At 43.6% G+C, this 51,554-nt stretch overlaps 4 protein-coding genes, 1 long non-coding RNA gene and 1 pseudogene across 6 annotated transcripts; 3 read left to right on the forward strand and 3 right to left on the reverse strand.

Moving 5' to 3' along the window:
• The first annotated feature begins 5,899 nt into the window (after positions 1-5,899).
• LOC116617690 (serine/threonine-protein kinase ark1-like) lies at positions 5,900-7,533 on the forward strand. The gene is given in 2 exon segments (XM_032380623.2): positions 5,900-6,612; positions 6,614-7,533. Coding segments are annotated over 2 exon segments (1,026 nt in total). The 5' UTR covers positions 5,900-5,982; the 3' UTR covers positions 7,010-7,533.
• Positions 7,534-23,977: 16,444 nt separating this feature from the next.
• Positions 23,978-24,747, forward strand: LOC125561900. Its single transcript, XM_048726703.1, has 4 exons — positions 23,978-24,040; positions 24,090-24,467; positions 24,539-24,682; positions 24,730-24,747. Exons 1-4 carry the CDS (start codon positions 23,978-23,980, stop codon positions 24,745-24,747), a joined length of 603 nt encoding a protein of 200 aa, XP_048582660.1.
• Positions 24,570-25,974, reverse strand: LOC116617685 (annotated as a pseudogene).
• A 9-nt stretch (positions 25,975-25,983) lies between these two features.
• On the forward strand, positions 25,984-28,363 carry LOC125561877. Its single transcript, XM_048726587.1, has one exon. The coding sequence runs from the start codon at positions 26,792-26,794 to the stop codon at positions 28,361-28,363; it is 1,572 nt and encodes a 523-aa protein (XP_048582544.1). The 5' UTR covers positions 25,984-26,791.
• A 123-nt stretch (positions 28,364-28,486) lies between these two features.
• LOC5511293 lies at positions 28,487-33,799 on the reverse strand. The gene has a single exon (XM_032380639.2). It carries the CDS (start codon positions 31,433-31,435, stop codon positions 29,819-29,821), a length of 1,617 nt encoding a protein of 538 aa, XP_032236530.1. The 5' UTR covers positions 31,436-33,799; the 3' UTR covers positions 28,487-29,818.
• Positions 33,800-35,802: 2,003 nt separating this feature from the next.
• On the reverse strand, positions 35,803-38,724 carry LOC116617699. 2 transcript variants are annotated; one of them, XR_004295838.2, is made up of 4 exons: positions 38,495-38,724; positions 38,320-38,393; positions 37,505-37,531; positions 35,803-37,380 (listed from the first exon to the last, which is right to left on the reverse strand). It is a non-coding gene; the product is annotated as an uncharacterized LOC116617699 (long non-coding RNA). The 2 variants fall into 2 exon arrangements; XR_007307656.1 differs by having other exon boundaries at positions 35,859-37,531; positions 38,495-38,723.
• Between the last annotated feature and the right edge of the window lie 12,830 nt (positions 38,725-51,554).

Genomic DNA, 51,554 nt, shown 5'->3' on the forward strand with positions numbered 1-51,554 from the left:
TGCCTGAAAACCGGAAGTCGAGCGAAAAATGCCGGAATTGTGGTAGAGGATATCCCCACGCTGGTGGAAAAACATCGTGTCCTGCCTATCAAGCAGTTTGCCGAGGATGTGCTAAATCAAATCACTTCGAAGCCGTTTGCCGGTCAAAGAACAAGACCCCAGACAGGAAGTCACGCCGACCTGTAAACAAAATAAGCGACAGCGAGTCCAGAGATGAAGAAGAGGCGTACACGTTCTCACTTAGTACACCCAAGACGAAGGACCAGCCCTTCTTTAAGATAAAAGTGCAAGGAACCCCAGTCACATTAATGGCGGACTCTGGTGCTAGTATTAATGTCCTTGACGAAGAAGACTACTGGAAGTTGCCGAAAAGCGCAAAGTTAGAGCAGTCTGGCGTCAAGATATTCGCCTACCAGTCGACAAATCCCTTACAAGTCCTTGGAAAGTTCACCGCGATCACGGAGTCTACCACTAAGAATATCAGTGCGCGATTCTACGTGGTCAAAGGATCGGGCGGCTCACTGTTAAGCTGGAAAACTTCCCAAGAGCTCAATCTCCTCCAGACGGTGCAGCAAGTAACTGCGAAGACGCCCCAAGGCAAGACCAAGGTCAACGAGCTCACAAGCCTCATCGACGAATATGACGACCTGTTCCATGGGCTAGGCAAGCTGAAGAACTATCAGATAAAGCTACACATCGACGAAAACACACCACCTGTTGCACAGCCGCACAGAAGGGTCCCGTTTCACGTTCGCAAGCAGCTAGAGGAACAGCTACAGCGGAACGAAGAGCTTGGCGTGATAGAACGCGTCGAAGGCCCTACACCCTGGGTGTCCCCTATAGTGGTTGCGCCGAAACCAAAGTCCCCAGGCAAGATACGTGTGTGTGTCGACATGCGCCAGGCGAACAAGGCGATCAAGCGCGAATGTCACGTCACGCCGACCATCAAGGAGATGATAGGAGATTTAAACGGAGCGAAGGTTTTCAGCAAACTTGACCTCAACCAAGGATACAACCAGCTCGAATTGGCGCCCGAGTCGAGATACATCACCACTTTCAGCACCCACATGGGCCTAATGCGCTGCAAACGTCTCAACTTCGGAATCTCGAGTGCTGCAGAGATTTTCCAGAATGTAATCCGAGAGACACTGGAAGACGTCGATGGTGCGATAAATATCAGTGACGACGTACTCGTATTTGGCAAGACACAGGAGGAGCACGACCGAAATCTGAGGGCAGTCTTCAAACGGCTGAGAGAAAAGGGCCTAACCCTCAACAAAAGCAAGTGCAAGTACGGCAAGGAGAAGCTGGAGTTCTTTGGGTACGTGTTCTCCAAAGACGGCATATCCCCTGACCCCAAGAAAGTCGAAGACGTGGTCAACCTTCAGACACCGTCAACAGCATCAGAAGTACGCAGCCTATTAGGAATGACGAACTACTGCTCAAGGTTCATCCCAGACTACGCCACCAAGACCGAGCCACTACGCAAGCTCACCCACAAGGACCAACCGTGGTGTTGGACGGCCGAGCACGACAGCGCAGTCAGCCAGCTGAAGGACGCACTAGTAAGCGCACCCGTAACCGCCTACTTCGACCCCGAGAGGCGCACTGAGGTATCTGTTGATGCCAGTCCCGTTGGTTTGGCCGCCATCCTATCCCAAGTAGAACCCAAGACCGATGCGAGACACGTCATAACTTATGCGAGCCGGTCTCTGACGGAAACAGAACAGCGATATAGTCAGACGGAACGAGAAGCCCTCGCGGTGGTATGGGCATGTGAGTATCTGCACCTATACATATACGGCAAACCAGTGACGGTATACACGGATCACAAGCCCCTGGTGTCCATCTACGGCAACGCAAACTCAAAGCCACCCGCAAGAATCGAGAGATGGGCGCTGAGACTTCAGCCTTACCAAGTCACCGTAAAGTATCAGCGAGGTGAAGAAAACCCTGCGGATTACCTATCCCGTCATCCAACAAAGTTCGCAGCTGAGACGAGCAGACAACAGAAGGTGGCAGAAGAATATGTCAATTATCTCACAAAGACATCTACTCCAAAAGCCCTCAAAACACAAGACATCGAGAAAGCGACAGAGAGCGACGCAACACTGCAGGCTGTGGCCGAAGCCATACGCAAAGGGAACTGGCACAGTGCGGTAAAGCGTCCAAGTGTTGACAAGACAGATTTTACTCGAGAGGGTAAAGGATGAGCTGACGATGAACGAGTCCGGCAACCTTATTTTACGCGGAACACACATAGTCATCCCCAAGAGTCTACAATGTCACGTGGTGAAGCTGGCGCATGAAGGTCACCAAGGGCTAGTGAAGACCAAGTCACTTCTACGTGAGAAAGTGTGGTTCCCCAACATTGACAAGCAAGTCGAAAGCATGGTGAAGTCGTGTAGCGCGTGTCTGATTACTACACCCGAGAATACGCGGGAACCCCTACAAATGTCTCCTCTCCCGAAGGCACCATGGACGGAAGTCAGCGTGGACTTCGCTGAGCTAGCGAGCAAGGAATACCTTCTGCTGATCGTCGATGACTACACGAGGTTCCCGATCGTCGAAATCGTGTCTTCTACCTCCGCAACAACGGTACTGCCCAAGCTGGACAAAGTGTTCTCGGAATACGGAGTCCCTGAAGTAGTGAGATCGGACAACGGTCCCCCATTCAACGGCAAGGAATTCGCATCATTCGCAGATGACCTCGGATTCAAGCATCGAAAGGTCACTCCCAAATGGGCAAGAGCGAACGGAGAAGTGGAGAGGTTCGTCCGGACCGTGAAGAAAGTGATCAAGACTGCGAAGACGGAGAACAAGAGTTACAAGCAAGAAATGCAGAGGCTGCTGAAAAACTACCGCGCAACGCCTCACAGCACGACAAGAGTCGCTCCAGCAACAGCGTTGTTCAGAAGGCCGCTGAGAACGAAGTTGCCTCAGACCGCAGTACCCTGCGCCGATCAAGAGATCCGACAGCGTGACCAAGCGGCAAAGGAGAAGATGAAGCAGTATGCGGATAACAAGCGGTATGTCAAACCTTCGACTCTAGCGGAAGGAGATACGGTTCTAGTGAAGCGGGACGAATCAAAGCGGAAGAGCGACACACCCTACGACGCAAGACCACGCATGATCGTAGGAAAGAAAGGTTCTATGGTCACAGCGCAAGACGAGGATGGTGTTAAGGTCACAAGAAACTCGTCCTTCTTCAAGAGGGTACCTGCACCTGCGGAAGACCAAGATGATGTCCCCGATCAAGATCGACCTACCCAGGCAGATGTCACCCCTCCGCAGCGTTACCCGCAACGCGTACGATCACGCCCGCACAAGTTAGATGACTATGTTTGCGACAAGTAGTCATCTCCCAAACGAACTATGTTAGAACTGTTGATTTTGAACTTTATGTTTAGAGCTAATGATAGACTAAAGGACTTAGTTTCACCAGGTCATTTTGATTGTATACTTTAATTTAGTTTGAATTACGTCTACTATATATGTGTTAGGTTTTCTCCAAAGAAGGGAGAAATGTAATATTGTAAATGTCACCTTGGTAACGCGTGATTTGAGTTGATTTTATGACCAAGCATGTAACTAGCGAGTCAGTCGTTTGCTGACCGTTGACCAGCAATGTAGTAAAAGAACCATTCACTCACTATTCGACTTTATTCACTCACTATCAGTCTTTATTCAAGACACCAAAAAACATTACAACACATATTGTACAAGATGGAGAGGGTCCAATCTCAGCTTGGTGGTTCGGACTGTGGGTTATTTGCGTTGGCGTTTGCCACTTCAGTTTGATTTGGTGAAGACCCAAAAAAAGGTACTAAGACCAAGGTGCTATGAGAGAGCACTTTATAAAGTGCTTGTCTTTCCTCACAATGGAGCAGTGATATGCAGCGAAAGGTTCAACTGAGCAGATGGACAGATAGGCAGCCTATGCCAGTGAACACCGTGAAAGGCCAGTGTTACAGCTAAAACTTCATTTGAAGTTCTCATGAGCGACCACACTCGGGAAGTGGAAATTATGGTCGGTTAGAGCGGTCGCTTAGCATAGAGCTTTGACTTTATGTTTATAATGGTGAATTGCCGCTGATGTTTGTTTGCAGGCTCGTTGTATTTTAATAATGCGGCAATTCTTTTGGTTGAAATGATAATATACACAAGCTTAAGTAAAATGTTTTATATTATAATAAACAAATTCTACAAGAATTGTATTTCCCATCTTTCTTATTTGAAAACTACATACAGAATACTTTAAGCCTATATTCCGCTGCCACGTTAGAGGTGTCGCTCAAATACATTATAAATTGTACCGCTTTATTGGCTGGTGTACAAAAAAATATATCGCATTATCTAGGACAATAAACATAAAGTTCCACGACGTCTTTTACAATGCTACTTTTTTTTATAAAAAAGCGCACAGTCAGTTTTCCATTTCTTGTACGAAACATATTTGGCCACCAAATAAGCTCTAATTCTCTCGTTGCCCTGCCCTCGCCCTCGTTTATTTCAATAGAGGACATGAAGTCTGGTTGTTGCGCCTGGGCAAGAGAGCTGCAGGCTCGTTTTCTTGCCAACTCCAACATGGCATCCGCATTACCTGAACAACCATCGTGGTTCTTTAGTATGCGTTCATTTTTGAAGTATACTTTGGGCTCTACATAAGGGAAACATTTCAAAAAGGTATCCAAGTCAAAGATCTTGTATGAAAGTCTTCTTGTGCCCCTTGAATAAATAGGGACTCTGCTTCTTGCCTCCCGCACTAAGTATAGGGGTGAACCAATTTTGTGAAGTAATCCATGAAAAATAAAATGTGGCAACTGCGGGTATTCTATCTTGCACCACCGTCCTGCAAACACGAAAATATAATAATGTATTATAAGAAAATTAAAAAGCTGGCCACAACTAGTCCACGGCACCGATTTCAGAAAGGCATTGTTTTTTTGTTATAACGGAAAAGAGCATACTGTTACCAGAATACCCTACTTGTCTTTACGCTAAGGTTGGTATATATTGCAAAACTTTGAAAAATTACGAATATGATTTAAACAAACCTGGTAAACGGGGGTGTAGTGAAGCGTTTATTCTTTCGGTAAGTCCTGCGAACCACATGAAGAAATGTTCGCTTTTAGCGCACTTTGGCGTGGGCTTGGGAACCGGTATGTTCTTGTCGTCGAAAAAATCATGGTCATTAAGATCGACGGTCTCATCAGGATGCCGATTAATATAATGTGTTTGAAGAGAATAGAGTGTCTTGAATTTTTTGTTGCAAAACTTACATACGCAGTGAAAAATGGCGAAACACAAAATTATGGCTGCGAGCTAACGTCGATCTACCTCAGTTGTCGGTAACAGCGGTAAATTACACCATTAATTTGGGCGTAGATTTTCCGTACACTTTCCGTTTTAAGTTTTTAAGTTTTGTTGACATTTGCCATTAAAAGGGCAAAAAACCATAATAATGTAACCTTTTTTAAGATTCTTTGCTGCATTTGATTTTAAACAAAAGATGAATTTAATAAATCTCAATTACAGCAAAAAGGATTTGTGTAGATGGTCCTAAGGCTTCATCTGCCTGGAACGATCTGGAGTAGTCAGTAGTCACCCTTTCTAAAGTTCCGTTCTTTTGTTGAAGACCTTCCGTTTCAGTCGATTTGCTTTTTAAAAGCTATAACTTATAAACGGGTAACAAAAATATTTTCTCTTTCGTAGCTCTATTTGTACGATAAGAGCTTCGCCACATGAATGAAATATAGTGATATCTGGTCTAAACAACAACACAGTGAAGTTCTAAAGCTAAACTTTAAAAATAATCATGATCGCGGGCCCTTAAAGGAAATAGCAGGGTTGTTACGGACCAGGTAAAAGCTAATTACTGGTATCAGCGCCGCTTGGCCTGGTATAGCTTATAAAGAGAGCTTCACCGAAAAAGTACGATTATTTATTGTGGTGTTTTGACAACAAATCGAAACAAACGAAATGAATCAGCCTTGGATAAAGAGCCGCGAGCATACAGAAGAAGAAAAGCGCGAGCAAAAAAGAAGGTGGAGGCAAAGACAAAAGGAGAAAAAGAGGGCCAAGAAACAAGCAGATGAAGTCGTGAAGGAACAACCATTTGTTGCTGACGAACAAAGTAAAAGCGAAAGAAGAGTATGCGAACGAGTTTCAAAACCAGTCCAGCCACTCTGCAGAGGCAAACAAATGGTGGAAATGGCACTAGCTTGTCCCATGCAACCGCCCCTAGCTTTACCTAAAGTTGAAACCCAAGCGCAAGCAAAAGTCAAAGTTCTGAAAAAAGATAGAGCTAGCTCGAAAACTTATGTACGCACTTTAGTGCCACAAATCGACCCGGTCTTAATCACAAATTCGTCAGCCAAGCCAATCGGACGTGGAAGTTTCGGAAAGTGCTTTCTAGCCAAGAATAGAGGGATAGATGTTGTTGTTAAAAAGCTGAAAAGAAACGACGAGCGGGCGAGACGAGGCGGAGCACGAAGGAAAGATCATATTTTCTCTCGGGACACGCTTTCGCTTGCCCTTGTGCTTCGGGATTATGACAAGAGAAAAACCTTATGCTGTTGTTTTGAAAGCGCATGGTGTCACGCTCTTCGAAGCTAGCAATTCGTCGCTACTTTCAAAACAACAGTTCAATGCAGTGTTTCAGAAGATCTGCAGTACTGTTGAATATATACACTATAAAGGATATCTACACAATGACATCAAATCAAATAACGTTTTAGTCGAGGAACGGGAAGAGCAATACTGACCTGTTATCATCGACTTCGGGAAAAGCTGCCACAAGGACTCTCAAGTCCCACGAGAGAAGCTTTCTTCCGCCGAATACATCGCCCCAGAAGTTCGCGTCCCTGGCAGCAGGAACACCAACGCCAGTGATGTGTTTTCTTTGGGATTCATTTCTTTGGGTTTTCACAAGGACTTTGAGGTAGTTATAAAGGAAGCTACCAATTTTTCTGCTAGAAGCAGACCATCAATTAGAGACCTTAGGTAAAAGATTAAAAACATTGTGTAGCCTGGACAAAATAGATTTGTAAGAAAGAAATTCAGCCTGTATGCTTACTTTATGCGTAGCTAGCGGTGTTATTTGGTCTTGGAGTAGTGTGGTTCGGTACTCGTATAGTTAAGGTTTGGTAAGCCTATGGTCTTTTCGGTTTTAGATTTCTCTTTGCCTTTAATAAAGCATTGAAATCGAGAAAATTGACTATACTTATATAACTGTGTCTGTCGTGAGGGATACACGGCGAGTACTTCCTTCGCACATGTAACACTAACCCAGGCACAAACCCCATCCCTGCTGGCACTATTTGTAACACATATCGTACTCCAGGCTCCGTGACGTTGAAAGATATAAACAGTAGTTGTGTTATACGACCCAGCGTGTGCTGACAGATTTTATACACCTTTTGACCACTAATCCCCTGCTAAGGTGTACTTTTGCACGCCTAAAATAGGTGTGCAAAACCATTTCAGACCGGCTAGGGCTCCTCATGGTAATAAAAAGAAAGTGTCCTTGAAGTCGTGTGTTGTTTTTTCTTCTTCATACGGACGTCTCCCTTACGGTAGCGGGTAGCGGCGATGGGGGTGGCGTTTCTTGGTCCCGGTCCACACTGCTGCTGTGGCTCTCTTCGTCGCTCTCTAAGGGTGAGGGCGGAGGGGCGTGTGGGGTGTAGTTGTTGGTTTTCTAGGACCACACGGAGCGCGCGGAGCTTGTTGGGGTCCAAGAGGATCTTGTTAATTTTTCGCCTTTTTTCTTGAATCCCTTCTCCGTCGTCGCTGTCGACCTCCCAGGAGGTGGCGTAGGAGGAGAAGGAGGGCCAGCTGCTGTTGCTGTTCTCCCCTTCCTCCTCTTCTTGGTGAGTGTTGTTCTCCTCCTCGTCGCTATCGTTTCCCGTGAGGTCGACGAGGGCGATTTTTTTAGGGAGGCGTCCATGAGTGGTTTCTTGGGGGAGAGCATAGCGACGGGCGTACCTAAGGGCTCTTCATCACTGGGTTTCTCTACCTCCTCCTCCTCGGTGGTTTCCCTCTCTTCTTCTTTTGCCTCCTCCTCCTCTCTCTCCCTCGCCAGGCGTTGTTTCTCGATCTTTTGGTTCTCGAGGAACCGCAGTTTTCGAGCCTCCTGCAGCAGCTCGTCGCCGCGTACTCTCAACGCCACGGCGGTGCGCTCTATGCATTGAGCCTTTCCAAATCCATCGAGTGAACAGCAACAACAGGTTACCGCGCAGGGAACGTCGATATCTACGCTGAATTAATCCCCGGGTCTTGGGGGCGGGGGAATGGACTTGGTTGTTCATGGTTTTCTTCTTGAGGTTTCGGTTCTTTTCTTGTGGCGTAGTAAAATTAAAAGTCTTGTCAATGTGGCGTGTTTTTAAAGGGTGACGTGTTGCTCGTGGGCTAAGTTCTCATTGGTGCTTGGTGGACAGTTCTTTTGTGCTTGTTGTGGGGTCTTTTTAGTTCGTGGACGTCGGGGTTTTCTTTGTGGTTTCGGTGCGAGGGTTTGACAGGCTTTTGACAAGGTTTTCTTTTTTGTGGACTGTTTTTCTTGCATTGTTTTCGTGGGGGCGGTTGGGTTCTGTTCTGACTTGTCTTAGGTTTGACAGGTTAGAGAAGCGCGATTTTGCATGGGTGACAGCTCAGGAAGTTGTGGGGGAAAAACAAGTGACGTGGCCATCCGTTTTTATCACCGTTGAAAAAACTTCAAGACGACATTGCGCGACCATCTTAAGGAGAAAAAACATGGAGTGTTTTATTTGTATGGGCGGTGTGGATGGACGTGTGAAGATCGCGAATTGTTGCAAGCAAAAGGTGCACGATGAATGTTTACGGGGATGGCACGCCACCCAATGGTTTCGTGGGCTCGATATTACGTGTGCCCATTGTCGGGCGAAGGCCCCGCGGCCTCCGTCACAGCCATCTACAACCCAGGCCCACCGAGGAACGCTACCCCATCACGTTTTTTGGCAGCGGGATATGTCTTAGTGTCCAGGATAGGATCGTAGCGAATGGTCTGGGTAGGCAACCGAGGCTCCTCAGCTGTGGATGCCCACCGAAACTGCCGAGACCCGCAGTGATTATAGACTCCCTGATGACCCTTGGGGGATCGATAGATGGATGTTGGGCGAGGCCCACCATAGGGATACTGGAACTATCGATTTTAGTACGGGGCAAAGAAGAGGAGGAAGATAAGATAAAAAGATAAAATCTCTTAGTGAACGTGTTGTGTTGAATTTGCATCGTTAACGGGTGGTGGTGGGGTGATCGATGGGGTGACAGGGTAGTGACAGGGAGGGGACAGCTTGCGAATGTTTTTGTATTGTTTTTCTTTTTGAGTTATATTTTGGGTGACAGGTTGGAATGCGGGTGTTTCGAAGCGATTACCATAACGCTTTGGTGGTTTTGACTCGTGGATTTATTTATTTATTATTATTTATTTTATTTTGGGTGGTGAGGGTGATGGCTAGCGTGGCCCAGTCCCATAGGGAGTTTGCGTTGAATGGTCAGTTTGACGTCCATGTGGTGCGCACTCACATGCCTCGTGGGGGAGGACGGACTCGTTGTGGTCAAGGCCGACGCGGTGTGGATTTGGAGCAATTACGTAAGAACAGCAAGTCCGTGGTGCGCATTCTTACCTGAGGACACGGTGGCCATCCTTTCTAGCCAAGGGTACCGTCAACACGATGTGCAGTCCTCCAAAGCGCTTCTTTGGCTCCAGTACCGCATCCAGCGCGATTGGGTGACCCTCCAAACCGTCTTGAGCGCCCAAGGCGAGTTTCGGGTGGGGCCCTACAAAGTGGACGGGTACGCGGCGGCCACAGGGACGGTCTACGTGGTGAGCTACCTCTTCACTTTTTTTTAAAAAGAGGTGGGGTTCTCGAACCCACCCCCACGGCCCTACCAATGGGGTGGGGGGCTAGCTGCTCGTCACCCCTCACCACGTTAATGAACCGTAGGGACTCGAAGTATTATGTAATTAACTACCTTTAAGAGTGCATCCAGGAGTGGACCAGGCAGGGGTGATACATGATATCTCACCGATTTCAATGAAACTTGGTCAGATTGAAGTATCCACCCAACAACTCAAACTGCGGAAGTGGTTCAGATTTTGGAATAATCCGGGGGGAGTAATGTCCACCCCCCTGGTTTTTGGCCATAAATTCGGGAAAATTGCCTGAAATAAGTATGAAATGTTGAACCCACTCCTGGTCACGGATTACAAGGGAATTCCATAATGTTTTATGTGAGTAGAGATCCATCCTTTCTTGGTTCACAACCAAGGTTTCAAATCATTTGGAGTGACAGGTGCCAATCAAGGGCTACACGTGTCTACCATCTCACGCATGATTTCACTGATCGGGCAAAATAGCTCCATTTCAGTGTCACATATCTCCAATGCGCAACTTTCTGATAGCTTCCCACCTCTTTTTTCTTTCATACTATTCCAGAATGATGGTTTCATTTTCCCTCACCATGTTTCAATTGCATCTCACATTTTGATTATTTTGTATCTATCTAAGATGAAGCATGTAGCAGTATGCCTACACCTTTTGTTCCTGTATGCTCAGGGGATAATGCTGGTAAATAAATACCCCTACAAATTATGATGAGCTATATTTAATAAAAAAATATTTAGTAGTTATAGATATTACAAGGTACAAATACCAAAGTTCACCAATACTTAATGAATATACCTTATGAATTTTGCTTAAAGTTTATCATTTTTATGTACAAAGTTGTACCAAAAGTGTGACTGAAAACATGCTTATTTTTCCCACACAGCTCCAGGGCTATTACCAGCTGAACCAAGCCAGGAAAACGTTGTGGGACCTGAAAAAGGTGCTACTGTAGAGAATGCCCTCCTACAAGCTGTTGAGACAACTCCAGAATCAGCTGCTGTGCAGTCAGATTTTGAATCAGCAACAGAATTAGTTGTTGAGTTTGTTCCTGAACAGGCTGTAGATCCAACTCAAGCACCAGCTAATGAACCAGAACTAGGTTTTGAACAAGTTAAAGAGCCGCTTGACCTTATTAATAGAGCACGTGCAGTGGGTGTTGAGCATGTGACACAAGGATTCATGAGACTGCAGATGAACGTCAAAACAGACATCGACGTATTGCATGGAAGGTGTCAAGGGAAGAACACAGGCTCAGAGAGGTCATTGGAGACACACCCCCTCGACCGCCTGCAGGTTCCACAGAGCAAGAAGAGAGAGCAAACTGTGCTATTCAAAAATTTGAGCTCGAACAGCTATCATACACCCTTGGTTACTGCCAGGTCTGCAAAGAAAGACGACCTCAGGGGGAGACAAGCAGAGCAGCAAATTTGTGCGAGTACAAAAATAATTATGTACCATATAGTATATAATGCCTATAAAAACTGGATAAAGTTCCGGTTTTGAATATGCGTTTTTGTAATTTCGGGATTAAAAAAACCGCATCCACGCAGGCTCCGCTTTTAGGCCACATGGGCTCATTGTAATTAGCAGATTGTTTCCATTCTATTGTTTGCTCGTTTTTTTTTTTTCTCTGTGCGATTTAGATTATCTTTTTTGTGCACTTTTTATTACAACCAAATGATTGCTTAATACGGATTTCGATGTAAGCTCCTGTTTACAGATACCGACGGACTCTGTTATGACGTCATAGTTAAGGACATCTATGGAGATTTCGTCCAAGAGCAAGCATGTTTGATACTCCGAATACCAGGCAGACCATTACAGTTGAAGTAACAAGAAGGTTCAACAAAAAGCTGAACGCGATCCAAACGTCATTCAAAATTAGACCTGGATTTCTCACGCGAAAAAGCCGTGTTGCAGAGTTTAAGTTTGATCACGCAAGAACTACACTGCAACAAGTATAAAAATATAAGAATGTTTAATGTCTACTGACGAATCAGACGCAAAAAACTCCATACATACTGTTGTTCACAGTTGTACTCAGACCTCCTCTCCAGAGTATTAAACCTGAAATTGAAGGAGCTTTTGAAGGACATAACTAAATATTATGTCCTTGGTGTCGTGGTCGCCCATCTTTACGTCATTGAGTTCCAAAAGCGGAGATTACGTCATGCACACCTTCTGGTTTTCCTTGATCGTGAGGTTATTGACGAAGTAGTCTCTGCTGAATTCCAGATAGAGGGTTACAACCAAAGCTTTATGGCCATTGTCTCCCTGCATGAAAGGTGCGTGCAGAAAGAACTTCCCAAGGAATTTGTCGTTTATAGTGTTAATAGCTAACTAACCACAGAAAGGACTGTTTGTTTGTGTTCTAGCTGACAATTGATTACAGATTTAAAGCTCTCGACTGTAATTGGTTCTTTTGTATTTTCGTTTATTCTTAGTTACTTGTTTTAGATAAGGAGTGTGGAGTCGATCGAAGTGTAGACACAGAGTAATGATTCAGAGTTTTCAGGAGTTTTTCTAAAGAGTTTTCAGAAGTTTTGCTAAGAGTTTTCAAGAGGACTTATATAGTTATAAACGAATTATCAACGATTTTTGATTTTATTATCTTTGTACATTTGTTAGATAAGTTGATTTATTATAGTTTTTACAGTGGATCATACACAACGAATGAAATCGAATCAAACTCTGGTGCATGTAGTGTATATCACTGGTTAAAACTGGCAAACTAAAGGGAACTCTACACCCCCGGTGTTGGCAGCGCCCCTGAGGAATGTGACAGAATTCACAGAGCAAACAAAACCGAATGTAAATAGCTTTCCAGAATATAGAAGAAGGAACAGTGGAAGAACCCTTGCGTGTCCACAGAGAAGACCTACACAACAGATGGGTTGCCTTACAACCCTTGGCTGGCACTCAAGTATAGTGCTTATATTGATGTGGAGGTGTGTGCAAGCATCAATAGTATCAAGTAACTCTTTAAGTACGTATACAAAGGACACGACTTCATTCAAGTCATTATCACTGAGAATGCCAGCAACATCATGGAATGGAATCACAGGTGGCCCAGTGTGTTAGCGCGTCAGCATATGGGGCCTCTCACCTCTGCTGAAACAGGTTCGATTCCAGGTCGAGACATGGATAGTATCTGTCTGTTTCTCGGCCCTGAATTTGACTTGAACGTATGTGAGCTTACAAGAAGCTTGTGTTCCTCAGTTCCAAGATGGGACACTCTTAATACATTAGGATTTTAAATGTAAAGTGCTTAGAACATGGTTGGTATAAGCGCTATGTAAATGCACATATCATCGTCGTCGGTTTCAGCAACCTAAAGCGAAAAAAGGTAAATATCCGACAATCACATGATCACAAAACATCACGGCGGATAAACTTTGAATACTATGCACCCAAAAACCGTTGCTTGTTACATTTTCTAATCTTCGTTCATCCATTTTGCAAAGGGTAAGACAAGAAGGCAAAGGCAGGTCTTCCAAGAACAACTAGTCGAACGGTGGTCAAAAAAAGAAAAAAAAGAGAAGAGGTGAATGCAGTGAAGATAAATGTGTGGGTTATAATAGTAATTTTTATTGTGCCCCCCCCCCCGTTAAACATCTTAATCATAAAGAAATTACTTATTTTATCTTGTCTTGTCTTTTTTAAGGCTACTGTTGTTAGGGTTTACAGCCCGAAACAAGCACAGCGCCATCGTCCCCAAGTACACCCCGCCACCAAACGGACAGTCGCCTAAAAAACGCCAAGATCTCAATAAAAGCCTCACCTCAACCCATCTCCTCCTACTCGTCCCCGTTTGTTATACAGTCTTTGTACAGTCCCATCCGCCCCCGATACAACAGCCTGCCGAGAGTGGACAAGATAGCAGACCTGCAAAACTCGATACAGCAGATGGAGCTGACCCTGTTCAGGCACGGCCAGCAGGTAAACCGCATCGAGGCCATGCTGAAGGAGATACAGAGCCAACAGAGCGTGAGCCATAGCCTGCATACAACCATTATAGACTCCAAGGAGAACAACACACCCCCACCCCCACCCCACCATCAGCAACATCCACTCCAGTGGCGTGCAGCGTTCAGAACTTCGCTGTGCTGCTTCTGAGGAGCGATGCTCCAAGGAAGAATTGGTGGGAAGAAATTTGGCTGGTACCCGCGGCAAACCTATAGTCATCGACGACAAAATAGCAGAAATCAAAGAAACTGTGTTTGTACACTTCCCCACCGCCCCTTCAGCGCATGAAGCAGTCTTGCACCAGTGCCACAAGACAATGGCCACCTACCTGCGACAACTGACCTCATGTGAAAAGTAACTGAAAATGTATTTTATAACCGTATCTTATGCTTCTGTAATTGTAAATCTTTAGAACTTGTTATATTAAAATAATTTTGATAAAAAACGTCTCTGCCTCACATTCCGTGTTTATATCCTCTAAGTGAACAGGATGCTTTGCAAATTGAGCAAAGTTCCATCGTTATCATAAAGAAATAACTTATTTTATCTTATCTTGTCTTTTTTAGGCTACTGTTGTTGCGGTTTACAGCCCGACAAGCACAGCGCCATCGTCCCCAAATACCCCCCGCCACCAAACGGACAGTCGCCTACCAATCGCCAAGACCTCGATAGAAGCCTCGCCTCAACCCATCTCCTACTCGTCCCCGTTTGCTAGACGGTCTTTGTACAGTCCCATCCGCCCCCGATACAACAGCCCGCCTAGAGTGGACAAGATAGCAGACCCATAGCGTGAGCCACAGCCTGCATACAACCATCATAGACTCCAAGAAGAACAACACACCCCCACCCCCACCCCACCATCAGCAACATCCACTCCAGTGGCGTGCAGCGTTCAGAACTTGGCTGTGCGGCTTCTGAGGAGCGATGTTCCAAGGAAGAATTGGTGGGAAGAAATTTGGCTGGTGCCCGCGGCAAACCTATAGTCATCGACGACAAAATAGCAGAAATCAAAGAAACTGTGTTTGTACACTTCCCCACCGCCTCTTCAGCGCGTGAAGCAGTCTTGCGCCAGTGCCACAAGACAATTGACACCTACCTGCGACGACTGACCTCATGTGAAAAGTAACTGAAAATGTATTTTATAACCGTATCTTATGCTTCTGAAATTGTAAATCTTTAGAACTTGTTATATTAAAATAATTTTGATAAAAATGTCTCTGCCTCACATTCCGTGTTTATATCCTCTATCTAAGTGAACAGGATGCTTTGCAAATTGAGCAACGTTCCATCGTTATCATAAAGAAATAACTTATTTTATCTTATCTTGTCTTTTTTAGGCTACTGTTGTTGCGGTTTACAGCCCGACAAGCACAGCGCCATCGTCCCCAAATACCCCCCGCCACCAAACGGACAGTCGCCTACCAATCACCAAGACCTCGATAGAAGCATCGCCTCAACCCATCTCCTACTCGTCCCCGTTTGCTAGACAGTCTTTGTACAGTCCCATCCGCCCCCGATACAGCAGCTCGCTGAGAGTGGACAAGATAGCAGACCTGCAAAACTCGATACAGCAGATGGAGGTGACCCTGTTCAGGCACGGCCAGCAGGTAAACCGCATCAAGGCCATGCTGAAGGAGATACAGAGCCAACAGAGCGTGAGCCACAGCCTGCATACAACCATCATAGACTCCAAGGAGAACAACACACCCCCACCCACACCCCACCATCAGCAACATCCACTCCAGTGGCGTGCAGCGTTCAGAACTTCGCTGTGCGGCTTCTGAGGAGCGATGCTCCAAGGAAGAATTGGTGGGAAGAAATTTGGCTGGTGCCCGCGGCAAACCTATAGTCAACGACGACAAAATAGCAGAAATCAAAGAAACTGTGTTTGTACACTTCCCCACCACCCCTTCAGCGCGTGCAGCAGTCTTGCGCCAGTGCCACAAGACAATGGACACCTACCTGCGACGACTGAACTCATGTGAAGAGTAACTGAAAATGTATTTTATAACCGTGTCTTATGCTTCTGTAATTGTAAATCTATAGAACTTGTTATATTAAAATAATTTTGATAAAAATGTCTCTGCCTCACATTCCGTGTTTATATCCTCTATCTAAGTGAACAGGATGCTTTGCAAATTGAGCAAAGTTCCGTCGTTTATTATCGTTTTAAAAAGTTTAAATGGCGAAAGTTTACTTAATTGTAAAATTACACTTGTAAGACTCCAAAACCAAACTAACTCGAACATGGAGTGATATGTGATGTCTGTCGTTAGATGTTATTTATTTTGCTTTGGCTGGTAAACTAGCGTGAGCGGAACTTTATGACGCTCTTAATTGCTTCCGCAGTCATAATGAAGACATTTATGGTAGAGCATGTTGTCGTTGACTTATGTATTCGAACACAAACGACTACTACTAGGAGTTAACAATCCGAACATCTTCGAACAATATCAAGTGATCGGCATTCCTTCCTCAAACTAATTCTCCTGTGTTTATTGAATGTGTTTGTCAAAAAATGGCTTCCCGCTGTTATTAAAGCCGCATTGTCACCAGTTCACTTCCGGAGGTCCGACGGAAACCTCAACCGTTAAAAGACAAAAGAATCTATTAGTATCAGAGGTATTTAACAGGCCATCAGCTCTAAACTATCGATCACATCCTCGAAGAAACTTCCAATAGACACACTGCTTTAAATATTTTGAAATATTTTTCGCGTTTTCCGTTAAAATCATCGGATATTGTAACGTAATCGACCGGAAGTTAACTGGTGACAATGCGGCTTTAAGTCTTCGCTAGCAGTTTCCACACATTTCGAAAATCTCCTTAGAATATCAAGCGATCAGCATTCCCTCCTAAAACTAATTCTCCCGTGTTTAGTACAAGTCATTGCTTTGTCAAATAAATGGCTTACTGTTTTCAAAGTATTCGCTAGCAGTTAACACACATTCGAAAATCTTCAAGGAATATCAAGCGATCGGCATTCCTTCCCCAAACTAATTCTCTGTCTAATACAAGTCTTTGTCAAATAAATGGCTTTTCGCTGTTCTAGCTGTTATTAAGCCCTGGATCACACCTTATCTTTCGTCATACCGTTTATTTTGCATCTGTTCGCGAACAGTCTATATGTTCGCGAATTTCTTCCGTGTTGTTCGCGAAAGTTCTTCCTATGTTCGTGGGCGGTACTGTATTTGATGGCATGCAAAATATGCGTGCAGCTATAATCTTTAATAGGGCCAAAACCACACAACGCCAGTCTGACTGGATGAAATTTAAAAAGCTCAGAGCCAAAGTCAAAGAACAATTAAGAGAATCATATCACTCATATATTGCCAACCTGCTCGAACCTCCAGAACAAGACAAAAAGCCATCTATGGGTAAACGATTTTGGTCCTTTGTCAAGTCTAGGCGCAGGGATACGGTGGGAGTTGCTGGTTTACGAGAAACGCCTGATGGCAATGTCATCACAGACAGCAAGACCAAAGCTGAGATTTTAAGCAATCAATTCAAATCAGTTTTTACAGTTGAGGACACATCCAACCTCCCAGTGCTGCCTACATCACCCTTCCCTGACATCGCTGATCTGCAGTTTGACACACGTGGTATTGCTAAGCTCCTAAAGAGTGTTGATGTGCACAAAGCTAGTGGACCCGATCAAATCCCTTGTTGGATACTAAAAACTGCCGCTGAAGAGCTGGCCCCCTTTTTGCAAAAGCTGTTCACCTACTCACTTCTTACTGGGCAGATTCCCAAGGATTGGTGCAATGCTAACATTCATGCAATTTTTAAGAAAGGGAATAAGTCCCTAGCTTCTAACTATCGTCCTATATCTTTAACGTCAATCACTTGTAAAATCATGGAACACATTTTGTTTCGCCACCTAATGTCCCATCTCGACAGCAATAATATCCTCCTACATATACAACATGGCTTCAGGAAAAAGTATTCCTGCGAGACGCAACTCATCACTGTGCTCCACGAACTGTGTTACAATCTTGACCAAGGAAACCAAACTGACTGCATTCTACTTGATTTCTCAAAGGCTTTTGATAGGGTTGCCCATGGGCGTATGCTTCAGAAACTTGATTTTTACGGTATCCGTGGAAAGCCACTTACGTGGGTCAGGTCTTGGCTAATCCACAGAAATCAAACAGTTGTTGTAGAGGGGGAGACATCAAAATCAACCAGAGTCACATCAGGGGTCCCCCAAGGGACTGTCCTGGGACTACTGATGTTCCTCTTGTTCATCAATGACATCAACTCAGGGATTACTTCACGTATTAGACTTTTTGCGGATGACACCATCTTATATGGCCTAATCGAAGGCCCACAGAGTGCAGCAGTTATTCAGAAAGACCTTGATCTCCTTTTTAAATGGTCTAAAACATGGCAAATGTCATTCAACGCCGACAAGTGTAATATTATCAGAATACATAGATCCAAGACTCCCATTGTTTATAATTACACGCTGGGTGGGACTCCATTAAAAGCTGTTCAGAGCCACCCATACTTGGGTGTAGAGTTGTCCTCAAATCTGAACTGGAACACTCATGTCACTAATATTGTTGGAAAGGCTAACAAATCACTCGGTTTTATAAGGAGAAATCTTGGGGCTTGCCCTGATTTTGTTCGAGAAAGAGCGTACACTACCCTCGTGCGCCCACGTGTGGAATTTGCTTCTAGTGTGTGGGATCCACATTTCCAGAAGCAAATAAAGGACCTAGAGAGCGTACAAAGGAGAGCGGCAAGATTCGCAAAGAACTGCTACGTTTATGAACCAGGGACTGTGACAGGCTCACTAAAAGAACTCAAATGGCCCTCCCTCCAGCTACGAAGGAAGATGGCGAGACTTACTATGTTCTACAAAATGGTGTATGGCCTTGTAAACATAAATATTCCCAAAGATCTCCTACAAACTCGCAAGCAATCTACTCGCTTCTCTCACCCCAAGAGGTTCATAAACCTGCCTTCGAACACAAATACTTCTAAATTTAGCTTTTTAACCCGCTCGCTTAAAGAGTGGAACTTACTGCCAAATAACATAATAGAGGCACCAACTCTTGCTAAATTTAAGGAGCTGTTATCAAGTGAATTTTGCATATAATGTTAAAATGAAGAGTCAGTAGTGTTACATTATTACTTTATTTTGTATTCTTTTTCCTTTTACATTTATTTCATTTCCTTTTGTTATTGTAATTTTATATATCCGCCTCATGCTCATGCTTTGCGGATTACAATATATAAATAAATAAATAAATTTTGGCAAAAGATATATGGGATAAATAAAAGTAATTCATGGGGAAAAGAATGGGGAGGGAAATAGCTCGATAAACACTTTATAAACTCCTCCTTTTTAGCCATTGTCTCAGAAAACAAATTGAACTGACCTAGAACACGCTTGGATGTATTGTTGCTGCACACTCGACTAAAATTATTTTGTTTAAATACCGTTTTTTGCGGAGTTCACTGTATCCACATGTCATTAAAGACCTTTAGATACCCCGATTTTAGAACCCGTGTACGTGTAGCGCCATCCTGAATTCATTAAATGATGACGTCATTGCGATCTACCCGTAAAAGCTACTCGTTTTTACGGTGTAGCAATTGGTCAACACGTAAGTTATCTACGGGTAGATATGAACCAACGGGTAAGGTTTTTTTTATTTCGCTTTCTTGTTACATGGCAAACTGCAACCCTTATAACAGTGCTTTGCTTCAGGTATGTTACATATGTCAATGTAGGCGAGGGAGGGTAGAGTCATCAGTACAAATTAAATTAAACATGTACTTGGCTTATTAATTTTGTTAATGTAAATCGTTTTTACCAATATAAATTATTTTTTTCAATTTGGTTGGAGAATAAATGGCATTTTCTGAAATTTATTTCACACTTTTATAAATGAGTTCGTAAGTAATGGTTTTATTTTTGTAATTGTATAACTCGATAAACGATATCACTCTGACTACGCATGCGCAGTAAAGCATAACTACCTCATTTTATATATATTTTTACTCCGGCATTTTTATACTCGAATTAACGAAACTCTTAAAGCTATCAAACTTGAATCAAACTCATTTCCCGGTATAACTCGAACTTTTAATGCTCGATCGAGTCGTTTGTATTATTCATGCTACAACTGCAAACCCAACCTCAACCTCGTCTACAGGATTCCCATTTCCACAGGTAGACCACACTAGAGTATTTACCGAATATAATATGGCCGACAGATTGGTGAAATGAGGCATGGAATCTGAAAGTGAACGGCCGTTATTATTACTCCCATTCCCAAGTTTGAGCGTATAACGCCACTCCCGACTGAATTATTCTGGCAAACTTCCCTGGCAGCTTCGGTAAACAGCAAAGCGACGCATGAAATTCGTAACACAATTCGACTTGATTCCAGAACTCCTTTACGAAGTTAAAGTAAGACTTAACCGGAATATCTATTGATCCTAATAACACTGACATTACTTTGTGATTCAGGCTCACCAAAAACTTGACTCTGCCAACACGACTATTTGGGTTTTTGGATTGGCCTCAAAAGGGTAAATTTTAGAAACTAAAGAGAGCATCACACCTGCTTGAGCTACTCAAATGGATAGTGGGTGTGACACTGTCAAAAAAGGGAGAATTACAGATCACGTAAAAAAATATTATAAAAAAACATTCGCTATTTTTTACTGTAATTATAAAGAAAACAAAAACTATCTACAGTTATAGTAAAAAAATTTATGGTAATTGTGAGGATATTTGTTAAAAATAGTTGGCATGCATGGTTGTGAAAATAACAACACATCTCATAACACAAACTTTTGTGGAGTGCACAATATAAATCATCAGTATGGCACAAACAAGCAATCAATAACTGATGCAATATCGCAAATAGCTTCTTATACGCACTGCGTACCTATGTTTTATTGTAGTATGGGAACACGAGGTTTGCAAGCAACTGATCTCGTGGCTATTAAGGTTTTTGCTATATGACAAAACACATGAATCGGTGGCGGTTTCTTCAGCTTGTGCTGCCTCAACTCGACAACCATAATGAGGACGTCCTTAGCAATATGTTGTTTGTTTGTGTGATTACATTGACCCACCTCAAAAATTAGATTGACTACGCGGTATTCCAAAACGAAAAAGTGATATTGGCTAGCCTTGATAGCGCGAAGTATCTACCTCAAACAACAATCATTGTCAACCTAAAATCCCTTCAGTTCTCCGAAGGTCTAAAGCGACGGTGTACAACGGAAAAATTGCACAACATGCTGAAATCAGCAGGGGGGAAGCTCCTGTTTGACACAGTCGGATAACGAGGAGATTCCTTACAAGAAGACACCTTCACGGAAAAACAGTCATCAAACCAGCTCTAGATCACTGATTGTAAGATTTGCCGCTCCAAAGAAAACGCATAATTAGTTGTTCTCTTCACAAACCCCTTTCCCTTTTTACCGTTCAAAAAGACAAACCATTTAATGTTTTATTTGTATATCGCCTAGAGGGGATTACTTTGATATCAACCAGCCTGTTGCTGAGAAGCTGTCAAATACATATGAGAAGGGGTTGAGCAATTACCTTCGCTTGGGAATTCTGCTTGTAGCAGAGCACCGTCCTTGTCTTCTGCTCCACCTCCAACAGACTACAAGTGCTCGATCTGTGGCAGTTTTTCCTAGCTCATATCAGATTGATCAGTTTAGCCAAACACACCGGTTGGTCATCATCAACAACAACAACAAGGTATTGCACAGTCTTGGATATGATAGAGGAAATATAGCACAGCATAAAATTGAAGGATCATAGATGGGGAACTGAATGTTACCATGAAGTAAAAAAGGTGTTTGGGATTACGTGAGCGTTGATCCTGTGTTGATGGCCCTGTCATTGACAGGGCATATAAACACTTCTCTGCACGCAAGCTGACCTCTTTGCTCGTGTTAAGCACAGTGATAGAAAATCGTTTTGACTACTGATCTTACAGACAAGTTAAAATCTTAATTTTATCGTGAATATGGACCAATCCCGTATTATATTGCTTGGTCATTCCTTTATCCGCCGTCTCAATGATTTCTTATAGGACGAGAGTCCTGAGATACGAGCTAAACTTTATGATTTAGGCTGGGTTCGTTTATATGGTATCGGCGGTTGGACAATAGACAAATGTATTCTTAGTGATCTAAATTTTGTCCGTTGAGGACGAACGATCCCTGACATATTCAGGGATTTATTGCTTAACCAACTTCTGTTTAATTTGAACTTGTCCTGCCTAGCGTGCTTGCAGCTGTGGTGGGGCTTGCCAGATGGTGTGGCTGGTGGCGTAAATTCGCCCCACCATTTCTCGGTTTTAATTTCAATTGGTGTGATCTCTGAAAAAATTTGTATACATTTAATTATTTAGTGATTAGAAATTAAAGCCACAATTATCCAAAACAATAAACCCTGTGTCACTTTATATCGTGTTTACACTGCTCGCACGCTACGCTCCCTTGTGTTAGATATTCATTACAAGTTCATAGTTTGTTAATTAGTACTTTGATTCCCGGCATAAATGTTCTTTTTTATATATTTTTTTTAGATTGGCTTCTTTAGGGGATAAGGTATTTTTTCTGTTTTTATTGTTAGTAAAGTTCCATTGTATTTGTTTTGTTTGTATTTTCAAGTTGGTGATGTACGCTTCATTCGTTAGTTCAATCATAAACATTCCCTTTTGTAGAGCATACTGATATCTATGCCTTGGATGGGCTAGTAAAGTTTGTGAGACGGATGCGCAGTTTGCCCCAGATGGGCTTTTGTATTTATACTGTGTTTTCTAAATAAATTAATTTAGTAAGGCAATCTTGGTTATTCTATCTATTCTGGGTTTATGTTTGTTTGTTTTTTCCTATTCTCCACGCAGTAGATAAAGTACAACAGACTGTTTTATGTTCAAAATCTGATGGAACTGTCAAGACCTATTTAGGAGGTTTCAATCGTTGTATGCGCTGGGCGACTAACAATCATTTAAGTCATTTTCCTGCTAACCCATTCTATGTTGCAGTTTATCTTCAGTACTTATTGGAATCAGAACAAAGCCCTTCGCCCATCTTGAATGCAGTTTATTCAATTGACTGGGCGCACACCCTAGAGGGGGCTACTAAAAATCTTGGATCATGCTATCATTAAGGCGATGTTCGATGCTTCCAAAAGAATGCTGAGAAAGCCGGGTTTTCTTTTGTTCAGTGAAATTAGTATTAGATGTTGTGATGTTAAATTGTTCCCATCGTATGTGTTCATCTTTAAAGTATCTTCTAACACTGATCAACTACGCGATGGAGCCTGGGTGACAATTGCTGAATTGGTGACATGCCCGGTAGCTGCCCTGCAGAAATACATAGCATTCGCTGACTTGAACCTGGACAATGATCTGCCTTTGTTCCGTGCTCTAGCTGGACCATCTTAGGGCTCGAAATAGCGGCCTGCCACTTGCCATATGCCAGGCCAAATTTAGCACGTGCAGGCCAAAAAAATATGGCCTGCCAAAAGCAAATGGCAGGCCAAAAATACCATGTATTTGCAATGAATTCCGAATCGATTGTCACAATTAAAATGAAAATAACTGAATTAAAGTTGGAAGTATTACGGATTTAGAAAGCGTTGTTTCTACGCTCATCTTTGTGGAATTAGAAGTAATCGATGTTTGATTGAATTTGGACAGCGGCCCTGCTAAACAATACCACAAACACAAAATGTGCCACAAGTTATAGTCGTTGTATCGCCAAACAAATCGCTTTGCACATCAAATTTGAACAGTGGATTGTTGGGATCCCTGTGTAGACTGCGGCAGGGCTTGCAATATTTGGTAATACACCTGAAAGACTGCGGCACACTGCGTCAGTATGTATTTCCATATTTATTTGGTATCTTGGTATCGCTATTTTTGTTAAACATGCACACAAAGCAGAAATAATATGGCGTCGAGCAACAACAAAATGGTTAGAAGAACAAATTAGTCTACACTTCTCTCCTGGGGATACAATGATTGGCTCGAGATTTCAGAATCTGAGACTCGAGATGGAAGTACGTTTGTGACAAAGATACGATGCAAAATCTGTTTGAAACACGAGTCGAAATGGCGCAACGGAACTACAACAGTGCATGGTGCTGTGGTACGTCCAACACTAAGAAAGATACTGTAACAACCCATCTCAACAGTGACTCACACAAATTGGCTAAGAGACTAGAACAAGAGGAAGAGTTTACGAAGACACCCTTCATATGCTGCAACAACGATCGGCAGAGCAATTTACAAGCTAAACAACACAGAGAGGGAAAGGCTTTCTAAATTGTTAGAAATTGCATATGTCATTGCAAAAGAAGAACTTCCATTTACAAAGTTTGTTGCAATTGCTCAATTGGAAAAAAAACATGGAGTTGATTTGGGAGTTACCTACCTGAACGATCATGCATGTGCAGAGTTTATTGACTCCATTGCAGAGGTGTACGAAGACGAGTTAAACCAGGTTTGTTATCCATTATACATGTATGAGATGATATTGCTGATGCCATCTCTCAGTAGTTTAGTTTGTTTGTTAATAATTTCCTTAAATAATAACGTTTTTTATTAAAGAAAATCTAGAAAACATCTTTCAAGCAAACAAATCATATGTAAGCTTATTGTCATTTTTTGTAGTTGCTGCAAAAGAAAGTCCACTACATTTCAATTTTAGTTGATGGCAGCACAGATTCGAGTAATGCAGAGAAAGAACTAATTTACATCTTATATCTGGATCCTGAGACGGGAAAACCAAAGCTCAGATTTTTTTTACTTAGACAGGTTGACCATGCTACAGCCGAAGGATTAGTGTACTTAGCATCTTTAAGCCCTGTTGTTGCAACTAATTCACTTACATCATCCATTCACTTTCGATCTTCATCACATTACATCCATTTGCATTCAGGATTCCCTGGAACCTTTTCACAAGAAGCCTCAACTCCTTTAAACCATGTGTTGAGGATTTGTCTGCTTCAGCTTGTGGATAAAGTTAAGTGTCTAGCACTTTAACAAGTGCGTTGAACACACTGTCGGACTTGTCAAATCTTTCAGTGAAACAGTCAAGAATACTGCATAGGATTTCATTGTTTGCATGCTGAAGACTTGTTTTGGCCTGGTCAGCATAGGTCAGTTTAACTTCCTGATACAAATTATCAGAAGTGTCAATCTGATCAATAAATCTCTTGACACGACCAGTGGAAAAAATAAGTTCGCTTGAGGCAATTAGCTTTTCCATGATTCTGAAAAAGTGTTTCAGCCCTTGAACTGCACCTACAACATCTATAGTTTCATGCTGAAAATGGAGACTGAGCTCAGCTGCTGGTGTTAACACCTGTAAAAACATATTCCACATACAATAGATACTTGGCATTCCTGTATTTATTATACATTCCCTTGAACTTTGCCCTCTCTGTGCTTTTGTATGTAGTATCTTCACTGAGATGGCTGAGGTGAGAAGACCATAGTTCTTGCTTATCCAGTTTAATGCCCGTATTTTATGTTCCAACCACCTAGTACCCTGAGCTTTGACTGGAGGAGATACTTCCATTTTCAAAGCTTCCCCTAACCCTTTGAGCTGCTTCATCTTCTTTGGGCTGTTTTTGTATTCTTAACTTTCACGTGACGTCACAGCCATATCCAATTACCATGTCCGCCATTACTGTGCCCCTCAGCAGTAAGGAAATGTATGTAAAGTTATGTCATTTCTGTAGTGTTTTCTAATTTTCTCGTCAAAAAGTCCTTTTTTAGACCCGCAAATGTCAGTACCAGTATTGTCGAAATATGCTACATCACTAGAGGGTAATATAAAGAATCGTTACATCCAGAAAATTGAAAAAATCGGCATCGATCCAGCTACTATTCCCGATGAAGAACTGAATCCTGAGTGTTTACCGCCAATAGAGCAGTCGGACTTGTTTAGTTTCTTGGTTTTGGAAACAAGTCATTATACTAACGACCAGTTCAAGAACTATAAAAGTCTTGAAGCATACAACCAAGTGGTTTCTGGGTTTGTAGCATCCGTGAAGGGAAGAATTGTTTCTGACAAGTATGTAGTCGTAGCCAAAGTTCGCCATTCCCAACGAATGAATGATCCTCTCGTCGATATCTGGCTCATTACAGGAAAGGATGGAAGAATTTTCTCCGCTCATTGCCTGGGCTGTAAGGCAGGACTAGCGGAATCGTGTTCACACATTGCCAGTGTCTTATTTTATATCGAATGCTGGACTCGAATCAACGGAAAGCTGGCTTGTACGCAAGTAAAATGCTCATGGCTCCTTCCAACTTATGTAAGTAATGTGGCCTATGCTAGGGCAAAAGAAATCGATTTTTCTTCTGCTAAAAAGTTAAAAGAAAAACTTGACGATAACATTGAATCTTTTAATGAATATTCTCAATCTCGAACTGTTGGAGACGCAACGAACAAGATCACGACCCGGAGCGGAGGATGTGTCGGAGTTTTACAAAAAGCTGAATCAGTGTGAAACAAAAGCTTCAATATTAAGTTTGATCGACCCATATGCCAATCAATTTATTTCAAAAAGCAGAAACATTCCAGTTTTAACAGATCTTTACGAATCAAATAATTTAGATCTGAAATACCCCGAACTTTTACGGAAATATTTAGAAGTTAAGATAAACATTTCAGACGAAGAGATTGACATCGTCGAACAGGACACGCGCACTCAAGCTAAAAGTCCAGGATTTTTTAGGCATCGTGCTGGCAGAATTGGAGCCTCTGTCTGTGGTGCTGTGTTCCATGGAAATCTTGCACAGCCTTCTCAAAATCTAATTTAGTCTATCTGCTATCCGCATCTATTTAAAATAAACAACAAGGCAACCAAACATGGTTGTAAATACGAGGAACAAGCTATCAAAAGTTATGAACACCACATGAAATCGCTACACACCAACTTTCAAATTAAAAGATGTGGACTTTTCATAAACAAAGACTTTCCTTTTATACATGCTACACCAGATTTTCTAATATCGTGTGACTGCTGTGGATTGGGCTGCGGGGAAGTTAAATGCCCCATTTCCGTCACAAATGGTAACTTCAACGAATACAGCCTGAAAGCAAGCTCTTGCCTCGAAAATGTGAATGGAGTATTAAAGTTAAAGAAATCCCACAACTATTACTATCAGGTACAGCAGCAGCTATTTACATTGCCTGATCGAAAGTATTGTGACTTTGTTGTTTTTGCCATTGATTCTGATGGGAACTCACATGTTTTATGTGATCGAATCAACCCTGACCCATCCCACTCAAGCGGTGTTATGAAAAAGATCGAAACATTTTGGAGAATTTGCATTCTTCCAGAAATGCTTGGAAGATGGTACACCAGACGGTGTGATCTACCTGAAAGCAAACTCATTGATAATGTCATATGTTTTTGTAGGGGACAGCCTAATGATGACATTGTATCCTGTACCAATGCTGACTGTCCATATGGACAATTCCATACTAAATGCCTTTCTTTACATAATGTGAAAATGCCAAAGCAATGGTACTGCCCTCACTGCTGTAAACTACCACAGCTCAAAAAACGGGCAAAGGCTAAAGTTGCACCATCTCAGGTAAACCAGGCTGCTATGTTAAAAACTACAATTTGTATCTGTAATGAAAAGGCAACCATGACTGATAGACTCATTGAGTGCCACAATGTAAACTGCAGCAATGGAAATTTCTTCCATCTGAAATGCTTGGGGTTGAAAAGAATGCCTAACAATTCCAAGACAACATGGCTATGTAATATCTGCCGAGGAAAAAAGGGCAACACAATGCCTTGTGATAAACCTACCACTTCTACTTCTACAACACCTATTACAAATCCTAAATCACCTGCAACAACATCAAACTTATCAGATGATGATGATAGTGAAGATGAAATAGAAATTACAAAAGTGTCAACTAGTTCTGGTTCTGTTAACAAGTATGCTATTCTGGCTAATTTAAACAATGCAGATTATGACATCATTAGTGATCCTGCTGGATGGCTTACTAGTGACATTATCCAATATGCTCAAGTCCTGATAAAAGAAGTTAACCCAGCAATTGAGGGCTTACAACGACCAACTCTTGGAAGAGTCAGAAACTTTGATGTAGTGTCTAGTGAATTTATTCAGATTCTACACACTGGAAGTGATCACTGGGTCTGTGTTAGCTCACTGGGCTGTCCACCTGGATATGTTCACCTGTATGATAGTTTATATCATGATGTTATAAGTCAAGAAATAGAGGAACAAACCAATGACCTCCTAGGTGGAAGTTTGATTAGTTTAGATTTTGTACCCGTCCAGCAACAGAGCAATGGTAGTGACTGTGGGTTTTTTTCTATTGCATTTGCCACATGTTTAGCTTTTGCTACTAATCCAAGTCACTTTACTTTTGACATTCCCAAAATGCGCTCACACTTATTATCATGTCTCAAAGATGAGACAATTAGCATGTTTCCATCCTTCTAATTTCTTGATAAATTTTGTAATTAGAGTGCAAACAATGCAGCCATTGAGCTATCCACAAAACCTGTCTAGTAATACTAAATAGTGCGATCTGTTGTTTACTATCCTTAATTAGCACTATTCTGCAATATTTAATCCTTTTTATTTTGCAGTTAAATTGTTTTCAATCTAAATGCAGTAAAAATCACTGAATTTTGTAAATAACAAAACATATTTGCATATCCATTGGTGTAAAATAATGTGAAATCATTCACAATGATACATAAAATTTACAATAATTTGCCATAGAATTTACCAGAGATATGAATTTAAGCAATATTGTCATGTTTTGAAATAATTTTGCTAAATATTGAAATTATTTTGTTCCTGTTCTTAATATTATATTGACAATGTGCAAGATGACTTTAGATATATAAATAATATTTGATTCAAAAATTCAACAATCTTGTTGTTGCTTTTTAGTTTAAAACCAGTCACTATTGAAGAGTGTGTGACGCTGGCCGCTAGGGCCTAGGTCTTATGTAAGACCGCTGACCGGCTCAGAAGAGAGCAGCCGGCCATCTTGTTTTGAACATTATTCATGTAAGTCCTACGCGTTCATTTGTTATATCCTAGTTACCGTTATTTGTAATCCTCAGTTTAATTATAATCCTTGATTTATTGTATTGCCATAGGACTTCCTCATCTTTGTCAATAAAACCAATTGAACATCGAGGAGTATTTTCTTCAACTATGAGTTTGTTATTTGCCAACTTAGACATGCATTTACATCATAGATTTTTAAATGATTAACACTTGTTTACAAAAAAAACTTTTTGTTAACATAACATGTATCTTTGCTGTTTTAGATCACCTGATAAGCAGCTAAATAATTTTGTCCAATAGCGCGATAACACTTAAACCATGAAATAACTAAAATATGTCTACTATTAACTATAGAGACAAATAGTAGCAAAATCCTTTGTTTTCTATTGCTTAATTAGTACTATTTGTACTTTTTAGTTAGTCCTTGTTTCACAGTTTCAGTGCTATTGCTTTAGTTAGAATGATTTACATTAACCTTTGATTAAAGTATGGTGAGTAGCTGTACAAATAAAAGAACACAAATGGACCACTCTATTAATAAATATCAATAATTATTTACAATAGCAACAATGTATATGCTGAAAGTAATCAAGTAGTCCAAAAATGGATTTAGGTATTTTGGCCAGAGGTAAGTGGTTGATCTTTAGTCTAGTACATAATTCTTGCACTCCCCTTGTGAAAATATTTTCCAGGATCCTGTAAGATTCTATCGGGATCCCAAACAGGATTCTGTCCAGGATTAGGATTTACCAAAGTCTTAGAGTCCCACAGGATCTTGATAGGATGATTAAAGATCCAATATCTACTAGGATTCTGGGAAAGATTTCCACCAGGGTATTGTCTTAGAAAACAATAAAAATTCATTTAAACTAGCTAATCAAATGGTACTATTGATGGGCAAAAATTTACAAGGGCTGAACAAACTCTTAGAATACGGTCTATTATGGGTACCTGGTTTTCTGTGGGACCGTTCTGATCACAACTCAAGAATTTAGTGGGGAGTGTTCCTTCTAATATAGTATATTTCCTTCGTAGTAGACCTATCACTCGCTCCACATGGATCCAAACATTCGCTATGCCTCTTGAACGCTCTACATCTACTGGGTGCAGCTGAGCTTTTCCTTTGGTGAATGCAGGAATCACTAGCTTTCCTTGCTTCAAACCAACACTCTCAGAAATTGTAAATCCTCTATCTGCAATTATAGTATCTCCTGGTATCAATTTTTCTAGGATTCCACAGTTCTCAGTCAGAAATTTATCTGATGTTCTTCCTCCCCAAGCCTCAGAAACAAATGAGATAGTGCCTTGGGGTGTGATTCCAATCAAAATCTTAACAGTGTTGTGGTTCTTATATGAAGAAAAGGTCTGAGCTCTGGCCATAAGGTTTGTTGGTTTCTCAATAAAAACTTCGAAACAATCAATTATTACAGTAACCTTACGACCAAAGGTGTACTGAAAACACATTGGCATAGTTTTCCACAGCTGTTCCCTTGCAGGCCAATGAATAAAGCAAGACAGCCTCGAGTCCATTGCATGTATCCATGAGGTGAATATCCTTGACACACTTGTTAAGGACACCTCAAAACGGTATGCGAAGTCTTGAAATGGTACATTTAACCGTAACTTCATCAAAACAATGATAAATTCTTGAAAGCTGTTCAAGCTGGTTAAATCTGATCGTCGTGATACGTACGGGCTAACATGTTCAAACACTACCATTAGTATATCAAACGAAGACAATCCAGTGTAAAAACGAACTTTATCTGGAGATTGGAAGAAGTCTTTATCTGGAGCTTGATATACAGAGTTCTTAAACAAATAATTGAATTCTTGAGTCTGCATTCCTCTATTTCTCCTGCCTTCAGAAACTACTTCAAAGTCCTCCGTTGAAGTGGAACGATCAATCATTTCGTGGACGACTGTTTGAATTCCCTTCTCTGTCTCATCGCCGTCAAAATATTCATAACTTGTACTGCCACAAGCTTCGTCAGAATGAGCGTCTAGGCCTGAAACATCTTCAGTAGATGTGCTAGCAATAGCAAAATCTATGTTTTGCACAGTCAGACCAGTTTGTTCCAGCTCTTTTCTCTTCTTAGCTGCTTCGATTTGTTGACGCTCGATGCTTCTCTTCCTGCGCTCCTTGGCCCTTTCAGCCTTCAAACTCGCTTCTTCTTTTTGTTTATCGACTGTAGGCTGCTTCGCTTGTGGCTTTCCAAGGTTTAGAGTTGGCACCCAGTCGATGTGATATCTATCCCAAGAGGCTGCAGCTTTTCCAGTCACAAAATGTAACCCACATACTCGTTCACTGTCGAGGATTCTCTTCGTCTCTGTATCGCCTCGACTTATTGCTGAAATCCAGCGCCTTCTTCTCTCTCTAGTGAGTTCTTCGTGCTCTTCTCCTTGATTTGATACAATCTTGGGTATTGTATGAAAGCTAACACGACTTTTTCCGCTTTTAGAAGCACATCCAACCACTATACAATGAACCATATTGAGTAAAAGTACTATATATCTCCGTTTGTTTACGCTTGAGGGGCACAGTAATGGCGGATAGCAACCGTTGTCAAGTGCGGTGTCACGTGGGTGAAAGTCAAGAATAAGTAGTACACTTTAACAATCATGTCATTAATATCAGAAAACACTGTTGTTGGCTTTAGAGCATCCGCTATGGCTCAGCAATGTCCTACATCTTGTTGAGATTCTGTAAGTTGTTCCTATTAGCAATGCCACTCTTGAACGAATCTTCTCAGCTATGAATCGTGTCCACAATGACTGGAGAAATTGTTTAGGAGAGAGGAGAGTTGAAAATCTGCTCAGAATCACCGAGGAGGGAAGTGCAATACATCAATTTGACCCAAAGCCAGCCCTTTCAAGATGGTGTAATTAGTGTGCCACCCAGAAAAGACCTTCTGTAGAGCCAAGTGGACCACGAAAAGAACCAACAACTGGATCAAAAAGGATCCTACCTTAATCAGATGTTGTCGAAACTGCAAAAAGACTAGTATTGACAGAAGACGACGATGAAGCATGAACTCAGTCTTTTTTTAATCTCAGTCTTTTTTTTGGGTTGTTTCAGGGACTTGCCATTAGATACCTTGCTTTAGTAAAGCTTCTCTTAGATACATGTTAAAATTATGTTGTCAAACGAAATTGAATGTTTTGAAAAGTTGAAATTACAAATACAAGAGTTTAAATTTAATGCTCACATCTACAGTAAAAAAATGTGGCAGGTCAAAATATTTTTTGGCAGTTCAAAATTTGCTATGACATGCCAAAAAATTTTTTTCTATTTCGAGCCCTGAATCTTGCTCTACTAAGGTGCGCTCTCAAGGAATAAGCTATTCTCACACAAGGGAACTTATCAAGGAGGCGTTCACTGGGATTACAGACGTGTCGAAGATCAGTCTCCAAAACCTTAGATCTGGTGGAGCTACAGCCACAGCCAATAACAGGATTCCTGTTAAAGATTATCTAGACTAGACTAGATTATCTATTTTCAGAAACTTTAATTTGCCTTGCCCAGCTAGCATGAGGTGCGGTCATTAGGGCTGGGGTTTTCCCCGTATTTTCAATGTGTATAAGTGCTACGAGCACTTAGGGGTTTTTAACCCTTTGGAAATTTTGCATGCCCTCTTTTTAGATATTATCTAGACAAGGTATCAGTATTTAATATCTAATACACTCACTCACCCAGAATTTTTGTAAATACAACTGCGGTTCTCAGCCGAGCACACCACAAACAATATATAGGTGTGCTTATTGTTTTGTTAGCACGACCGGGGGATGATAATAAATTTAGGAGAGAGCAGATGAATTTAGGCCTTCAGGAAATGTGAGCAATGATGAGGCTATTGTGAAGTTTAAGGGACAACTAGGATTCTGACAGTACATTCCAATGGAGCCTATCAAGGGAGGGATAACGGTTTGGGTCCTTGCGGACTCGGAGATGGCGTTGTGTGTGAGTTTTGACGGGAAAGCAAGATAGCGGCACTGTCGAACAAGGTTTGGGCTAAAATGTATGGACCGAACATAACGGGAAAATGCTTCGAAAACGTTATCATACTCTCTGTGATAACTGAAAAGACTTTCCAGCCGCTTTGAAAGACAAGGCCACAATGTAGAAACTGAATCGGTTTTACGAAAGAAAGTAGTTGACATAGCATGTAAGAAAAAGAAAGTAGTAAACTTCTTGGATATCCAATGCCAAGCTATAGGAGTTAAAACTGTCCACCATTAGCAGAAAGATGGAGATATCAACATTTCTTTCCTCCCCATTGTTCGTCTAAACAACAAGCACATGGCTGGCGTGGACAAGGCCGACCAGCTTCGCCAGTACTATAGCATCTCTTGTCATGCAATGCAGTGGTGGAGGTACCTCCTATTGTTTGGAGTTGACATAGTATAATAGTAAATGCTATTTATCTACAGTTCCGAATCGAACTTGAAACTTCAGATTAAGAATAGGGTGGTACTTAAAGCAAGAAAACTGTTGATTGCCTATACGATGAAATATCTGAAGATATTGTATCAAAAGTGTGAACTATGAACACTCTCAAATCTCTTCCAAATCGTCAATTATTCAAAGTTGTCATTCTTTTGAAGAGTGTAAGAAAGCCATCTCCAAATACACCATTACAAATTTTCTCAATATGTCGTAGTTGTGTGTAGTTGTCTCATTTATTATGTTATATTTATTATCAGGCAAAGTTAATAAAATTAAAATTACATGGAAAAAAACCGATGTAAGAAAAACGATGTTATACATTAACCCATTGACCCCTGGCTTTTTTTTAGCTGAATTTACAAAAAACAGACTGAAAACAGATACCTCCCCCCCTATTCTGAGTTTTATACAGCCCGTCAAAGTCAAACACAGCTGCACCTAGTCAGCGGTATCCAAGCTTTCCAACAGTGCTTTGCAGTCCCCACTTTTAATCCCTCCTCGTTGTGCTGAAGCCAGCACAAGTTGATGGTTGCTTGTATTTTTCATCGAAAATACAGCTATGAGCATATTAGGAGAGTGTCTCAGGATATCATGAAGTCTTTTGGGGCATAATTGAGTGCTTTGCTTATGGATATTTGCAAGCAAAGGTGGATTCATGATGATTTTTTCTTGTTTGGCTTTGCCTGGATGAGAAAATAATTTTCTAATGAATCACCACAGCTCTCCCAAATGCTGTCTTTTCCGAAACCAAATTGATTGCAAAATTGTTTACACTGCTATTCTGGGTCTGTATGACCTGGAATTGATTTGTTTGGCTTTGGGGTGAAAAGACTTATAAAAAACCATCTGACTTTGGGGAGAGGAGTGTTGACTGGCCCTCCCCTCGTGAATTTTCCCCTGGATCTCCCAGAATGCTTTGCAATACGTAAAGACATCTTCGTGGTTGTACAATCCTTCAAGGAGTGGACATTGTGTTTTGAGGCCATGGAAATGTACCTGGAGGATCAGAATAAAGGTATCTATTTGTGTCTTGAGCTGTGTTTGCTGATCTCTCTCCCTTGTGTGGTATTTTGAGCGTTTTATTGAGAGGGTTGATTCTGCTTTTCTCTCCTTGTTCGATTTGAGATTTGTCAAAGAACCTGTGCTATTATTTGGCTTAAGAGTAGATGCCAACACCTTGGTTGGATACATATCTACAAGACCATTTATCCCTTAGACTGATGCCTGAGTATCTTCATCTTGTTGTGTTTATTTTGCATTTATGAATTTTTTGGGTTGTGGGTACTTCCCAAAGCCGATACAGGCCGGTTGAGGGGTCAATGTGTTAAACAAAGAGAAACGATGTTATACCTATCAACATTACATTAGAACCCAGCAACGATCTTTCGGCCGAAACACGAGCAGCCCAAGGTGGAAGGATCGCCAGCAAGGCAAGTCCACAGGAAAACAACCAAGGTCCGGCGTTTAACGACAACACACCTTAGGAAGACTACTTTTTTTACTTACCTACCTACGCAGAACCCATTGTTCTCTCAGTATGATAAAAAGTGGAAATCAATAAGTAAATGCGGCGATCCCACTGTAGGTGAGAAACAAAATCGCTTGAAAATTAAATAGCAAAAGGTATTCCAAATGGAGATTATCTTAAATTTCCTCATGTGTTGTGTAAGAAAATAAGCCCAAAAACTCAACAGGAAAACAAAATTATAATTTATGCTTTCTTCGCGATTTTTCTTGTTAAAGCATAAGACAATGCTGATATGTAGTTGTTCCAAACACACGTTTCATTTAAAAAAGTAAGAATACACTACAAGTAGAAAACAAAAATTATTATAATTTATGCTGTAAGTATCAACGGAACACCAATAAAGAATGCCCAGCACACTAGATTGCTGGGAATCCACAGTCAAGAGACTTGATTTGTTGAGAAGAACAAATTCCTTAATCCCGCTGCAAGGATGGCCTTCTACAACGCTGTCATCCAGGTATTTATGTTGTTTATGATGCCTGCATCTGGGGTGACTCCTCCGTTTCTCATGGCAATGCCATGCTCTGCCTCATGCAGCCGCGAGAATTATTTTGAATGCAAAGTGGGACACTCCTGCAAAGGATCTATTTGAAAAGCTTAAAAGAAAGGGTCACCAGGAGAAAGTTAAGATCGTCTATAAAGCAGTTAATCGTCTGACACCCAAATATATATCATAAAAATTTACCTCAACAAAAAATCGTTTGGCAAAAGATTTTCGCCTCAGTGCTATGGAACAATCCACCATATGACATAAAATACTCTAAATCTACTGCTACATGCAGACTTCAGTCATAAAGTCTCACTAGTTAGTCATTATTCATGTAACTTTAATTTAATTTCATTGCACTAATCCACTAATTTGATGAGAGACAATTGTATTTTGCCTTTTGATATACAGTGTTAGCCTCATTACGAAATATTTATTATTATTACCATTATTCTTTTATATTGATTTTACCCAATAGCTATGTAATACAATGTATATAGGCATTATTATTTTTCTGTTAACTAAAGCCCTTTATATGGCTATGTAGGTTCAGTACTTAAGTTATTCCATTGTATATTGATTTCTTTTATGTACATAGAAGGCACATAGAAAGCAGTCTTATATTATTATGCTGATATTAAGACTCAAGGGGCAAGATAAAACAACAAGAACCCCTAAACTTGCCCAAGAAAAGTGGTGCAAGCGATAAAGCAGGATAAGAGGAATATCCCAAAAGTTGGAAAATTCCAGCAATCTCCTTCAAAACTATTCCCCAAAAGTCTTGGCACACAAAAAGAATAAAAGGAATAAAAGAACAAAGGTAACAAGGACCAAACAGGGTGCGTACAATTTTCCACAAATAAAATTCAAGGACTTCTTCAAGGACTTTTTGTGGAAATTCAAGGGGTAGCATAACAAAGAAATAATAGAGACAATGTAGGGCCTTCCAAGATTTTACCAAAGCCTTTTTCAATTGTACTTTTTCTTTTTTCGAATTTCCTTAGCAAAGATTTGCAGTGCATTTGACTTAGTGAGGAGGACTAATTGTGCCCTTTCTACAGTTTCTTCTTGGCATTTTCGCTTACGGCATCCAAAAATCTTCTCCTGGCCCTTCTCTAGTCTTCATGATATTGGGTGTATTGTCTTCTCCCTTGACTTGCGGCATCTAGCAGCACCTTACTATATCTAGTTTAGCAAGCCACCAATAGCTGTCATGATTGTGAACAACTTTTTCAGCTTCTTTATTCAGGTTTCTAACCATGAACTTCAACAGCATCTTAACAAGTTCACAGTTTTCAAAAAACAATTCTTCCAGACTAAGTGCTGTGAGAACACACTCAGCCCGTCTAGCTTGTAGGGGAAGGCGAATGGTCAATCTGAGAAATAGTCCAGAGTGGGCGAGAGGGCCGTTTTGAAAATCAGAGAAAACGAGATCTTGCTTTTCTAAAGATCTGAGAACAAGAAGTCAAAATGCTAGAATCCGAGAATTCAAAAATATCTAGCGACCATTTGGCACCTCTCTTGCAGTTATCCATGAATATCCTACTCTGAGCTTGCTCAAAATTCTCCACAAACCAGCACCAGGAGATCACAGGAGTTTTATTAAGTTTCAAAGTAGTCGGTGGAGATTGATAAGTGGGGGGTAGAAGTTATTTATTGGTTCAAATAAAACTTAAATAAGCTTTCTAAAAAAAGGAGGCGGCGCTCGGTGGAAAATAACTGGCAGTTCTGCTGGCTGCAGGGGCCTAATGAATCCCCTGCTTGTAGCCCACCCATGTCATCAGCAAAAGCTTGAACTTGGCGAAAAAAACAATTCCTTTTACTACAATCTGCGTACAATCTATGCAAATCCTGTCTGTTGATGGGTTATACATTCTTTATCTTGTAAATCTTTACAATGTTACGCCTTACAATGTTACGCTTGGTGTCTTCGTTTCGTTCTCAATTCCTGTTTTTTTTCAAGCTTTTCGTTAATGCTTAAAATATAAGAAATATTGATTATGTTGTCAGTGAGCTGTTATTCATCCGAGTACACTATTTTTTTATAAGAACGTCCATTCTGAGATTTCACCCAATTTTAAGAACATGATAACAACATACCAAGGCTCAGATGTGTGCAGATGCGTTCTAAAATGTAAAATCAATTTGTGCTCATATTAATAACATTGTTATTGCTATTGATCATTAGTGTAATTCTCTTCCTAATAATTCATTGGGTATTATATTCATACAGTATATTCACTAAAATTTAAAAACATAGTTAAGAACATATTATTCAGCCTTGAAATGTCCCAAAAATAAGAACAGCCACAAATTTCCTGTGGGTCTGTTGGTTGCCAAATCGACTGAAGGGTCAGTTTAAGAAATCAAACCCAATCCGTACAGCAAGGAAGAAATTTCAAAGTTTCCAAGGGCTGCCAGGTCAGTTGATGTCAGAATTTCTGAGGGGTGAAAATGTAACTTTTTCTCCTCAATGGTGAGTTTGTGGATAAAAAATGAAATGGCCCTAAGACTAGGCATGATACAGGCCATGCATGTATTGTGTCATGAAATTTATTATTTTAACTCTTAAGAAAGTGGTCAATTTTAGTTTCTCGTTTATATTGTACTGAATTTTGTTTGAGAGTTTTTTACACAGACAACTGTCTGTGAACATGAAATCAATCTGCAGAAGTGTAATGTAAGAATCAAGCATTCAAAAACAGTATTCCACTCAACAACCTCATGGATTCAACCTCATGAATAACAATCAAAGGACATGGGAAAGTAAATTTTGGCTTTTAATGTAAATGCGGATACCAATACAAACGACCACAATACAAACGACCACAAAACAGGTGACCAGTGACACAGACAAAATGAGTTTTGACTTTGGCAAAGCGTCAAGCGCCAAAGAGGGCGAAGTCTATACTTACATCGTTAAGTCCATCGACTTCTCTATGAGCCAGTTCTTGAACAAATCCATCCTTTTGCGTGTAAATTCCTTTTTCTGTGGTACAGGAAAGACTTTTAGATCGCTTGAGTCAAAACCCGTTAAGAAGGGCAAAGCGTCAAAGAACAAAGTCGCGTTTGAGAGAAGTTTATACTCACGTCTTTAGGTTCTAAGAAGTTAAGCTCATCGACCTCTCTACCATTCTTTAACAGTTCCGTCTTTCAGCGTGTTGATCACTTTTCTAGTTAAAAACTTTTTTTTTTCTGTGGGGCGAGAAAGATTTTCTAAATCGTTTCTAATTCACGTTTCTCAACGAGCTTCAAAACCCTCACAGAAATGGCGGGATGCTTCAAAGTCGGTACCAGTCTTTTTGCCGTTTTTCTTGGTAACGAGGCTGATTGTGGAGCACAGCCTACCCGAAAATTACCGATAAAGAAGCACTGATGGTCCAGTCAATCTGTGGTTTCAGGTGGAACTAATTGCAATAGAATTTCTCTCAACGGATTTTAAACAAGTGACTTGTTAACATACTTAAATTCCCAAAAAATCTCTTTTTACATTTCGGAGCAAAACCACAGAGGATACCCGCGTCGCTTAAACGGAAAAAATAGTAAAATTACAAGTCACAATTAGTACATTGTAAAAGACCATTGGTCAAAGTTGATTAAAGACCTTATCGACATAATGCAAATTGTGCATGTTTCATTTCTATTTCAAATTTTTTTTCTTTACCAATATATTTGTGCATTCTAGGCGTCAGTGACTGAAATTTGTATAGAAAACAAACTTACATGTGACAGCAACTCAGTAGCTAGGGTTGTTATAGAAAGCTTGGCCTCTCGTCACCTCACAGTGACTTCCGGGGTCTCTCAAGAAAGCCTAGTAGGCCCCCTTCTATTTACGACCATCAACGATCTACCATACGCCAGAGACAAAGGCACTAATACCGCTATATACGCAGACGACACAAAGCTATACCGAACAATCTCTTCGATGAAGGACTGTGAAGCTCTCCAGGATGACCTGATAAGTCTAAACAAGTGAAGCGACGAAACAGATTTCAACTTCGACGCTACCAAGTCTTGACAGTCTCACGAAAGAAATCGCCCACAATTGTTGGCGCCACAAGTCTTCAGCGCATCAACAGTGCAAAAGATCTTGGAGTGACATGACGGAAAAAGCTGGAAAACGCGCAATCCCAGATAGAGAGAGAAGACACAATTTCTTCAGTGGCTATAGGTTCCTTGTATTACGGACTGGTCTTAAAACAAAAATAAGGTGAGGCCGAAGTGCACAGAACCAGATTTCGGCTTTTTAAGATAATTTTTCCTTGATCATCATTGCCCTGTGTATCAGCGCAGGGACGAAAAGCTCAAATTATGGACTACAGGGTCAGGCGTAATCTGTACTTGTCAAGTCGCAGCTATGTTTCGTCACTAAAGTCTGGTCCCCCGGCAGAGTAAACCTTAAAGTCCAGCCACCCGCTGGATTCTAAGATCCAAGATCGGGGACTTGAGCTATATAGAGCGACTTCTAAAACTCGATCTACTTCCGTTGGTATACGACCAAGAGGTAAAAGACGTCATAAGGGGCTCGTTATATGACCAACGTTTTCTCTACTACGCTGCCACTACGTGGCATTCTGGCATCATACTTTTTTTAATTGAAGGAAAGCCTACATTATCCCAGAACTAGCGTCTTTTCAGTGTAGTTGCCGTAGCGGGAAATAAGAACGAGGCTTTTTCACCAAGCACCCGTCGTAGTAGTGTAATTGGCGTAGTAGGAAATAAAACAAGTTTTTTTCACCAAGCAGCCGTGTTATCAACGACCGATACAAAAACTTGATGTCTTAACACACCCGAGATTCGAGACCCAACACCCAAAACTCGTAAACAGTCCCCGCACCTAGCACTAAGATAGAGCAGACAAAGCGGGTTCTGCAAGGTTTCACCTTGTCTTTCGAGATCGGTGTGAGACCCACTAGCGCAACTACAAAGCACGAGTAAGGCCACCGCCTATCATATCGCAAACCTACTAACATCTATGAAGGGCCTCAAATTCGCTCTTGCATTGAAAATCACATTCTATAAAACGGTCGGTGATGACACAGTGTTTGAGAATTTAACAGCACAGCCCAAACGATCGTCAAGCATACTGAGATTAATGAGGCATTGCGAAACTATTAACAACAAAAGCACTACAACCGAATTGAAAAGCAGAATAAGATCAACAAATATACCCAACGTATTCAGTCATGGGAATAAGCAAATATACCCAATATACGTCTCAAGGGAGAAATTCGAAGACCATATAGAGCTACTGCTAATCACTGAGTGTAATAACAAGCACTGTGTGCTGATTAAACACCTCAACAAGCTTATGTACAATCAAACCAAGCACAAGGAGAGGAAGCATTTCTGTATTAGCTGCCTCCAGTGCTTCAATTCTGTAGGAGTACTAGCCAACCACATTGAGAATGGCCTCCAGATCAATGGGACACAGGCGGTCAAGATGCCAATTAAGGAACATAGTACACTAAAATTCACAAATCACCACAAGCAGCAACCACTACCACTCGTCATCTACGCCGATCTTGATGCTATAATGGAAAAGATCCAGGGGTGCCAACAAAATAATGATTCATCCTACACACAAGCCTATCAAAAATACACGATACGGCTATCACGTGGTCTGTTGCTATAATGACAAGTACACAAAACCAACACAGATCTATAGAGGTGAAAAGGCTGTTTATAAATTCATGGAGAAAATGCTAGAAGAAGTCAAGTATTGTAAGTGTGTTATGCGAAAGCACTTCGATAAAGACCTAGTGATGAGTAAGAAGGACGACAAACAGTTTCGAGAGGCCACAAAATGCCACATCTGCGATCGGGAATACACTAAGAAAGATATTTGAGTTCGAGATCATTACCACATTACTGGCAAATTCAGACGCTCCGCTCATCAAAATTGCAATCTGAAGCTTAGAGTGAACCCAGAAAATTTATTTATTTATCTTTATTTATTTGAGCCATAAACACAAATAACAACAATTCAAAACCTAACAAAAATGAAAAACAGGCCGGGTAGCCTCTACAGACTGGGCCAATTACAGTGGTATCCTTACACTAAAACATATATAAAAGTTAATAGCAGCACGTAGGCCCACGGATGAGACCACGCGCTTCATTGCACTTAGGGCACACGGACTTCTAGGTCCTTGGATCGTCCGGAATAAAAACATTAGAAAGTGCATCTGTATAATAAGTCATCAACATGCGTCTGAACGAGCTAAGTGTGACATTTTCATGTCTTAGATTTCTGGAATGGAGTTATGAGTGCCAGCAGCACGTAAAAAAAAGACCTTTGATATGTTCTGCATTTCTTTGATATGTAGTTAGTTGAGTTAGATGATCTGGTGGCCCTAGAATAGTTTCTAGTGTTAGGCAAAGCATTACTATCAATCTGTACAAGTTTGTTTATGGCTTTAAAGAAGAAAACAAGAGACCCAGGTACTCATGCAGGTACGAGAGGGGCAGTAGGTTGGTCATCTGCACCCTCGTCTTGTAGCTGGTGTCCCACTGGAAGGGCATCTGCAGTATGAACTTGGTCGCACGGCGTTGGGCTCTCTCCACGTGTTTATCAGCCCGATTGACTGGGCAGCCCAGGCTTGTGTTGCATAGCCCATCCGGCAGCGGACGATGGCGGACAGACCGGGTGTACCTGGATGCGCGACGTACAAACCCAAGGAGCCGGTTTGCCTTACAGCATTGCTCAGTGACTTGCTTGTTTCAGCCAAGCTGCTGGAGACCTACTCTCTCTCGGAGTCACAGACCTTGTTTACCTCCCCCTTGATGGTGTATCTGTGTTCCACTGGCTTTTTCTTGCACGTGATCAGTTGGCCTTTGCTCTTAGTCTTGTTGAATAATAGCCCAAAAGATTCTGACCAGGAGACAAGACTGGTCAGATCCGCCTGCAAGGAAGCAGAGTCACTTTCAGATTCGATTGTTCTGAATGCCTTAGTATTGTCCGCGTAGCACGCTACTCTAGGTGTCGCTGCACACTGGTAAACCGTTGGCGAACATGAGAAACGGACCCAGGGACACCTGTGGTACCCCTGACGTGACAGGGAGCTCACGAGATGTAGCCCCAAGCGCTACCACTCGTTGTTTGTGGCTCAAGAGATAGGATCCAAACCAGTCGAGCAGTAAGCCAGTGATGCCAAACTGGCAAAGTCTCTCTCCATCATGAGGGCGTGGTCGACTTTATCAAAAGCCTTGCTCTGTCCAAATAAACAACATCCGTTTGTTTACCACAGTCTATCTGCTCACCAATGTAGTCTAAAACGCTAGTTAACTGCGGCACGACTCCTTACTGAATGAAATGCGTTCACTAGATGTTTATCCCGTTTTAACAAGATGGGTGTTTTCTTTTTTTAACGGATAGATCACAGCGTGCAAGAATAGGAAGCTCGTTGTCTACGCCTGTGTCCCCTAATGGGGGAATCCCTCAGGGAACTAAACTAGCACCACTGCTTTTCGCGATATTAGTAAACAAGCTAATGGCACAGTGGCCAGCACGTCTAAAATATGTAGATGACACAACTGTGTTAGAGGTAATTTTGCGTTGTAGTCCAAGCTACCTACAAGCAGTCGTAAATGACGTTAGTAACTTTGCGTCCAGTCGTGGCATGCAGAGAACTTAGTGTCAACTTCTTACAATATCAACCATCATGGACTGGCCTACCGGTTTTCTTATCAGATTTGCAGGAATCAGAGATTCAGAGATGCGCGATACGCGTTTTTTCCCGCAGACTGCTCATGCCCTTATCTGCTAGTAGCCTCTGTGAGCGTTTCGTCTCAAAAGCGAATATATCGCCACCTCTGAACTATATCTTTCCTAGTCAACCATAGTATATCCGGGAACGACACCTCTGTGGAACATGTTGTGTGTTCTAATACGTCCCAGGGGATTCTCGGTAATTTAAGGTCTCCTGCTATTATTATATATTCGTAAGCCTCTGAGGCAAAGTTTAGAAAGATGTTGAATTTTTCAAGCTAGCTTGTGGGATTGTCCTCAGGCTTGGGCCAATAAATAGAGCTTACGAGTACCTTCTTGTTGCAGTGTGTAGTTTATTCTGCAGACACAATTTCCAGGTTCTGGGCGATGTGAGCGTTCGGTAAATATTCGCTTATCGTCTTGAAAAAGCTTGATTTCGTTGCAATAAGAACACCACCGCCTTGCGCTCAGGGCGGTCTCTTCTGTATGTAATGAAATCCGGGATGAGTAAAAGTTCTTGGTCAAGGATGCTGTTATTTAGCCATGTTTCAATTATTAGCACCACGTCGGCTTCCATGGAGTAAACCAGGTCTTTATTCGAGAAGGTTCGTAACGGTAATTGCCTTACCTGTGCTGCGACTTGACGCTTCTGTGAAAATACTCTAAGAAAGGAGCTCGCTGAAGGGAAGTTTCTGCCTGGGCCAGGGTTCAACTGGACATTTCCCCCAAGGAGCAGGAGCTCGCAGAGAAGCCGAGCAAGACCAACATGATTGTCGTATAATGAAGACAGCAAAAGGGGATTTATATTAGAAGACGACCTAGAATACCCACAAGAGTTGCACGACCTCCACAACAACTATCAACTAGCTGCAGAGAGAGTTTTGTGTGAGTACAGACATGCTGTCTGAGTATTGTAAAGAAATAGCTAACAAATTCGGTGTACAAACAGACCTCGTGAGTAAGCTGATTTTTCCGACATTGAATTACAAAAAGAAATATGTTTTACACTATCGAAACCTACAACTATACTTACACCTTGGCATCGTGAAGCTGACAAGTATGTGAGTAATAAGATTTTCAACAAAAACTCAGTGGCTGGTCCATAAGGTCAAAGGGACGCTAACCCTAGACCGGCCGGCTTATTTAGGGATGTGCATTCTAGACATTATTAAGACGCTGGTGTACGATTTCCACTAAAACTACAGCAAAAAGAATTATGGTGACAAAGCTCGGCTACTGTTCACCGACACAGACTCCCTATAACCTATGAAATCGAAACTGAAGACATCTACAAAGACTTTTGGAACGACAAAGACAAATTCGACAACAGCGACTATGTACCCTAAAAGCTCCCGTATATCGATGAGACAAAAAAGTGATTGGAAAGTTCAAGGATGAAGCCGCTGGAGCCCCCATCAGCGAGTTCGTCAGTCTACGTTCCAATATGTACACGTACGTTAAAGACGACCAATCAGACGGAAAGATTGTAAAAGGAATCAGGAAAAGCGTAATCAAAAAGGGATATCCGACATGAGGACTATAAGAGAACACTACTAGAAGTGAAGCAAATGCAACATTAGATGAAAACAATTGATATTTTACTGATCTAGTTTAAGCCAAATGTCCATGTCCAATACTTTTGTTTTTATAAACCATAATATTAATGCTTCCAGCTTTCAGTATATAAAGTTCCTTCAAGAAACTGATTTAGGGAAAAAATCACCATTTTACATGCCAAAAAATATCTGAAATTATGAAGGCCGAAACCGAAAGTTGTGAAGAAGAGATGTCAGATTCTGAAATAATGATAAACTGATTTAAAGACTTTTTGTTTATAGAGGTCGTAAAGGGGAATTTTGGCGCCCAAAAGGGGGGGGCACCGAAATAAATGTTTACAATGAAAGGGGGGCTCTGAAATTTTAAGGTGTATTTAATAAACACCCCCTGGAAGCTGACACTACGCTATCAAAAACACCAAAGCGTGATTCCATACGAGAGGCGAAGAGTTTGTAGGTGTAGCCGGGTGGTGGAGCTAGGTTGTGGAGCTAGGATGTGAAGCCGAGGTGCCCACACAGTCGGTTGTCCTATCTATAGGAGGCCATCGTTACCAGGGGGGACTGGGGACTTTCAGTGAAACGAGTGGGAGGCGCGAATCGCCCCTCCGGGCCTCCCAGCCCCGTCTAAGGCTTTGGAGGCGCGAATCCCCCCTCCGAACCCCCAGCCCCACTCCAGGATGGGGACTTTTAGTGACACCGAAACGCGTTTCGCGTAGATTTATAATTGCTGGTTATTAATCTACGTCGGGACCACTTCGCGTAGATGGATACTTAGCAGAAGTGAATCTACGCAAAACACACTCCGCGTAGATGGGCAATTAGCGATGGTTAGCAATCATTAATCCGCTGTCTATCGACAGCAGCGGGACTGGGGCCTTTCATAGAAACGAGTGGGAACCTTGCAATTAGACCTCCGTCTGTCCTGTGGTATACCGAGCGTTCGAAGGATGAAGTGCGGAAAAGATTACTGCGGGTGGCTAAAGGTCGGCCATGCAAACACGTGCGGCCAGAGGTGCATGGACACCTACTGCAAGGTGCACCTCCAAAGGCTCCGTAAGGGCAGCCCCCTCCCCGTGCCGTGCAGGATCTGCGGCATAGGGACGCAGTCGGAGACGCGGTTGTGCCGCCCCTGCTGAGCGAATCGTGAAGGGCAGAGGATGCGCGGCATCGAGAGGCGCGCTCGGGAATGGTTCGCACTCGTCCTGTCTGACATCGCAGCCTGCGATACGGGCAATTAGAGACTGGGTGGCACAAGGCATACCCAAACACACGTCCTTTCTGACATCGCAGCCCGCGATACGGGCAATTAGAGACTGGGTGGCGCAAGGCATACCCAAACACTCGTCCCGCCGGCTGTGATACGGGCAATTAGAGACTGGTTGGCACAAGGCATACCCAAACACTCGTCCCGCAGGCTGTGATACGGGCAGTTAGAGACTGGGTGGCACAAGGCATACCCAAACACTCGTCCCGCCGGTTGTGATACGGGCAATTAGAGACTGGGTGGCACAAGGTATACCCAAACATGGACGCTTACATAGAGGAGATTCTCAATAGCATGCCTGACAAAGAGGCGCCCGCCGTACTGGCAGGGCTGGTCCAGAACATCCTGGACGAGGACATCCCCGAGGACGCCAAGCGCAAGCTGCTTAAGCCGCTCATGCCGGCGAGCTCGCGGCCAGAGGAAGTCTGGCGCGAGTTCGACCCATTGCTGCTGGAACGGCGGCAAGAGGGCCCAGAGGGCTTAGACCCCGAGGAGTTCTATTCTCTCTTCGTCGGCGGCGCCAATCTTCGGTTCCCAAGCGTGGATGCCACTCTTCGGGGCCAAGACATAAGCGCCGGTGTTTACCAGGAGATACGAGATCTTGGTGGAGCAGGTGTCATTGCTCTAAAGCCGGTTATGCGGGGGCCTGATATTAATGAAGACGGCTCGGTGTGGTGGGTCTCGCACGAGTGAGAGTCTCTGAGGGCAAACGCAGTGCTGCCGCTGGTGCTCGAGATGGTAGACCCCGACCGGCGTTACGGACTCTTCACGGTCGTTGGTAAGGCCCCCGCAGAGCCATTGGCGCCAATCACGGAGGAGGAAGGGCGCTCGGAGCACAAGATTGGTGGGTCGTTAGTCAAAAGAGGGGACCAAATCGCAGTCGGCGCCCTGGAAGGCATCGATGCGGGTATTTGGGAGAAAGGACGAGAGTACCTCGTCTACGTGAGATACGAGCTTCGCCCTTTACCTGAGCAAAATGGGGAGCCTGGGCCAATGTTTGAGCGAGAGGGGAGTGACGCCTTCGCTAACTGTGCTGTGGGCTATGTTGCCGACTTCTTGAGGAATCGCGGCACCTCGCGCTCCCTTGGTCTAACCAAGACACGAGGCAAGATCCTCGAGCGAGATGACAAGAAGCTGGCCACTACGGGATGCACCAAAGAAGACCTCTTTGAGATAGAAAAGAAGCTCGAGATAAAGCTGGTAGCCGTGGACGCCCTGGGCAACGTTATGTGGGACTTGGGGAAGTACAAGAGGGGGTACACACAAATCCGCATCCCTTGCCACAATAACCACGCCTGGGCGGAGCTTCCGACTGAACCACCTGCGACCGCGAGCGTTCACGGCCTAGACCTCGAGACTGAGGGGGAGCTTCGTTCGTTATGTCAGGAGAAGGCTCTAACCATGCCGCCACAAAAACGCGCGAGGCAAAAGTGCGAGAGGTGATCATTCGCTTTATAAACAGGGCGATCCCCAGAAGCACGAGGATCTGGCTGTGTGCGGGCGTGTTATAGTCACGCACGAAGGCAAACTGTACCGATCGGGACAGGACGGAGGAGCTACCGACAGGGCGTTTACAGACAAGACAGGATATGATCCGCAATGGCTCCCTGATGACCACCCAGCCTACCAGGAGTACACCGAAGCTACGCACTCGATGGGCGGTGCAATAGGGTATCGCTTCAAGAAGTGGACCCAGCCTCATGCGCACATCGACATGCGTGCGGCGTACCTAGGATGCGAGGACAGTCTCTCCGGCGGCGCCCCGGGCGCCATCGATTTGGTACGGAAATACGGCTTCCCTACGAACGTGTATCGTATCGCGGATGTTGTGGGACGGCCATTGAGCGAGGTTCTTCAACTAACCGGGGTCATTCAGCTGACCGAGTGGGGGTTCTCTGAGGCCTGCCACCCCTACACTTCCGGGAGGGTAGGGCAGCACTTGGAACAAAACGAGGGCTGGATCACCACGCCAGAGCTCAAGGACCTGTTAGACTCGGGTGACATCGTCATGGCCACGGCGAGGGAGGTATTCAGGTATTGTATAGCGTCGGAATAAAGGACTCCATCAAGTTCCCCCACTCCATCGCGTGCCGCCCCGGCGGCGAAGACTCGCAGTACCCTGAGGGTCGAGATCTCGCTGTCCGTTTCGTAGGCAAGTGCGCTCGCCATGGCGACGAGTCCTCGATCGTAGTCCGCGACCATGAAGAAGCCGCGTATCTGACAAACCTCCTTGCGGGCACTGACCACTTACTTAACTTCGAGCATGCCGACGGGGCTGATCTGATCCAATACAAAGACGGTGTCCGACGCTCACAATGGTACCATATTAGGGCCTACGTCTTGGCGTACACAAACATAGCGTTGCGACGCATGTTGAGGCGGATCCCTCGCGAAGACGTCCTCCGAGTTTGCACAGATGCCATATACGCAAAGGCGGTGCCCAGTGGTGTAAAGCTCGTGGAGCGAAATCCGAGGTATGGAGAGTGGCGCCACAAGAAGCCTGGCGACCCGAAGCGGCTTGGGGTCCGAAGAAGTCGGGGAGCTTGGCTAGGGAGCCAAGCACTGCGCCGAGTCTGCCGTGCGATCTAGTGGCCGCAACCTCTGCAAAGATGTATCTAGCCGGCCAAGGAGGATCGGGGAAGACCGAATGGGTGGTGAGCATGTTCCGCGGCCGCAACGTTGTGGTGCTCACCCCCGAGAACGACCTCGCCCACGACCATCGCAACAACCCGCGGCTCGCGGTGAAGGCTCAAACCTACAGTACCACCACTACCTCTGCATACCAGCGGAGAAGCCGATAGAGGAGTGGAGACCTTCCGAGCTGGGGCACAAACTCGACCGTCTTGCAAGTAATCATCATTGACGAGTGCTGTAAGGTACAGACTAAAGTGCTACGCGCCATCCTAGGGTATCTCGCCACGCGGCCGTGTCAGGTAGTGTGTTGTGGCGACTATGGACAGGTACCGCCCAAGGGAGATAAAGAGGGGCCTCACGAATATGCTCAAGGAGTGGGCACAAGGGAACATCCGCTGGTTCGAGTCCGACTACCGCTGCCTGTGTGAAGACTGCGGAAAGCCGTACAGTACATGCGACTGCGGCTCTGCTCCTCCAGGCTCCACGACATGAAGGGCCGGATTTGGTGTCAGCCAGATTCCCAACAGCTTGAAGTGTTTCGAGAGGAGTGGGAAGGGGTGGCGTTCGACGCGGCGATCGAGCAGGCCCACCCAAGCGATATGTGGGTGTGCTCGACCAACAAGTTGGGGGCTCTTGTTCAGCAGCTATTGGTAGAGCACCACATTCGCTACGCAGCTGCGAATGCGTGAAGCCGTGCTTAGAGTACGCCGTGTAATACAACACTGGCTGTCCGGGCTCCATGACCCTCTTTAGTATTGGGTATGCTTGTCCATCACGGGTCCGTCGCTCGCCGTCGGCCCTTGTCCTGAAGGTCTTCCTCGTTTACGGCGATGTACACCTCCGTTCCGACCTCTAAGGGGACCTCTAAGGGGGGCTTTTCGGCTTTGAGAGGCACGCGCCTCAGCTTTATGGCGTCTTTAGGCGCAAAGCCAGTCATGCGAGTCTTCGTTGCGTCCGAGATGTCCGAGATGACGATTGGCAAAGCAGTAACCCACTCGCGGTTTGTCTCGCCGGATGCAAGCTCCTTCGAGTACTGCGCACGAAATAGGCGCTGTGCCAGCCAGCGATGGAAAGACTCGGCGAAAGCTTGGCTCCTGTGGTGCCCTGGCTCAGCCCGCCGGACCTCCACCCCGTGGTCTGTTAGGAGCTTTGTGGTAGCACCCTTGAACTCCGTGCCGTCATCAACCATGAGGACTTAAGGCCATGTAAGAGGTCCTTCTGCATAGATGTCAGCGAGTTCGCGGGAGACGACGGCCGCGCTCTTAGTCCTCAGTGGGCGGGCGGCTTTATATCGTGAAGCAGCGTCAACGACAGTCAGGGCATACTTGTACCCGCGGTCGGTTGGCAAGAGTAGCAGGTCCGACTGGTGGATACGGTTTGGTATCTGCTTCGAGAAGTGGGCGTAGGTAGTCGGAGGAGGGGGTGTCTGTGTGTAGCCCCCGACGGGCTGCGAGCTTACCCACCTGCCCACTTGATCTATGGAGGCTGAGCCCTTGGGAAGTTTGGCATGCAGAGCGGTCACTCCCTGGAAGCCACCTCTGGCGTAGTATATAGGACGAAGGAACACACCAAGTTCTTCGTCGGACATGCGCTTCGCCTCCATTACGTGTCGGCAATAATGTATCGCGATACATTGCAACAGGTGTATCAGTCTCCAACAGGCGGTTGCCGTCTGCTCGGGTAGTGCCGAGGCGGTCTTTCTGAGGTCGGTAGGCCCTCGGAGAACGGCATTGGCGAACCTCTTAGCGCACTCCCTGTCTGCGCGCCGCAGCTTGAGGCTTCGGTTAGCAATGTCACCAAAGCTACGACACTTTCGACACTTTAGCAGCGGCTGCCACCTCGTGCATAGCACTCCACAGCTGGTCTGCAATCATCTTATACGTATACGCGCAGTATGGAAAAAGGCCGCCTAGACGCAGCGCTGGAACGGCAGCTGCATCACAGCAAGCGGCTAGCTGTGTAGCCGATGGCGAGAGCGCCGGCGCCAATGTACGCCAACTTGGCGTTTTTCTGCGTTTTGCTGGGGATGTAGTAGTCGGACAGCTCAGGAGCCCGTATCGACTTCAGGGATTGTTTTGGCCGGGTCTGGTTGCTGGTAGCGTGCATAGTCTTGTTGGTATTTCTCTAGGGCCTTGTCGTGCCTCTCCTTCTCAGCTAAGGCAGGGCTCTCATCGTTCGACAGGAACTTTGCGAGGTAGTTGCCACCAACGAATGCAGTCGCGTTTAGGACGGCGCCACCAACCAAAATCGCGACGGAGGCCATCGAGTAGTGTGTGATGCTGTGTGTACGTGTTCATACACGAACACGAGTCTAATACGTGGCCTACACATGTAGTAGTGTGCCACAGTACACTACTACATGGGCCGGATCTTCTGGTCCTCAAGGTAACCCTTCAAAGCGACAGCACCTGCAACGGCGGCAGTCATTTTTGCGTAGTTCATGGCGTTCGCGGAGGGGTCTTTGGTGAAGTCTTCGCGCAAGACCTTGCGCCCAACCCAGCCGATACCGGCGACGAGGCCGGTTATGACTGCGGCGTCGGTGATGGTCTTTGTAATCTTGCTTTGCTGCGTCGTCGACATTGCGATGCACGGACGTGCGGATATGGGTGGGGCCCTTGTGGTTAAATGTCTGCTTACTCCATGGCTAACAGTCGAGATTTGCACTGTCCGGGAGCGCGAAGCGCTGTCGCCGGAACGGCAAGCGGTCGATCCTTGGTCTGCTGTGCGGCCGCCAGCGGCGGCCTTGCGGGCGGAGTCACTTTGTCGGCCACTACAAGTGGATCGGTAGCTCGCTGGTTCACAGCTGGTGTACGAGTGAACGCGGCAGCTAGCTCCCGCCTGCGTGTGTAGAGGCCGATCAATGACACTAGAAGACCAGCGACCCCGATAACCGAGCTAGCCGACCAAGCAGAGTTGCTTTCCGGGACTGGTGTGTGTATGCCTTCTGGGCGCGCGCGCAAGCCCTCGTGTCCCTGCGGCTCGCTA

Source organism: Nematostella vectensis, chromosome 4, assembly GCF_932526225.1.
Source record: "Nematostella vectensis chromosome 4, jaNemVect1.1, whole genome shotgun sequence".
In the NCBI taxonomy this organism is placed as follows: Eukaryota; Metazoa; Cnidaria; class Anthozoa; order Actiniaria; family Edwardsiidae; genus Nematostella; species Nematostella vectensis.

Coding starts and splice junctions, on each gene's coding strand:
- LOC125561900 (XM_048726703.1), top strand. CDS start 23,978: ATGGCGCAACGGAACTACAACAGTGCATGGTGCTGTGGTACGTCCAAC. Junction 24,041..24,089: donor CCAACACTAAGAAAGATACT/GTAACAACCCAT, acceptor CTAAGAGACTAG/AACAAGAGGAAGAGTTTACG. Junction 24,468..24,538: donor CCTTAAATAATAACGTTTTT/TATTAAAGAAAA, acceptor CATTTTTTGTAG/TTGCTGCAAAAGAAAGTCCA.
- LOC125561877 (XM_048726587.1), top strand. CDS start 26,792: ATGAAATCGCTACACACCAACTTTCAAATTAAAAGATGTGGACTTTTC.
- LOC5511293 (XM_032380639.2), bottom strand. CDS start 31,435: ATGGTTCATTGTATAGTGGTTGGATGTGCTTCTAAAAGCGGAAAAAGT.